Genomic DNA, 70,614 nt, shown 5'->3' on the forward strand with positions numbered 1-70,614 from the left:
ACTATAGACAATATAACATTGTCTTTCAAGACATACTTATATAAGAAAGTATAAGAGAAGAACGATAGTCCTGTAATATTATCAATGAATCTAGCAAATACTATGGAGTTTGATGAATATTCAAAACAAAGGACACGCATTTAGAAGAAATTTGAAAAGACATCCTCTCGACATATATGAAGACTATTGACTTTCGAAGAGCAAGATCATTTCCAAGCTTCCAGAACGTGATGAGCTGCGAAGTCTTGTCGGATCAATCTTCTAAGCCCCGTCGTCTTCGTCAACATGCGTTGGAGTTTCATTGGAGCTTCCTTTTTGCTTTTTCCAACAAAAACATTAGCACCCTTGTCCCTCTCGAGCAAATCTCATCGTGTGTGATAATTTAAGGGAGACCTATAGTTCTGTATTCTTAAATGACCTTAAGAGAATGCATAAGTGTGGTGATTCGAACCCAGGTCTTGAACGAGGATGGCAAACACCCTTATGATTTGAGCAACTTGGGGTTCAATTCTGAAGTTGACTTATAACCATCCCGAGTCTTGGTCAAAGTCTCCCAGTCAACCCGCTTCTTTGTTAGGGTAAGCAAGCCAGGAAAGTTCATGCTCATTTCTTCTGAGAAAAAGAAGCCAATTGGGTAGTTTTTCTTGATCACCGACTTTGAAATTGGACTAGTTCATCGTTATTGTTCTTGGTCAAATCAAAGAAACGAAAGACCTTAGCGGCAGCGACGTGACTGATATTAAATAAGTTTTTTTACCTCGCCCTCCAGAAGTTTGCTTATTATCTTACTCCTCTGGAGTTGAAAGCCGTTGGCGTCTCTGAACTTCTCTTACTGTACTTGCGTTCTTTCCAAATTAAAGATCAACATGATTATCGACGCACCAAGAAGAATTTCCTTCGCTTTCTGGATTTCATGCCTGATCCTCTTCATCCCAGGCACTCCTGTCAGTGCACAGACATATCTTCGAGAGCGGTGCGGTGATAGGGGCAACTACGCTGCTCATAGCAAGTTTCAGGACAACCTCAACCGCCTCCTCTCCAGGGGGGTTCGACATCAAAGGACCCATTTACGGTTCCTACAACACGACGGAAGGTGAAGATCCGGACAAAGTTTATGGTCTCTTCCTCTGCAGGTGGATCACATTCATAGATAGCAGAAATTTCAACTTTTGAGTAATACCTTTCAATTCAATCATTATAATCTTTGGAGTCGGCTCACTCGGCACTAGGATTTATAATGGACCTGATATATTGGTCTTAATTGAAATCCTCTACAAAGTACGGTGATCCAATGCCAACCCAAAAATTGCTATCTAGATTTAAGTGACTACTAATGCAACTTTACTATTCCTCTTTAGAGGGGATGTTGCCGCCAATCTCTGTCAGTCTTGCATCGATAAAGCTACCAGCCTCATCATAGAAAGATGTCCAGGACAGAAAGAGGCGACCATATGGTGCGATGAGTGTTTTGTGCGCTACGCTAACAGATCTTTCTTCTCTATCATGGAGACATTGCCGATTATTTTCCTTGTCAACTCTGCGGACACTATTGTTTCCTTCAACTGGAATGCAGTGGAAGTGACGAACTTGGCGAGGAAAGCAACGGACTTGGCAATCTCCTCAGAAAGCTTATACGCAACCATAAGCGTTAATGTCTCAAGTTAGTGACCATGTATCAGCTCGCACAGTGCACCCCCGACATCTCAAAGTCAGATTGTAAGAGTTGCTTGCTTTCTGCTATCAAAGAGTTTCCTACCGCTCTTAATTATGGAAGGGGAGGTGTGAGAATTCTTCAGGTTAGAAGATGGTCATTCCAATGGCAAGCAAGATGAATTCACTTTTACCTTTCTTCAATCTCCTTCTCCTTTTTAAAAAAATGCACGAACCCACGATACTTATTAGTAAACACGATCCAATTACTGAGCTAACAATTTGCAATCCATGGTGCTCGTTTGACCCCTGTCAAGACAGAGAAATTCCTTGCATCTACACATACCTCAAATCTACAGATTTTTTTTTCACCGAGTATAAATAGTACCAACAACTCGGTGAAAGCGAGAGAGTATGATCATAGTTTAGATCGTAAAAGCAAGTCAAGTGCATTACGATATACAAAACAGCTTATATTGAAAACAAGAAGTAATGGAATGATACCGTTACATGCTTACCATGACAAATTGAGTGCACATTTTGAGTATTATATAACTCATACCTTTACTGCCAGACTCGGTGCTACCTTACGAGAGTAAAATCTTGGATCTCAGAGAAGGAAAACAGCCACGAGGTTCAATTACTTCATCTGAGACAAGAGATTGGAGAAGAGTTTCCAATGGATAACCATCGAGGAGAAAAACCGGTGGATTCTCATGAGTTCTCTCTGATACGATTAGACGTCATATGCGCGGCCACTGCAGACTTCTCCGACGAATGTAAACTAGGGGAAGGCGGGCTTGGCCCTGTGTACAAGGTAAAGCAAATTTAGTGACTCAACACCTATTTTTGGGGAAATAAGGAAAATCTTCTAATGGTAGCAAACTAGCAATGTCATTAGCCGTAACATGAACTGAATCGAATGGGGTTATCATTAGTAATTCTCAAATAAGGATTTCACTACTGACTTGACCCTGTTTCAGGGCACATTGGCAAATGGAAAAGAAATTGCAGTTAAGAGGTTTTCAAGAACCTCAGGCCAAGGACTTATCAAGTTGAAGAACGAAGTCATCTTGATTGCCAGACTACAACACAGGAACCTCGTCCAATTATGGGATGCTGCTTGGAAGAACATGAAAAAATCTTGATATATGAATACATGCCCAACAAAAGCCTGGATGTCTTCCTTTTTGGTTTGAGCTTTATGTTGGCCGGCCCGTATGGCTCGGCCGAGCGCCCTAGGATCATTATGGCGAGATATTAACGGTACGGTAAAAGAATTGATAGAATTTGTGCACCTGATTTGGATTCTATCGTCTATGGATGCGGAAATAACGACGATCCGGTGCCGTAGGTCTTCTCCCCTGTCGCCCCCGAAGTCCCGGCGCTATGAGATCGCCTCAGAACGCCTCAGCCAACTCACGGAAGCCTTAGGTGAGTTTGAGAGCGTTTGAGAGAGATTTGAGAGAGTTAGGCGCAGATGAGGGACCTGCAGCTCTATTTATAGAGTTTCCAGCCAGGCCCTCTCATAACAGGCTGGGCCGAACTCGGCCCACACAAGCCGGGCCCATATCCGACTAATTAAGAAACCTTATATCCAAACTTATTAGACCAGACCCGTAAGCGGGTAATAACAATCTCAATTAATGTAACCCACATTAGGAAAACGTTACATTCTCCCACTTGGGCTATATTAATTGAAATCGTACCTTATGTGCACCTTTATTTGGTCTATGGATAATTCTTAATAGTCAATCCGATCCCATAAAGTTTCAAACACCGAATCATGGCGGTAACTGCATGTAATCACGCAGAGCCTTCCATGGTCACAAGTGTCTTAGACTTTACTGATATGGATTCGATATGGTTGTGTGGCAAACGGATGACATCTCATAAAGAGTGATACCTCATGTGTCATCCCCCTTTGTCAGTCCTCATTCTCTTTCCTTAAGTGTCACAAAAACCTGATGTGTCACTAGAGAATATCTTTATGGTTCCAATGAACCCACATATGTCTTATCCTTATTGTTAACATTACTTTATGTGTAATAAGACATATCCTTAAGGCCAATAATTGAATGCCCATAGCCTTTACTCAAGGTTTACACAGTACCTTAAGATTTTCACCTTATATGTGTATTTAACATAACACCAATGCATTCAGAAACACCTTATTGAATGCAAATGAGTTGATACACATCTAAAATGTTACAAAGAGTAACAGAACACAGATGTAAACTTTATTATAGCACAAATTAAAAAACAGCTCCCACTAAACAACAGTATCCCATGATACTCCTAAGCCCATGCTAACGACATGTCGTTCAAAAATACAAGGGCGAAGGCCTTTAGTTAGTGGATCTGCTACTATATCATCTGTGGAAATGTGCTCTACTGTAATGTCACCATCCCTGACTTTTTCCTTTATGGTCAAGTACTTGACCTCCATATGCTTAGACCCCTTGAGACCTCTGTTGTTGTTAACAAACAACACTACAGAGTTATTGTCACAATACAACTGTATGGGCCGATCCACAAAATCAAATACGGTCAACTCCCTAATGAGGTTCCGGAGCCAAATTGCCTGAGTAGCGGCCGAAAAGCATGCTACAAACTCCGCTTGCATGGTAGAGGATGTCATTGATTTCTGTTTCTCACTTTTCCATGATACTGCACCTCCTACTAACTTAAAGATATAACCCGTTGTCGACTTCCTTTCATCTTGACAGCCAGCAAAGTCTGAATCCGAATACCCTACCAGCTGTAGGTTTTGAACATGTCTGTAGATCAGCATATAGTCTTTTGTCCTCTTCAAGTACCTCATCACCTTCTTGCCAGCAACCCAGTGATCGTGTCCTGGATTTGACTGATATTTGCCTAGAAGTCCTGTTGCAAAAGCAATGTCTGGTCTAGTGCAAACTTGAGCATACATGATACTTCCAAGTGCACTAGCATAAGATACATCCTTCATTTGGGTTTTCTCAATATTTGTATGAGAACACTGTGACAGACTCAGTTTATCACCCTTTATGACAGGAGCAATTCTTGGCTTGCAGTCCTGCATACTGAATCTTTCCAGAATACGATTAACATATGTTCTCTGAGACAAACCCAATACTCGGCGAGAACGATCCCTATGGATCTCAATGCCTAGGACAAAAGACGCCTTATCAAGGTCCTTCATGTCAAAATCCTTCGACAACATTCGCTTTGTCTCATGTAATAATCGAATATCACTACTCGCAAGCAAGATGTCATCTACATAGAGTATGAGAAAAATAAATTTCCTCCCACTGACCTTGCTGTATATACACTGATCCAACTTGTTCTCAACAAAACCTAATGAAGTGATAACACTATGAAACTTCAAATACCATTGTCTAGAAGCTTGCTTAAGGCCATAAATAGATTTCTTCAATCTACATACAAGCTCACCTGAATCATCAGCTGCAAAACCTTCGGGTTGCACCATATAGACTTCCTCATCAAGGTCTCCATTTAGAAAGGCAGTCTTAACATCCATCTGGTGTAATTCCATATCAAAATTAGCTACCAATGCCATGATCATTCTAAAAGAATCCTTAGAAGATACTGGTGAAAAAATCGCCTCATAATCTACTCCTTCTCTTTGAGTTAAACCCTTGGCTACCAGTCTGGCTTTGAATTTCTCAATCTTTCCTTTGGAGTCCCTTTTAGTCTTGTATACCCATTTGCAACCAATGGGCTTGTAACCTTTAGGCAATTTAACAAGCTCCCAAACACCATTATATTTCATAGACTGAATCTCGTCTTTCATTGCATCCACCCACATATCTGATTGAGGACAAGAAATTACATCTGAATAAGTTACTGGATCAACCACGCAGCCTATATCGTAGTCATGCTCTCCCAGATAGACCATATAATCTGGTGGTATAGCCGATCGTCTCTGCCTGATAGATCTCCTGAGTGGAGCTACTACTTCCTCATCCTGCACCTGAGGGGTTTGAAGTACTTCATCAGGAGCTGTTTCAATAATAGGATCCTGGACCACAACAGGCTCAATCTGTGGTGTAGGGGTCTCCATTATCGTCTGTACAGGTAGAAAAATCGATACTGTAGTACCTACCATATTATTATCCTCAATAGTCTGAGAGCAACTACCTCCTTCGGCCACATCAAATTCTAGAAACTTCGCTGTCTGTGATTCGACAATTCTTGTGCCTCCATGGGGATTGTAAAACAGATATCCCTTCGAATGATCTGGGTATGATACAAAGTAACATCAAGTGTTTCTGGATTCCAACTTGTTCAATGTTGGATTGTATAACCTTACTTCTACAGGACACCCCCAAACTTTAAGATGATTTACGCTAGGTTTATGTCCAGTCCATAATTCAAAAGGAGTCTTTGGAACAGTCTTGATAGGAACACGATTTAGAATGTAGAGAGCTGTCCTCAAAGCTTCACCCCACAGAAAATCAGGTAAGTTTGTCCTGCTAATCATACTTCTCATCATGTCCATAAGGGTGCGATTCCGCCTTTCGGCCACACCGTTTTGTTCAGGACTCCTGGGCATAGTAAATTGAGCCACTATTCCAGAATCTTCCAAGTATTTGGCAAATGGCTCTTTCAGCTGTCCAGCATCGCCATGCCTGCCATAATACTCATCGCCTCGGTCAGACCTGACAACCTTTATGACTTTTCCCAACTGTTTCTCGACTTCAGTTCGAAAAATCTTGAACTTGTCAAGAAACTCAGACTTCTCCTTAATCAAGAATAGATAACCATATCGGGAATAGTCGTCTGTAAATGTGATGAAATAGAAATTTCTACACAATGTTGCCGTATAGGGTCCACTGATGTCAGTGTGAATGACCTCTAACAGGTCAGAACTACGGACTGCGGTTTTCTTCTTTATCTTGGTCATCTTACCCCTACAACAGTCTACGCAAGTATCTAGGTCACTTTCAAGAGTAGGCAGGATGTTTGTCTTTATCAGCCTTTCCACTCTTTCCTTAGAAATGTGACCAAGTCGTTTATGCCACAATGCATAAGACTGTTCCTTAGGTAGAGGTCTTTTGGAAACAACCCTTTCAGCTATATAAACGACGTATATATCATTGGGAGATAAACACAATCTGTACAATCCATTCGATATGTTGCAGCACCCAACCTTATTTGAATCAAAGAACATTGAAACCATACTGTTCTTTATTTCAAAAGAGTAGCCACGGACATCCAAACTTGATACGGAAACTAAGTTCCGTCTAAAGGAAGGCACATAAAAAGTGTTTCTTAACATCATATTAAAACCAGAATCCGAAATTAATATGACATCTCCCACGAACTCAACGTCGACTCTCTTGTTGTTTCCTACGGTAAGCTTTGATTCATCCTGATTTGGCTTCCTTCTGTTTGTGAATCCCTGTATGGTATAAGCAACATGATTAGTTGCACCGCTATCTAGCCACCAAGAACTGGATGGAGCTTCTGATAGGTTGGATTCACAAATAAGTGCCAAAGAATCAATACCTGACTGCTGACGCTTGGACAACCAAGTTTTATATCTATTGCAGTCTTTCTTCATATGACCCTTCCTCCTACAAAAGTAACAGTGAACACCATTCTTCTTCAAGGGTGTTTTCTCAAGACCCAGATGGTCCACATGACCAGTGGTTTCAGGAGTTCCTTTCTGAGTACGATTCTTGAACTTACTACTCTTCCTACTACTGGAACTAGATGTATAGAAAACAAGATTCCCTTTATCTTTCTTCAGTTTCTCTTCCTCTGCCACTACCCTAACTATCAGGTCATTGACCGACCACTTTTCATCTTGGAAATTATAGTTGGTCTTTATAATTCCAAACTCAGCAGGAAGGGTGTTCAGGGCTTGATGCACAATGTAAGCATCAGAAAGGATAATCTCATGAACCTTTAGTTTCGTCTGGAGGTCTACCATCCTAAGGACGTAATCCCTAACCCCACTTGAACCATCATACCTCATATTATTGAGTAACTGCATGTATGTCTCAGCCTCGGCATTAGACGAGTCACGGTTCCTTGCTTGCAAGGTTTCCATCATTTCTTTAGCAGTGCAGTCAACTGGCAAACTACTCTTTAAGTGGTCCTTAATGGATCGCTTCATCAGTAACAAGCAAATCCTATTGCTCTTTGCCCAGGCAGCACTCAGTGCCTTTTCTATGTCCGTACTTTCAGCAGTGACATCTGCTGGCTTATCCTCAGTAAGAGCAATATGAATATCTGCCAGCTTCATACCAAACAGAAAATCCTCTTTCCATTTCTTAAAGTTTGAACTAGTAAGAACCTCAATACTTATGGAGTTGCCGTTCAGGGAGAAGGTGACTGATAAAAACAAGCAATATCTATAATCAGCATCATGTGAGTACTTTCCTGAGAGTTACACACATCATCATATAATCACCTTTGGGCAGAATACATGATATGTAATTGTATACCCTCTACATTACAACGGCCATTAGAATATATTCCAATCTTTTATGAATTTACCACCTTTGGGTGTATGAACCACTAGGATCAGTCATTCCTCACGCATGCTGTATATGCATCTCTGCATGAACCAATACATAATCACCTCCTTTGGGAGTATAATAACACATTAGAACAGGAGACATCATAACAATACGAGACTGATATTTCTCAAACTCAATCAAGTGTGCCACTTTGGAGGTCACTACCAAATTGAATCTTTGAAACTCTCTCATACTAAGGATATAAACTTTATGTCTCATATATACTATATAGATGTAATTCTAGATTGGAAGACATGAGCAATATCTCTAAAATTACATACCATGCTAATTACATTGCTCTACACATTGATATATGTCGAACCTTATACATACTATCAATGAAACATGATCTACACGTCCTTATGGCATCATAGACATGTAAGATTTAATCTGTATCTCTTAAACCATAGAGAAATACAGGAAAATACGAAAATATACTCTAAAAATACGCATATATAGGGTTCCGTATGTATTTTCACATCCTTAATAGTATCAAACATGTAAAATAAATATACCACAGTGTAGAGAATCTTCATACGAGCACGCCGGTACCTTGCATGCTCCAATCGGAGATCGGACGCGCCCTCACGCGCCACCTGAAGGTGCGGAGCGTGGTCTTCACGCGCCAACGCCTAAGCCAGCCAAAAAGGCCGGTCCGATCGGTCTGACCATCGACCGGTCTAACCGCTTGCTGGTCCAACCGGTTGACCGATTCGGTCAACGGGTCGGATCAACGGGTCGGATCCTGGGTCGAGTTCGGAGACGGGTCGGACCCTGGGTCGGGTCCACGGGTCGGATCCGGAGTCGGGTCGGGTTAGTCGGATCGACCCGGCTCGCGGAAACCCTAGCGTGTGCCTTGCACGCGCCTGGGAACACCCGTGCGTGACCGCACGTGTGCCGCTGGGGCTCTCCATCGCCCCGGCGCGTGGCGGCACGTGAGGCCATTTCCGGTGGCCCCCGGTGGCCGGCGACCACTCTTTTTTCTCGTCTCGCGACGATCTATCCATCTATGTGATTTATTCTAACTTTAAATGGATGAAAAAAACAAAATCACATACGAATAGTACCGGCCCGTTTCTCGACTATGGCGACTCTGATACCACATGTTGGCCGGCCCGTATGGCTCGGCCGAGCGCCCTAGGATCACCATAGCGAGATATTAACGATACGGTGAAAGAATGGATAGAATTTGTGCACCTGATTTGGATTCCATTGTCTCTGGATGCGGAAATAACGATGATCCGGTACCGTAGGTCTTCTCCCCTGTCGCCCCTGAAGTCCCAGCGCTATGAGACCGTCTCAGAACGCCTCAGCCAACTCACAGAAGCCTTAGGTGAGTTTGAGAGCGTTTGAGAGAGATTTGAGAGAGTTAGGCGCAGAGGAGGGACCTGCAGCTCTATTTATAGAGTTTCTAGCCATGCCCTCTCATAACGAGCCGGGCCGAACTCGGCCCACACGAGCCGGGCCCATATCCGACTAATTAAGAAACTTTATATCCAAATTTATTAGACCAAACCCGTAAGCGGGTAATAACAATCTCAATTAATGTAACCCACATTAGGAAAACGTTACACTTTAGCCGTTGCAATGAATTTTTTAGCTAGTTAATTTTAGTTTTAAAAACTTGAGTTTCATCTAAGTCTCTCATCGACAGATTCAAATACGAGGCAAATCTCTAGATTGGAAGATGCTCATGAACATCACCTGTGGGATAGCTCGGGGACTTCTATATCTACATGAGGATTCTCGCTTGAGAATTATCCACGGGGATCTAAAAGCCAGCAATATTTTGCTGGATGGTGAGATGAATCCAAAGATATCCGATTTCGGAATGGCGAGGATCTTTGATGTAAATCAAGACGAAGCCAACACAAACAGGGTTGTTGGAACCTAGTAAGTGCTTTAATATCTTTCTATGTCTGTTACATGTTTGAATGATTCACTAGGCCAACAAAGAACTCTGATGATCAGCTCAACAACACCAAAATGAGCACATTCATATTTCAGAAGTTTCCTACAGAATATCACTTTTCTTTGTTTCTTACTTCCATGTAATTGCTCTTCATCACATAATTCTGATCAGTGGATATATGGCACCGGAGTATGCGATGGAAGGACTCTTTTCTGTTAAATCAGACGTCTTCAGTTTTGGAGTTCTCATGCTAGAGATGATAAGCGGGCGAAAGAATAGCGGTTTTCATCTCCAAGAGCATGGTGAAAGCCTTCTCACCTTGTAAGTTCCTAGTCACCAATATGAAGTCCAAGAATTTCGTGCAGTTGTCCTTGCTTATTTCCCTTGCAAAATGACAGGCTTGGAAGTTGTGGTCCGAAGGTGGAGGGTTGGAACTTACCGATCCGTCAATCAAAGAGTCATGTGATGTAGTTCAAGCACTAAAATGCATACACATCGGGCTATTGTACGTTCAAGAAGACCCGGCAGATCGACCGACCATGTCGCTCGTGGTTCATATGCTAGGAGGTAATACTATCCCACTTACCCAACCATCGCAGCTTGCATTCTCAGTGGGAAGATATGTGAAAACACTCGATCCTATCGATCTGGTTCACAAAGCTTCTACCGTTAATGAAGTAACCCTTTCGGATGTTTCGCCTGGGTGACCAAGAATCATCACTTTCTTCAGTTGATTGCCCTTTCGTACAATGTCTACTTCGCGATTTGATACAATATAATTAATTACGGTGTGTGATCTCTTTCGTACAATGCCTTTTCTTAATCCTTGATTTCTACAATCATCAATTAATAATTGTAAGGGTGAAAAGCCTGTTTATTAGTCGTCCTTTATATTCTAGTTCACCACTTATGTTCTATCAAAATGATACATATACTTACTTCAATAATGTATCAAAATTCAATTCTATAAGCACCCCATTGATATATAAAAAAATATACATGCACAAATTCTATAATCTACCTCGACTATATTTGCCGAAATCTAATGCTTGAAGAGTGATAGAGTATTTAGATATTACACAACGCCTGAGCCAGAGTTCTTGCATTCAAGTTTTTCCAAGTTCATATTTACCTCTCTAATTAGATATTTCTACACCTTAGTCTTAAACCAAAATTCAGTTTATGCGTGGGGATAGTGTTAGAGTATTTAAATATTACACCACACATTTATTGAATAGTTTAAGTTTTTAGAAAAGTTGGCGGTGATCACACAAAATTTGACAAAGAGAGCTACCAAGTTAGGACAGACTTACTAGAAACCTATTTGATGTATAAGTTTATAATGTTTCGATTCAATCTTCTCTTGTCATTCTCTCTTGAGTTCATGTCACTCATAATTATCTTGGGATGCATGAACGATTTCTCTGTAATCGAACTGGAGAATTAAACAATATTTGATCTTCTGAAGTTGAACACTATATGATAATCGAGAAACAATTGAAGTAACTTGAATGTAACGATCACAATGTTTTTCCCTCCATCCTGCTTCCTACTCCTTGGGATGGGTTAGCTTGTCCTGATAGGATGTAATTTGGGAAATTACTAAATCAATCTTCAACTTATTGTACGGATATCAGTTCAATTCTAAACTTTTCAATTTTACCAGTTTAGTTCTAAATTTTTTTTATGATTTTCAAGTATAATCCATTCGACTAATTTCACTGGAAATTACTAACATGGCAATCCAATCATTGCATACCGTCCTACATGACACGGCCAACAATTTGAGGTGGACAAACACGGCATTATGTTTATTATGATTTTTTAATTTTTTTTCCTTTTTTTTCTTTCCTTCTATTAAACACATAGACTGCCACGTCATTATAAGTGGGCTATGAATATCCATGATATGGAATTTTTTTTTGGTGGTCAGTAGGATGACATGGACTAAAACATAGGACAATAAATATTAAAAAAATGAAAAACAAGAACAAACACAAACACACACACACACACAGAGAACATGCGGATGGGGAAGATTGCGGTGGTGACGGCGGTAGCGCTCAGCCACCGGTGTGGGTCCGTCATCTTTGATCCTAGGTGAAGACAACTATACAAACGGGAATGCGCAGATCTTGCGCAACTCAAAGAGTTTAGCGAAAGAACACCTTGATCTTGTTCGACATCATGATCTTTCATGCCCTCAAAAGGCCATCTCTCATCGCCCGCCTGGCCTAGCTCGTTCGCCGGCCCTTCGCCGACAATCTGTCCTCGCCCTCCACAGGCGCATTCTCGGACCCCATACCTCTGACGGCATCTCCAGCTTTCTCACGCTTGCCGATGCCCTACTCCCATCCCAATAGATAGATCCAATCAGAAACTGCACTTCTTCATGTCTGTCTTTTGAGAAAGTGAATTTTTTGTGCTTTTTGCTCAATATTTTCGTGGGTGTTGCTCGTTGAATCATATAATAGAGAGAAGAGTTGATTTTGTGTGTGTTTTTTAATTCAAGTTAGTTGATGCATTCTACTTTTTGATAGAATATCCAGGAGACAAAATTACATGTTTCGGGCAAAGTTATAACATCCATATATTCAACATCACCGCAATATTCATTAGACAATGCGATCTTTTCCCAGATTTGTTGCAAATCTACAACGAGGCAGCATTCGGCCCTGAGTGTCGATGTCTCCGTGACGAATGTTCATGCCTCGAAGCTCGGTTGTGAATTGTAACAACCCAATCAGATAAGGACGGGAGTGTTCACCTAAATCAAAGGGCCAGAAAAAAAGCAGATCCTAGCAGGCTTTTAAGATAGTGAAGGGGGTAGAAATGAACTAAACTGCACACCAAATAGTTGGAAAACATTTATAGGATATATATGTGAAATTAGAATTAACTCACAAAAAGCATTTTTTGACACAATGGCAACTCTTTTAGCATTGGGACTTCAATGTTAAACATGATGAGGTCAGAGCCTTACTACGATGGGTGACATCCTGAGAAAGTGCCCATATATACGCCAAAGAACAAAACCGCGAAACTTGATATGGGATAGATCAAAACAGATAATATCTCGAGTGAGTTAATATAAAGGTCTCATAATATGGTATCATAGTCGAATAGTAGGTGTGTGGTTCGGGGACGAACCATGCGAAAGCTGGTGGACCGTAACGACTTGGTCCGACGAGGGCGAGAAGTGCTCATTTGGGCCAGAGGGACCAAATAAGGAGTGGCTTTTGGCAGGCTTCTAGGATAACGGAAGGAGAAGGAATGAACAAATAATGTGAAATTGGAATTAACTCGCAATAGGCACCCTTTGACAAGTCCGATGTTAAGGGTGCTCGAGTAAGAACAATACCAACATAGTTGACCTTTTGAGAAAGTGCTAACCTATACGTCAAAAGATAAAACCGTGAAACTCGGTATGGGATGAGAATGGGCCAAAACGAATAATATCTCAAGTGAGTTACTCCGGGAATGTCATAAAATCTCAGTGTGTAGCCGTAGACATCGATGTGGCAACGGCTCTCTACTTTCCTATCAATAATGATGGAGGTGGCAGCAGCCAACGAAAAGACTCCCTGCTTTCCTAGAACCATCGTCGCTCATTCGTGCTTTGGCAAAGTAAGTCCTAAATTTTTCACGAAGCTAGCTAAGTAAATCCATTCAGTGCTCTGGCAATAGTGGGCTTCAACGGACGAGCAATGGAAGAGCTTTGGCCAAGCAACCGAGAGGTTGAAGATGATAGTAAAAGGAGATCTTAGCGTTGAAAAGAAGGAAAGAAAAGACAGAAAAGGGAAGAATAAGAAAAAAATTAGAAAAATAAGAAAAAACAAAAACAATGTTGTTTTGTCCACCTTATATCACCAACCGTGTCACGTAAGACAGCCGGCAATGATTAGATCGCCATATTAATAATTTCCTGTGAAAATCAATATGAAAGACTACATTGGAAATCCATCAAAAAGGTTTATGATTAAATTGAGAAAATTGTAAGGTTTAGAACTAAATTGATTATTTTCCATTATAATTTAGTAGCTTTATATGGGACAAATTAGAAGAATGCTTCTAGCAAGTATCAATCATGCAGATAATCTACGAAGGTCAAGTAATCCTCAACATTTTCCAACAAGTTAAGCTCATAATTCCTAAACTAGAGGTTTTTGGGTGGGTGATATTTAATACTTTCTCTTGACTAAATGAAGAGAGCCAAAAAGAAATCTTAAAATAGGAATGTATACATCTCACCAGCTAAATCATATTCGAATGAGCAAATTGTACTATACATCTCGTGTGACTAATACAATTAAGCCCAACAAAAAGTAACTTTTAAAATATATACGTACAAATATCTCAAAACTACTACAAAAGAGTCAAAGCTCCCAAGAAGTCCCCATTGATGACAACTCTCGTCCTATTATAAAAACATTGTAGTTTAGTTTTTTGTTCTAATTCTTTCAGTTTAATATTAAAAACTCTACTTTTAAAAAATTTATAAATGTTCTAGTAATTAAAAATAATTTGAAACGCTTTTACATACTTACTTTGTTATAGATATTCCTATAAAATAAACACCAAATGAAGGAACTACATAACCAAATCTATAATAAAATATATCATGTGATCGATCTGAATCATAATAAGCAAAATTGCCTTATTACGAGATATTTGAATGCTTAAATCATAGAAAGAAATAGTTGGTAAAATACACACCGCGACTTACGTGATTGAGGACATTTCAAAAAGAAAAAAAATGATTAAGATCTATTAAAAGTGGAGGGTCCTCTTTACTTTATATCACCTATAGATGACTTTATTCAACAATTAACACCATCAAATTCAAACATAAAAAATTTGTGTAAATGCGTGTTCAGGATATATCTTAATATTTTTGCGCTTCTAATTGACAATGTCAAAGATTAGAAAGTTCATATTCTAACTTTACTTATCTATCTACATAGTTGTCTGTAATAATTAGAATTCAACATTTCTTATGGTACAAAATTTTCTTTTTTTATCAATTATATTATAAGTTATTTATATTTTATTTGTTGATATATGCCACATTTATGGTATTAGATGACAAAACTCAAATGAAATAAATATTTAATTACTGTTGCAACCAATGCTGGTATTGTCATGTTTCTCAATAATTGATGACAAACAAGATTAATCTACTTAAAATTAGGGGTGTGCAAATCAGACCGCCCAAATCGGGAACCGCCCGGACCGGATCAAACCAGCCGGTTTAGTCCGGTTCCTGAGAGTGTCGGTCCGGTTCCCGATTCCTAAAAGTGGAACCAGTGTTCGGGTGGTCCGTTTCCCGGTTCCAAGGAGGAACTAGACCGGACCGACTACAAATACTTTTTTTATTTTTTTTTATTTCTTAAAAAGTTAGTAAAATGTGAAATAAACCCTAAGTTTACTTCATTGACAAAAATTAATAAAATGTGAACTAAACCTTAAGTGAACTTCATTGATATAAATTAATTGACAAAAATTAGTTAAATATAAACTAAACCCTAAGTGACCGGTTCCATTAGACCGAACCGGAACTGCCTGTCCGGTCTGGTCCCCGGTTTCTAATTTTGATAACCAGGAACCGATCCACCCTCCTTAAAATAGCAAAGTCATTTAATTTATCGGAATTACAGATATAAGAAAGAAAATAGAAACGCAATAGCTACCCTAGGTAGTGTAAACAAATGTTCGAACCTCATAATCGATTTACAAGTCTAGTGCTGAAAACTTTTTAAAATCAATAGATAAGAAGTTATGCAATTGATTGCATTGATTTTTTTTCTGAATAACTTTAAAGCTAGCTTGACTGACTTCTCGGGGTTAGAAATTTGCTAGTTTTTCCTATTATACAAATTAACAATTATTCCAGCTTTACTTACATATCTATATAAGTCATTAACCATGTGTATTAATGACACATGTAATATACCTAATCATGCTACATGATTATAACATTTCACTAGTGATACCACTTGTTTCCAGTTGACAAAGTAGAAATATATATATTTAATTTCCGTTTGCAGCCAATGTGTTAGCATCAAGTATATGTCTGTGATGACTAACACAATTCATTACTACTTATATCATCTTCATGTTACAAATTTGGTACTAACTTCTATCCTGTTCAAAAAAAATTCCATTGCCAAGACAAAATAAGTCGAGAAAAATTCAATTTCGTCGCCTGACAGTAGACATGGCCATGGTTCAGGAACCGGCGGTTCCGGTTCGTGGCCATGTATGAACCGGCGGTTCCAGGCCGGTTCCGGTTCAAGGGGGGAGGAGGAGAAAAGGGGAGGAGGCGCAGGGTAGCGAGGGGGGAGGAGGAGGGGGTGTCGGCGTCGGCGTCGGCGGCTGCGGCCATGGGCAGGGGCGACGGCAGCGACGGCGGCGGGGGTCAGATTTGGGAAGATAGGGGGCAGGCGGAGGAGAAAAGGGGAGGACCGTAGGAGGCGCAGGGGAGAGGGGGGAAGGAGGGACCAACCATGACGAGGACCTTGTTGTCGGTCCACGAGAGGAGCTCGGAGGCGAGGCCCGAGACGCAGGCGGTGCGGTACAGGGTCAACACGGTGGCGTCCGCAGTGGCGAGGGGCTGGCCGGTGAGGGAGCTAAAGAGGACGAAGACGGCGTGGACCCCTGGCAAGTTTAGCGTGGAGGAGTTGCCGGGAGGTGGGTCACGAGCTTGATGCCGATGCAAGGGAAGGAAGGGTGGGAGGACCAGGAGGGCATGAGGAGGAGGGAGGCAGAGGGGGCGGCGGCGGCGGAGAGGGGGTGGGAGTGGCGGAGAGGGGTGTGGACGGAGGAGGAGAGGGTGGAGCGGAAGACTGGTGGGAGAGGAGGGCGTGGAGGACTAGAGGAGGTGGGCGTGGGTGGGGGTGGGGCCCTGCAGACGTGCAGGCCCTGTTGCACTGTAGGGTTTTTTTTTTTAATTTTTTTTTTGGAACCGGGCCCGTAGGCCACGGGCCGGTTCCGGTTCTGAACAGCAGGCCCGGTCAACGGGCCGGGCTCGGGTTTGACCGGGCTGGTTCCGGGCCGAAACCGGCCCATGGCCATGACTACCTAACAGTGTACCAACAGTGAAAAAAATATTTTTACCGCCTTAATGTACACCCTAAGGCAACAAATTAGATAGTTGGTCGCCTTAATTGTTGTCAATGGCAACATAACTTTTTTTTTGTTACCTTAAGGCATACCCAAGGTGTTGGGAACACTTATTATGTATTTTGATATTTTGAAGATGACAAAACATTCTTTATCAACTTCTATGTGAAGATGAGTGTGCGGACAAAGGGTAGTAATTAAATGAAAACAATGTATTCAAAATGGAAACATCCTCTTATTGAGTTTGGTTAGGGCACTCGTCAATAAAAGGAAAAGATTAAATTTACCAATATTTTATGAGGGGAGTGTGACGATTGAAACTTCAGAGTACACACGCGTGCTATCTTCAAAATCAAGCGGCTTATGTGATTTTCGATTTTGAAAAGTAAAGTGCATCGCACATAAGAGAATTGGTGCCAAACGTAAATTGCAAATGCTCATAGTGATTTTTAGGCAATTTTCTTTAAAACAAAAAGAGCGAAAATCACAAAAACCCAAAAATATGTTTATGATGACACATTTACCGTAAACGTTTTTTTTTGGTGACATCAAAATGTTCAAATTATGCCTACCGTGATATATTTATCTTAAACTTTTTCGTGTGACATAAAAAACTCCAAACTTGTACTTGTGAGACACATTTACGAGTTAATTCCAAAAAAAAGCACAAACTTTAGGTCGATGGACAATTCTGGCCCGAACTTTTTTTTGTTCCATAAAAAAGCACCAACTTTAGGTCGATGGACAATTCTAGCCCGAACTTTTTTTTATCCCATAAAAAAGCACCAACTTTAGGTCGAGGGATAATTCTGGCCCGAACTTTTTTTTGTCTCGTAAAAAAGCACCAACTTTCATTTAAATCTCAAATTTGGCCTCCCATTGACTTTCTGTCTGAAGTTACCTTGTTTGAGAAAAAAAAGTTATGGTGATGAGCCTGGCGAATCTCTTCCATGGCGTCTGTCGATGGGCAGTGGTCTACAGTTTCAAATTACGACAAAACGACGAAGTTTGGCCAGAAAGATTCAATCTGGAGATATTTTTGACTTGTCAGTGAAGTAAAGGAGACAAACAGTTTCATCGTTATTCTTCAAGCCGTGGTTCAAAGAATAAGACAATGAATAATGCTTTAAATCCAATCAACAAGTCACGTAGATTTATTGCTAAGGTGAAATAGTCAAGTTGGAAAATCATTGGTTTTAAGTCAATAAGGGCCAGATTTGGGATTTAAGTGAAAGTTTGTGCTTTTTTACGAGACAAAAAAAAGTTCGGGCCGGAATTGACCCTCGACCTACAATTGGTGCTTTTTTACGGGACAAAAAAAAGTTCGGGCCATAATTGTCCTTCGACCTAAAGTTGATGCTTTTTTATGGAACAAAAAAAAGTTTGGGCCAAAATTGTCCCTCGACCTAAAGTTGGTGGTTTTTTTTGGAATTAACCCCACATTTACCCTATGTCAATGTTTCGTTAGATGATTTTTCAGCCAAAATGATATCGTTTTTAATTCACGCGGGTATCCTGTCAACACTGTTTGCTTTCTGATGATTATGCATGCAGATTTTTAGCATTATTCATTGACGGAACCTTGATCGAGGGTAAATATGTCACACATATATAAATTTGAGATTTTTTGTATCACTGAAAAAAAGTTTATGGCAAATGCATCACAGCGGGCATGGTTTATGAAATTTGGTGGCCTTTGAAAAAAAAAATCACCAATATTTGCTCCCTCCGACAGGTCAACATTGAGAGTCGACAGCAAATCCCTTTCATTTTCGCTTTTTTTATCTCTCCCAAGAATTTTTGGAATTTCGTTCCATTCTTCCCTTTGGTAGTAATAATGCGATCCACCTCCTCCATCACGGGGCTTTGCAACGTTAATATATAAGCTTTAAAAACTAAAAAATCCAATTTTTTATAATTCCTCCTTATTATGATGATGGATGGTTGTGCTTCGGCCGTCGTATCGTCGTCACCGCTGCGAACGAGAACGAAGTAGCCGGTTAAGCCGCTTTGACCCTCCTCCTGTCTCTCCGTCTCTCTCTCTCTCTGCTGTTCTTCCTCTACTCTTCTTGTAATACTTGGGCCCATAAAAACCCAGCCATGTCTCTTAAAAGCCCAAGCCCAGCCAATTTATTTCTGCTTCAACAAATGAAACGCAGAAGCCGGCAGAGTAAACGAAGAGAGCAGGAGAAGACGCACGACCGTGAAGAAGGAAAGAGGGAAAGAAGAGAGGAGAGCGAAATTGACACGCATAGCCGACCCGGACACTCCAACTAGCCGAATCAACTATGAATCGCAACGCCTGGTAAGTATTCGAGCCAATTGTTCGTCTAATCGAATTGATTTCGGAAATTAGGGCACAAATTTAAAGGAATATCGATTTTGAATTGCGAGGCTCGATCGAGGAGTTATTAAGCTGCGATTTTGTGTGGAATGATGGTTTATGGTGTTGTAGAGTGGTGGGGTTTGTCGAGTAGCTATTTTGTAGTATGGTTCGTCCGGGACGAATTTCGGAGTTGTGTTATTCGAGCGACGAAATCCGATTTTTGAGTCGTTGAGCTGTGAATATATATAGAATTAGTAGTTTAGGGTGCTGTGAGGCCATGAGATTTTACGGAACTCGATTTAGACTTTTGGTTTGCCGGATATGAATTTTCGAAGTCGGCCGCACAAGGTGAACAGTGCGCGAACAACGGCTTTTAGGCCGATTTTCGTCGGTTTTAGGCTCGATTTTGGGACGGCAAAGTTGGGGTTCTTGTAGTGCTCTAAATGAGCTTTCGTTTGACTATAAGCTTGCTTGGAACGGAATTTAGTGGAGAAAGTTATGGCGCAACCAAGTTTCGCGCTCAAGCTCCGCATTGCGGACGGTTTGGATAATCGCTTTGGATGAGCAATTTGTGGGCGCCTTTGAGTTGTCCTATTAACGTTTAAGCGTCGTTTAGCCGTTTCGTAGTTATCGTAGCATTTTAGCTGGTTTTAACATCGATTCTTGTTTAATTATTAGGATTACGAGATCGTCGATTCGAATGAGCGTCATTGCTTGATTTTTGGAGATTCCAGGTGAGTGGTGCTATCTCTTCTATGAATTTATAAACTTATGTCTTGGAAGTGATAAAGATTTGAGTATTGTATGAGTTAATAAGCATGTTTTGTGCATAAAAATCAAGATCGAGCAATTACTACCATTTTGCATTTGAGAATGATTTGAGAAACGAATTATGAAAGGTATTGAGAAAGTTATATATATGAACTGTTTTACGAACTGGTTTATGAAGGGTCTGACAGAGCTTGAGAAATGCCATGTGAAATGTATTGTGAAGATTAAATGCTGCGGTTTGTAAAACAAAAATGTGATATTTATTCTGGATTGGCTTTGTGAATTGTGAAGAGTATTGTTGTGAGTTTGTGTTGGTGCTCAATATCACTGTGAGCCCAATGTGGGGCTTGTGGGTATGCGCATACTAGTCTAGGATATCTTTGTGGGCCGAGCCACCGGCTTATAGTAGGTGGAGACCTTGCCAGGGGGGGAATCTTGGTCGCCTTATCACGGGGCGAGATGCGTGATCATGGTTTGATATTGAGCAATAGATTGATCGATGGATAGACCATCGATGTGTTTTCTGCTATGCCAGGGCAAATCCTTTGAGAGCGATGGCAGTGCGGCTGCGGCTCAAAAAGGATAATATCGGGTCGGGTTGAGGGATGGCAGTGCGGCTGCGCCTCTACCCCGAACGAGGCCTTTTATAATGAGATTAGTCAATGGAATAGACCATTGACGTGTGATTTGACGAAATTAATCAATGGACTTGACCATTGATGATTGAATTGTGATGGTGTATCAAATGAGTATTTTTTTTGGTTTGTATCAAGTTTTGTGAAAGGAAAATAACTCATATTTGATATGATATGTATATGATATTGTGGATTTTAAATTATGAGTTTTTGGTATTGCTTTATGTATGCATAGTGGTTGCTCGATCTGCTTAGAAGAGATACGCACTACTTACTGAGCTGTAGTTGCTCACCCCTCTCTTTTCCTAATCTTTCAGGTTCCTTGGTTAGTAGCCAATAGAGCGAGAGCGATGTCGTTGGGACTATTTTTGGGAGTTCGATTCCTTGTGGTTTGAGGCTGCGTCCTTCGGGTGGAAGGACGGCCGTGTCACCCCTCATTATGATAGGTTTTGGGGTGTGACATTTATTGGTATCAGAGCTTAGGTTATGAAATTTGGGTGTAGATTTTATGGGACGCTGCGAGGTTGTGTGTTAGTTTATAGCGTGCATTAGTCTTTTGTTACTAGGACATATGTTTCTTTTTAGGTCCAATTGATCATCAATCCGACTCAAAGAATGAGAGAGCCAAAGTGGTTAAGAAGATTTCAAGTTTGGTGGCGTCGCTACCAAATTCGAGGAGGAAACTCTGGATTCTTCAGTCCTTCAAAGTTTGTGTCGGTTCATATGCGCTTGGACTTTTAGGCTTTTGAGGATCTAGTTTTAAGGAGCTTTTCATTTTCTAAGATATGTGCTATTGAATGGAGAAAGGTCGAAGAATCTAGGCTTCAATTGCAGAACTTGAGAAAAGAAATTGATGAAGCAAAACCAAGATGAGTCTCTGAGACTTTAAGGTGTGAAGAGACAAAGAAAGAACTTGAATTAGAGAAGCAAAGAACAATGAAGGAGAGACGCATTTCTCCGTTCGATTCAAGTTCTGATATCGAGCTCCTCTGTTGCAGTCGGCTGTTGTTTTTCTTGCTCAACTCCGATAGAATTCTTGTAATATTACGGAGTGTTCCTTGATGAGAGAAATTGTCTTGTTTGTCTAAAGACATTGATTTGGCATTCCAAGGTGCAGAAACGAAGGGTGGTTTAGAGATCTAGTGCATCGAGAATCTTCAATTAGTTCGCATTCCAAGGGCTTCACATGGTAAATTCTATTTTGGGAGGAAGTTCAAGGCCGAGAAACAGAGAAGTTCTTGTCCTTCTTCAATCCATGCTTTATACCCATCGAAGGAGTGTGCAAGTCAGAAACAGGAATTTCGAATGGGTAAAAATACTGCATCAACTTGTTTGCATGCAAGGGGGAGCGTGTTGTTCATGTTAAAGAGGTCGCATTTGGTCAGTCATCCTTGAATCACTAAGATGTGTTCATATTGGACACTGCTTCAAAAATATTTCTTTTCGGTGGGTGCAACTCTAGCATACAAGAGGTAGAGCTCTGGAAGTATTACATTAAGGAAAATAAGCATCATGGAAACTGTGAGGTGGCAACAATAGAGAATGGGAAGTTTGTTGGTGATGCTAATGTCGGTGAGTTCTGGAGTTTATTTGGTGGCTATGCTCCTATTCCTCGAGATTCACCATCTGCATTCCAAAAAGAGGAAATTATTCAATCTGTAAAATTTTTCAGTGCAAGATAATTACTCGGGGGAAACTATTTGAAGTGGCAAAGGAGCTATTGAACCTATAATTGCTCGACACAGATAAGTGCTATTTGTTGGACTGTCATACCGAGATTTTTGTATGGATGGGCATGTGCACCTCAATGATGGAACGGAAGTCATCGATTTCAGCTTCCGAAGTTTTTTTTTCTCCAAAATGAGGGCAAATCAACAAGGACTCATGTGACCTTATTAACTGGAGGATTAAAAACTCCCAGTTTTTGGCCAAGTTACAAGTCCTAAGATCTGAACCTTCCAACAAAAATAGTAAAGTGTGTTAAAGTTCTCAAGAAATTCTACTAGGCCAAAAACAAAGGATTGAGATCATCTCATGGAAGCAAATGCAAGAATGGTGGCCGGATCTTATAAGAGGAACAGGTTGGTTTGGATACACCATGACTCTGACCGCGCGCCCTAGCCCCTGAAGCACTTGAATGCCCTGATATGTCAGATTTGTGGTGATGCTGTTTGACTCAGCCAATGATGATGTCTTTGTTGCTTGTAATGAGTGTGCATTCCCATTGTGTTGTCCCTGTAATGAGTACGAGAGGAAATATGGTAATCAATGTTCGCCTCAGTGTATGACTCGCTACAAAAGGCACAAAGGGAGGCCTCAAGTGGAAGAAGATGGTGTTGATGATTTGGAGAACACGTCTAACTACACCCAAGGAAATGTCACGAGGCACCAATGGCAAGGAGAAGATCTTGATCTCTCGTCTTCTTCTGGACATGTATCTCAACATCCAATCCCCCTTCTCACTAATGGGCTGCTAGTATACGGTGAAATCCCTTGTGCTATACCTGACAATCAATCTGTTTGGACAACATCTGGAACTTTGGTCCGTTCTGATGATAGGCATTCAGTTCGTTCTATTGATCCTAGACAGTTAGTTCCTATGTGAATTGTGGACCCCTCAAGTGATTTGAAACTCTTATGGTCATGGAAATGTTGATCGGAAAGAAAAAGTTAAAAGCTGGAAACTCAAGCAGAAAAATAACATTCCCCACATGACTAGTACATGCCCAAAAGGAAAAGGAGACATAGAAGGAACTGGTTCTAATGGAGAAGAGCTTCAGACGACCGACGATGCTTGTCTACCTTTGAGCCGCATGGTGCCTATACCATCATCACAAAAAAAAAGGGGGGGGGGGGGGCGCGCTCAGGCAATGAATGCCTAGGTTCGTGTTTCAGCTGTCCTTACCGATGGAGCATTGGACAGAATAGGGTAATTAAAGAAGTCACTGACAAGGAGCAGGGATGAAGAGCAAAAAGTTGCTAGTTGAGAACATTGGCTGATTGCGTTTCTCGGAGGACTTGGATTGGAGTGTAGCAAGCTCAGGTCAAGTAAAGGCTTCCTTGACAGGAGTTCAGAATTACGATCGAGCAATTTATGATGCAAAAAAAAAAAAAAAATCGGATATAGGCAAGGCAGAGCAACAGCAAGAGGCACTAGAGATTGATACGAAAGTGATGCACGAGCTATTGGTTGATGTGCAGATGGTTTACTAGCTTTTGTAGAAAGATAATTCCAACGGGCTTGTCGAAAACCAAGCTTTGATGGAAAATATTACAGATTCGGAAGAATAGAAGCGATCCCTTGAAGAGGAAAAACTCTGCGACAATTCAAGAACTGAATTCTCTTGGTAATTTCTCTCCAGTTTTATAGAGCTTTGGAAGAAGAAAGCCTGAAGAACTAAAAGCTCTTACTGCTAAGCTTTGTGGCCTCCAAGTGATTAACAACGATCTAAGGGAGGAGATTGATATGCTGAGGAAGAGACTAGAGACAGAATGGGCAGAAAAGTCTCTCCTGGTTGACTCAATTGAGAAGTTGGACAGAGAGTTCAATGAGGGAGAGACATCAACGATAAACTAAACCACCAAATTTTGATTGGCAACGATTTTTGAGAGAGGAGGCGAAAGGACTTTTGAAAGGAGACCAAAAAGTTGAGCTTTCATGGTTCTCGGCCATTGAACTGTGAAGAGTCAAGATTGGGTAGGGAAAATGTAAAAGAAGAAGAAGAAGAAGAAGAAGAAGAAGTGAGTTATCTAAATTAAGGAAATAAAACAGAATATGGAGCTCAAAGCGAACACATTGCATAATGAAATTGAGAAATGCAGGATTCAAGAAGAGGATTTGAATTGCTGCAAGAGAGGAGCAATGAGTTTGAATTTTAGGAAAGGGGGAATGAGGCTGTAACTTTTATTTATTTATTTGATCTCCAAATTTCTTCCGTTCGAGAAGTTATACTTGAAAATAAGGTGAGGAGCTGAGTGAAGTCTGTCAAAGCTTGAGGGATGAAAGTTCCATTAAGAATGGGGATATTGAACAGATGAAAGAAAAACTTGGGTTTGTGGAGAGAGTGAAATTGGTGAACTAAAGAGTGGGCTATCTGCACATGTTTCCATCCTATTGTCTCTTGGAGGTGGGATGACATCTCTCAAGCCATAATCCGATTACTGGAAGCACAAGAATACGAAAAAGGCATATCAATTACATGAAAATGGGCATGTCAAGTTCCTAGATGAACAAAGCTTTACAGTACCAGAAATCTCAGATTTGTAGAAGATGCAAGATAGGATTTAAACTCTTGAAGAAGGCTGTCACGGAAGAAATGAAAAGGATCAGGATAGAGAAAAGTGAAGATGCGCTTATGAATCTTGAAAGTGACTCACTAGAGAGAAAGGATTTCCACGAAGAGGAAATAGTATTTGGAAATAATCTCAACAATGACCAGGAGCCAATCAAGTCCAAATACGAAACTCCTTCGCAAACAGGGCAATTGATGAAAGGTATTTCACTTTCAAGCTTTAGATTTTTTTTGTTTAATAAAATAAGCTGTAGAGAGGAAGAGGACCAAGAGGTCACTCAAAGTCAAGTACGAGACAGTGAAGAGGCAGCTAGAAGAAGCGAAGGAGGCAGTCATGCGTCTGATGGTCATGAACAATCATCTGGTGAAAGATATTGATGTGAACTTATCCTCTTTTGATAGAAGGTTTAGGTAAATTCAAATTTCGGGGACGAAATTTCCCGTAGGAGGGTAGATTGTAATACTTGGGCCCATAAAAACCCAGCCATGTCTCTTAAAAGCCCAAGCCCAGCCAATTTATTTCTGCTTCAACAAATGAAGCGCAGAAGCCAGCAGAGTAAACGAAGAGAGCAGGAGAAGACGCACGACCGTGAAGAAGGAAAGAGGGAAAGAAGAGAGGAGAGCGAAATTGACACGCATAGCCGACCCGGACACTCCAACTAGCCGAATCAATTATGAATCGCAACGCCTGGTAAGTATTCGAGCCAATTGTTCGTCTAATCGAATTGATTTCGGAAATTAGGGCACAAATTTAAAGGAATATCGATTTTGAATTGCGAGGCTCGATCGAGGAGTTATTAAGCTGCGATTTTGTGTGGAATGATGGTTTATGGTGTTGTAGAGTGGTGGGGTTTGTCGAGTAGCTATTTTGTAGTATGGTTCGTCCGGGACGAATTTCGGAATTGTGTTATTCGAGCGGCGAAATCCGATTTTTGAGTCGTTGAGCTGTGAATATATATAGAATTGGTAGTTTAGGGTGCTGTGAGGCCATGAGATTTTACGGAACTCGATTTAGACTTTTGGTTTGCCGGATATGAATTTTCGAAGTCGGCCGCACAAGGTGAACAGTGCGCGAACAGCGGCTTTTAGGCCGATTTTCGTCGGTTTTAGGCTCGATTTTGGGACGGCAAAGTTGGGGTTCTTGTAGTGCTCTAAATGAGCTTTCGTTTGACTATAAGCTCGCTTGGAACGGAATTTAGTAGAGAAAGTTATGGCGCAACCAAGTTTCGTGCTCAAGCTCCGCATTGCGGACGGTTTGGATAATCGCTTTGGATGAGCAATTTGTGGGCGCCTTTGAGTTGTCCTATTAACGTTTAAGCGTCGTTTAGCCGTTTCGTAGTTATCGTAGCATTTTAGCTGGTTTTAACATCGATTCTTGTTTAATTATTAGGATTACGAGATCGTCGATTCGAATGAGCGTCATTGCTTGATTTTTGGAGATTCCAGGTGAGTGGTGCTATCTCTTCTATGAATTTATAAACTCATGTCTTGGAAGTGATAAAGATTTGAGTATTGTATGAGTTAATAAGCATGTTTTGTGCATAAAAATCAAGATCGAGCAATTACTACCATTTTGCATTTGAGAATGATTTGAGAAACGAATTATGAAAGGTATTGAGAAAGTTATATATATGAACTGTTTTACGAACTGGTTTATGAAGGGTCTGACAGAGCTTGAGAAATGCCATGTGAAATGTATTGTGAAGATTAAATGCTGTGGTTTGTAAAACCAAAATGTGATATTTATTCTGGATTGGCTTTGTGAATTGTGAAGAGTATTGTTGTGAGTTTGTGTTGGTGCTCAATATCACTGTGAGCCCAATGTGGGGCTTGTGGGTATGCGCATACTAGTCTAGGATATCTTTGTGGGCCGAGCCACCGGCTTATAGTAGGTGGAGACCTTGCCAAGGGGGGAATCTTGGTCGCCTTATCACGGGGCGAGATGCGTGATCATGGTTTGATATTGAGCAATAGATTGGTCGATGGATAGACCATCGATGTGTTTTCTGCTATGCCAGGGCAAATCCTTGAGAGCGATGGCAGTGCGGCTGCGACTCAAAAAGGATAATATCGGGTCGGGTTGAGGGATGGCAGTGCGGCTGCGCCTCTATCCCGAACGATGCCTTTTATAATGAGATTTGTCAATGGAATAGACCATTGACGTGTGATTTGACGAAATTAATCAATGGACTTGACCATTGATGATTGAATTGTGATGGTGTATCAAATGAGTATTTTTTTTGGTTTGTATCAAGTTTTGTGAAAGGAAAATAACTCATATTTGATATGATATGTATATGATATTGTGGATTTTAAATTATGCGTTTTTGGTATTGCTTTATGTATGCATAGTGATTGCTCGATCTGCTTAGAAGAGATACGCACTACTTACTGAGCTGTAGTTGCTCACCCCTCTCTTTTCCTAATCTTTCAGGTTCCTTGGTTAGTAGCCAATAGAGCGAGAGCGATGTCGTTGGGACTATTTTTGAGAGTTGGATTCCTTGTGGTTTGAGGCTGCATCCTTCGGGTGGAAGGACGGCCGTGTCACCCCTCATCATGACAGGTTTTGGGGTGTGACACTTCTCGCGGAAGCCTCAGCGTTGGAGGCTGATGTCGTTCCCTCGGGGGCTGTGCGCGGTTTCGAGGTCCGCGAGGCGAGGCTTCCATGGGTGCCGTCGCCTTCTCGCTTCGGATCACCTGTCCCCTGCCCTGATGCAGACCCGCTTCGCCGGCGCTCCTAGGACCATGGTGCGTTCTCGCTCGTGGGTCGTTTCTTTTTTCTCTTTCCGATTGGTCGTGTCCGTGCGAGCATTTGGGGGTCGAAGTGCTGAGCTTACTGATTCTTTTTGGGCGATTGGGGAGCTGGGATGAAAACCGTGATTTGGGTATGCGCGCTTTCTGATCGACGTATTGTCTGAGAGGTTGCGCGTTGGTGCTCGATCTCGGGGGAGGTCGGTGCGGCAATGACTTGTTGGGTTGAGCTTTTTCTCTGAGATTTTTGCAGCTGATTTTTGGAGGGTAAGGCAGTTGCTGCTGTTTCGTGACTCGACGGTCTTGTTTCGTTTGTCGTGAGGCAAAGTAGCGTCGCCAACATAACCTCAGTTAGTGTTTGCTGAGATTGCTCAATACTTGGTTTTGCGTTCTGGATCGTCATTAGCTTGTGGGAGGTCTTGGGTGAATCAGGAACGATTGCGTGGGGGCGGGGGTTGGGTTGTTGCAGAGCAGCGCAGGAAGGGAAGGGTCTCTCCAGAACGAGTGTTTTAGGCGGCGCCGGTGATTTAGGAGGGGTAATTTGGTCTTTTCAATGTGAAGATTTGCTTAGGGGTACATAAGAGGTATTTAAAAAAATAGACGAAAAGACCACCAAAAATCCCAAACTTTACCGCACGTGACACATTTATCCCGAACTTTTTTTTGTGACACCAAAAACCCCAAACTATCATATTTGTGACACATTTACCCCATTGTACTTTAGTCCATGGGCATTTTCGTCTTTTTTGCTTTTTCTTTTTTTTTCCTTTCCGGCGAGGGCCGCCCTCGCCGGCGCCGGGCGAGGGCCGCCCTCGCCGGCGTCGGGCGAGGGCCGCCCTCGCCGGCGGCCGGGCGAGGGCCGCCTCGCCGGCGGCCGGGCGAGGGCCGCCCTCGCCGGCGTCGGGCGAGGGCCGCCCTCGCCGGAGTCGGGTGAGGGTCGCCTGTGCGAGGGTGACCCTCGCCGGCGCCGGCGAGGGTCGCCTCGCGGAGTCGGGCGAGGGCCGCCTCGCTCGCCCAACTCGAGCGAGGCGACCTCGCCCAACTCAGCGAGGCGGCCTCGCCGGACTGGCGAGGGCGACCCTCGCCGGCGTCGGGCGAGGGCCGCCTCGACCGGAGTCGGGCGAGGGCCGCCCTCGTCGGCGTCGAGTGAGGGTGGCCCTCGCCAGATCCGGCGAGGGCGGCCTCGCCGGCAGCACGGGCGAGGGTCGCCTCGCCTGGGCAAAATCGGGCGAGGGTCGCCTCGCCCGGGCGAACGAGGGCGCCCTCGCCGGCGAGCGAGGGCAGCCCTCGCCCGGGCGAGCGAGGGCAGCCCTCGCCCGACTCAGGCGAGGGCGATCCTCGCCAGACTTAGGCGAGGGCGATCCTCGCCCGACGCCGGCGAGGGTGACCCTCGCCGGAAAGGAAAAAAAAGAAAAAAAAAAAGAAAAAGCAAAAAAAACGAAAATGCCCATGGTCTAAAATACAATGGGGTAAATGTGTCACAAATAGGATAGTTTGGGGTTTTTGGTGTCACAAAAAAAAAATTCGAGTTAAATGTGTCATAAGTGGTAAAGTTTGGGATTTTTTGTGATTTTTTCCCAAAAAATAGAGGTGTGTTAGTAGTTGTTGGGTTAAAAGTCAGTATCCTACCTGTACATTCTCTTTCAAATATCCATCAAATGGAGGCCAAATTTCCTAAATAACTCTCAATTTTAGATTCAATCCTAATTTTGTCATAAACATTTCATTTTGTTTAAAAAAAATGCTAAAAACTTTCGCTTTAATCCCAGAAGTGTCCCTTTAACTCTCGACACGTGTATGTCTCTCTCTCTCACTTCTCTTGTCATTCCACGCAATCTTTTCTTCTTTTTTTACTGTTTTTTTCTTCTTCCCCTTTCTATGACGAAGTGTAGGGTTTAGCTTCATTCACAGGACTTGAGGATGACCACCAACAAGTTGGAACAATCCGCCACTTGAAAGCTCCATTACCAACTTCTAGTGAAAGTAAAGAGAAGGAAAAGAAGAACAGTTAAAAAGAGGAAAGTGGAAACTCCATACTTAAAAGTCATGCAGCACCGACACGCGGCACGATATGACACGACACAACATGCGACACGTCATTTTTCAAAAAGTAAAAAATTCCGACACGTTGAGATACGATGTATATTAAATATATATTTTTATATGTACATAGTAAATTATCATTTTTTTGATTATTCTAATCAAATTAATTTGATAAAAATTCGCAAATAAATAATAAAAAATCAAATTAATATGATAAATTATATATGACATTTTATTATGCCACGTGATATAGTAAAAGTTCCTTTATTTTGGCTATATATATTTTTCTCTTGGAGTACCCATTTTCGTTTGCTTCCTCCAAGTCGTGTAAGGGCTCCCGTCTGCCCACGTGCCACAAAAGGGTAACCTTTCCTTTCCCCGCTCTCTCCCTCTCGCAATCAGACGAAAATCGCAAATTTCCTCCTCAATCCCAAACCCTAGATTTCTAGATCCTCCCTCCCCCGATCCCGATTGATTCCCAGATTCCCCCACCTCTCCATTTCCCATTTCTCCGAGAGGATTCGTCGCGGGGTTCGCAGCATCCGAGCCTCGATTTGTGGAAATTCCTTGCATGGGAAAGGTCCTGGACGAAACCACGAAGGCTTCTTCCTCTTCTCCCTCCTCTTCGTTGACGTCGATCACCGACACCATCAATGGCTCCCACCACGCCCATATCAACGGGTACTTGCTGTAGAAAGGAGTCGGGATTATGCGGTATGTGTCCTTGTCCATTGCTCTGGCGAGCGAGAGATCTGACGTGAGGGCGCTTTTCTTTCTTCTTTCTCCCTTTTGTTCCGGACTCGCGTGTCGCCAGCGTGTCCGGTGCGTTGACCGCGTGTCGGATGTCCGACACCTGTTGACCGCGTGTCCGAGTGTGTCCGGGCGTGTCAGTGTCGGACACCCACACGACAGCCTCCGGAACGTGTCGGTGCTACCTAGCTTGAAAGTTATCATCAACAATTCAGTCTTTAGGCGATCCCAAAATCAACATCTAGCAGGCAAAATGAAAATCGAATGCTGGAATTCTCTTCACTTCACTCTCTAGACAACAAATCCAAACGGAAGCAAAGGGCGATATGTTGAAAAGCAAACTGTGAAGGCAGAATTCCGCCAAGAAGACGAGGAGCTACTACTCTTCTTTCCCCGTTAACTATCGGTGAGATCAGTTGCGAGCTAGACAGCCATGGAGGAGCTCTCCGCAAAGCCGGCGGAACAGCCGCTGCGCAAGACCTAGTCGATGCGCAGAGAGCCGAGGAGAAGACTGAGTAACAAGTCACAGCCGAGTCAAGAACGACTGAGTCGAGGGTGTGTTAGAAATTAAACCAAAGTACTTGTTTCCTTTTTGAGTCTGTTCGTATTTCCATATTTTGATAGATATTGTGAGATATTGTTTCTAGTTATATTTTAGGAAAGTTTCCTAAGTCAATTAGATTTCCTAATTAGAATAGGTTTCCTAGAAAGAGGTTTCCTATTTCGAATCAAACTATGATCTATATATAGTCTATTTCTCTTGTAATTGAGACGTGCAATAGAAAGACGCGAATTGCGATTGTTTCATCTTCAAAAATTCCTTTCATCAAATCAATATTGTTGCCGCGCCTCTGACGCTCAACAAATTGGTATCAGAGCTTACGGTTCGTGATCATGGCCTCAACGAACAATCAGCTTCCTCTTCAATACCCTCGTCTTACCAAAGAAAATTATGGTAACTGGGCTGTTAGAATGAAAGCTCTACTCGGCGCCTACGGTGTTTTGGAATTTGTTAACACTGGCTATGATGAGCCAGAGGATGAAGCCACGTTGAACCAGAATCAGAGGAATGCCTTGGAGAAGGCTCGAACGAAAGATCAATATGCCCTGTTGATCATCTATCAAGCGTTAGATGATTCCATGTTCGAAAAAGTTTCGAATGCCACTACCGCTAAAGAGGCATGGGAGATTCTTCAAAACACACATCAAGGAGTTCAGAAAGTTCAGAAGATTCGCCTTCAAACTTTGAGAGGCGAATTCGAGGTAATTCGTATGAAAGAATCTGAATCGATTGCTGATTATTTCATGAGAATTTTGGCAATTGTTAATCAGATGAAAAGAAACGGAGAAGAAGTTTCCGATGTTCGTGTTGTTGAGAAAATACTTCGGTCCTTAGACAAGAAGTATGATTATATTGCGGTTGCAATCGAAGAATCCAAAGACTTGGATGCCATGACGGTCGATGAACTTATGGGTTCATTACAAGCCCATGAAGAAAGGTTTAGAAAGAAAAAGATTGAACCGGTGGAGGAAGTTCTCCAAACGCAGTTGACCATACGAGATGAAAAGGAGCAAAGAAGAGATCCCGTACAAAATCGCGGGACAAATCAAGATCGTGATCGAGGTCGTGGCCGAGGTCACTTTCGAGGAAGAGGTCGCGAACGAAGCAGAGGAGATCCTGCTCGAAGTGATGGAGGATACCAGTACCAAAGAGGTGTTCGTGGAAGAGGAAAGAACTCGACAAGCCAATGGTATGATAAATCTAAAATCTGATGTTATCATTGCAATAAACTTGGTCATTATGCTTCTAACTGCTGGAATAAAGAAAGTAGCAGACCAGACGAAAAGGCGAACTTGGTAAATAATGATGATCAAGTTCTCTTATTGGCATTCAAAGAAGATGAAGAAGGTCAAAGCGATACGTGGTATTTGGATACCGGCGCAAGTAATCACATGTGTGGGAGAAAGGAGATGTTTGCCGAGTTAGATGAGACAATTAAAGGGAATGTCTTATTCGGTGATAACTCTAAAATTCTTGTTGAAGGGAAAGGTACAATTTTGATTCGCTTAAAGAATGGTGCACGTCAGTTTATTACTAATGCTTATTATGTTCCAAAAATGTCAAGCAATATCTTGAGTTTGGGACAACTTCTGGAGAAAGGTTATACTGTTCATATGAGAGATCTTAATCTTATGTTGAGAGATCGGAATAATAAATTGATTGCAAAGGTGAAGATGTCGAAGAACAGGATGTTTATTCTTAATATAAAGAGTGAGATGTCTCGATGTCTAAAGACGTGCGTAGATGATCCTTCATGGTTGTGGCATTTGAGGTTTGGCCATCTCAATTTTGGCGGACTCAATTTGCTTTCTCGCAAGAAGATGGTTTATGGCTTACCACATATTGATCATCCCGATCAATTATGTGAAGGGTGTGTTATCGGCAAGCATTCCAGAACTAGCTTTCCGAAGGAGGCGACTTATCGAGCGAAGAAGCCGCTTGAGTTGATTCATTCTGATTTGTGTGGCCCAATCAATCCTCACTCATATGGTAATCATCGATATTTTGTTACTTTTATTGATGATTTTACTCGGAAAACTTGGGTGTATTTTTTGAAAGAAAAGACAGAAGTGTTTGATATTTTCAAACAATTCAATAACCTGGCTGAAAAGGAAAGCGGCTATTTTATCAAGGCTTTAAGGACTGATCGTGATGGAGAATTCACCTCAGCCATATTCAACAAATTCTGTGAAAATCATGGTATTCGGCGTTTCTTGACGGCCCCGTATTCTCCTCAACAAAACGGTGTGGCTGAACGGAAAAATAGAACCATTCTTGATATGGTTCGAAGCATGTTGAAGAGCAAAAATTTGTCCAAGAAACTTTGGGCAGAAGCTGTTTCGTGTGCCGTCTATCTTCAAAATAGATGTCCAACATATGGACTTGAAGGCGTAACTCCACAAGAGGCATGGACCGGGAGAACACCAAGTGTTTCGCACTTGAGAATTTTTTGGAGCATTGCATATGCTCATGTCCCGGATCAAAAAAGATCGAAACTTGAAGACAAGAGCAAAAAGCTCATCTTTATCGGGTATGACTCATCATCCAAAGCCTATCGATTATTTGACCCTAACACTTTGAAAGTGTATGTAAGTAGAGATGTCAAGTTTGATGAAGATGGAATGTGGTAAGAAAATCTAAAAGAAGAAGCGAATGTTCGTGATGATTCCGATCAAACGGAGTTGAAAGATCAACCTTCACCTTCTTCTCCAACATCTTATTCAAGTTCATCAACACCATCCTCTTCAAATAGTGTCGATGAACCGCTAGTGCCAAGATCAAGAAGATTGTCTGAAATTTACGAAGCTACCAAAGAGCTTCATCTTATATGTCTTCTTGTAGATTATGAACCACTTGCTTATGATGATGCGGCCAAAGAAGAAAAGTGGAGGAAAGCCATGAACGAAGAAATTGAAGCCATCGAGAAAAATCAAACATGGGAGCTTGCTAATCTTCCGAAGGACAAGAAATCAATTGGTGTTAAATGGGTGTACAAGGCCAAGAAGAATGAGAAAGGTGAAGTAACAAGGTACAAAGCTAGATTAGTAGCGAAGGGGTACAAGCAAAAAGCCGGAATCGACTATGATGAAGTTTTTGCCCCTGTCATCCGCATGGAAACGATTAGATTGATTATTTCCATTGCTGCTCAAAATAATTGGCGGATTTATCAAATGGATGTCAAATCAGCATTCTTGAATGGCATCCTTGAAGAAGAAATTTATGTCGAACAACCCGAGGGGTTTGTTGTGAAAGGTTATGAAGGCAAAGTGCTAAGGTTGAAGAAAGCTCTATATGGGCTTAAACAAGCACCGAGAGCATGGAATTCTAGAATTGATGCATATTTCAAGGCGAATGAATTTTCTCAATGTCCATACGAGCATGCACTCTATTTGAAGCAAGAAAAAGGTGATATTCTACTCGCCTGTTTATATGTTGATGATCTTGTTTTTACAGGAAATAATTCGGCGATGATTGATGCTTTTAAGGCATCGATGGTAAAAGAATTTGAGATGACCGATAATGGTCTCATGAATTATTTCCTTGGTATCGAAGTGAAGCAAAGTGCCGATGGGATTTTTATTTCCCAAAAAGGATATGCAGAAAATATCCTTGAAAAATTCAACATGAAGAACTGTATGCCGGTCAATACACCAATGGAGTGTGGAACCAAGCTTTCGAAGTTTGATGATGGTGCCGATGTTGATTCGACATATTATAGAAGCTTGATTGGAAGTTTGAGATACTTGACATGCACGAGACCGGATATTATGTATAGTGTTGGAATTGTTAGTCGATACATGGAGAAGCCGAAATCATCTCATCTTAAAGCTGCAAAGAGAATACTTCGGTACATCAAAGGTACTATTTCTCATGATTTACACTATTATTGTTCTGAATCTTTCAAACTTAGAGCTTATTCGGATAGTGATTATGGTGGAGATATCGACGATCGAAAAAGCACCACGGGATTTGTATTTTTCTTGTGCGACACTGCTTTCACGTGGTCATCAAAGAAGCAATCAAGTGTTACTCTGTCGACATGTGAAGCTGAATATGTAGCTGCATCTTCATGCGTTTGTCATGCAATATGGTTGAGAAGACTACTCAAAGATATTCTTATGGAGCAGAAGAAAGCAATGGAGATTTTTGTTGATAATGTTTCTGCTATTGCTTTGACGAAAAATCCAGTTTTTCATGAACGAAGTAAACATATCGATGTTCGATATCACTTCATCCGAGAACAGGTTAAAGAGAATGAAGTTGAAGTATTGCATGTGAAGACCGGAGATCAAGTAGCAGATATTTTTACTAAACCTCTCAAGATCGATGCTTTTCGAAAGTTCAAGAGCCTGCTTGGAATGATCGATGGAAGAGAATTTGGTTTAGGGGGGAGTGTTAGAAATTAAACCAAAAAGTACTTGTTTCCTTTTTGAGTCTGTTCGTATTTCCATATTTTGATAGATATTGTGAGATATTGTTTCTAGTTATATTTTAGGAAAGTTTCCTAAGTCAATTAGATTTCCTAATTAGAATAGGTTTCCTAGAAAGAGGTTTCCTATTTCGAATCAAACTATGGTCTATATATAGTCTATTTCTCTTGTAATTGAGACATGCAATAGAAAGACGCGAATTGCAATTGTTTCACCTTCAAAAATTCCTTTCATCAAATCAATATTGTTGCCGCGCCTCTGACGCTCAACAGGGTGCCCATGATAGATTCAACGCCGTTGAGCTCGGATATCTAATCTCATCGGCTTTTGGGCGACCCCAGATCTAGGTCGCCAGATCTAGGGTTGGTCGAGCCCCGCGACACCGTCACGGTGACAAGGAATTGAGTTCGCAAAAGGGTTGTGGGAGGTTGTGGTGCAGGCTTCGGAGATCTGGGTGGTGATGGGTGAGCACCGGTACACCTGTGGCAGGGCGAGACTGTGCCAAGAGGACGATGAACACTGAGAGGAGCAGCTCACTCAAAAGGGTAAAAAGGGTAGGACATAATAGAGAAAAAAGAAAAATTGACATGGAGGGAGAGAGAGAAATGTGCACATGGAAATGCCATGTTGGATAATTAACATAAATTTTTGAACAGAGAACTAACGGGACAGATTTTGGACTAGAACAAAAATTGAATATACATATAATTAGAACTATACATATAATTTTCTACTAAACATATAAATTTTTAGATAGTAAGACAGTTCGCAACAGAATTAGAACTAAATGTATAATTTTGAGTTCTTTTAGAGAATTAGGCCATCTGAAGAATTATTTTCTACTATCATTTACCAACATATACTATAGACAATATAACATTATCTTTCAACACGTACTTATATAAGGAAGTACAAGGGATGAACGATAGCTCTGTAATATTCTCTATGAATCTATGCAAATACAGTGGAGCTTGATGAATATATAAAACAAAGGACAAACATTTAGAAGAAATTCGAAAAGACATCAAGAGCTCTCGACATACATGAAGACTGTTGACTTTTGAAGAGCAAGAACATCTCCGAGCTTCCAAAACGTGATGAGCTGAGAAGTCTTATCGGATCAATCTTCTAAGCCCCGTCGTCTTCGTCAACATGCATTGGAGTTTCATTGGAGCTTCCTTTTTGCTTTTCTAACAAAAACATTAGCATCCTTATACCTCTGGAGCAAATCTCATCAGGTGACCGAATTACTTACAAGAGACTTATGTAGCTCTATGTTCTTAAATGACTTCAAGAGAATGCGTAAGCGTGACGATTCGAATCCAAGTCTTGAATGAGAAGGTCGGACACGCTTATGAATTGAGCAACTCTTCGGATTCAATTATTAGGTTGCCTTATAACCATCGCCGAATCTTGGTCAAGTTTCCCAGTCAACCCGCTTATTGGTTAGGCTAAGCAAGCCAGGAAAGTTCGTCCTCATTTCTTCTGAGAAAAAGAAGCCTGTTGGGTAGTTTTTCTTCATCACGGAATTTGAAAATTGGACCATTTCACCATTGCGTCAGAGAAAGCTGCTGCAAACGCGTTCTTGATCAAATCAAAGAAACGCAAGACCTTAGCGATAGCGACGTGACTGATATTAAATAAGTTTGTTTACCTCGCCCTCCAGAAGTTTGCTTATTATCTTACTCCTCTGGAGTTGAAAGCCGTGGCCGTCTTTGAATTACTCTTATTGTCCTTGCGTTCTTTCCAAATTAAAAGGTCGAGATGATTATCGACGCACCAAGAAGAATTTCCTTAGCTTTCGGGATTTCATGCCTGATCCTCTTCATCCCAGGCACTCCTGCCAGTGCCCAGTCATATATATACGCGTCGTGCTCAGGTACGGGCAACTACTCTGCTTATAGCAAGTTCCAGGACAACCTCAACATCCTCCTCTACAGGCGGCTTTACAATGAAGGACCCATTTACGGTTTCTTCAAAACGACGGAAGGGGAAGATCCGGACAAAGTTTATGGTCTCTTCCTCTGCAGGTAAATCACATGCAAATGATCACCATAGTTTCAACTTTTGAGTAATACCTTTCAATTCAATCAGCATAATCTTTGGAATCAGCTCGGCACTAGGATTTATAATGGACCTGATATATTGGTCTTAATTGAAATCCTCCAAAAAGTGCGGTGATCCAATGCCAACCAAAGGATTACCACACAGTTTTAAGTGACTACTAATGCAACTTCCCTATCCCTCTTTAGAGGCGATGTTGCCGCCAATCTCTGCCAATCTTGCATCGATTCAGCTACCAGCAAAATCTTAGAAAAATGTCCAGGAGCGAAAGAGGCGATCATATGGTACGATGAGTGTCTTGTGCGCTACTCCAACAGATCGTTCTTCTCTTTCATGGAGTCAATGCCAGGTGTATACATGTGGAACACTGCGAACGTAACAGATCCCAACCAGTTCCTCAAGAAAGTGGCGGAGACTTTCAGCAATGTGACGCACTCAGCGATCTCCTCAAAAAGCTTATATGCAACCATCAACGTTATTGTCTCAAGTTCAGTGACCCTGTATGAGCTTGCGCAGTGCACCCTTGACTTATCAAAGTCAGATTGCAAGAGTTGCTTGGATTCTGCGATCGGTCAACTTCCTACCTTTATCAGCGATGGAAAGCAAGGTGGAAGAGTTCTTCTGCCGAGTTGTAATGTGCGGTACGAACTGTATCCTTTTTATGGGGAACCTAGAGGACAAGCACCAGCACCAGCACCTTCTCCAACTAACAAAACGAGCACTGAGCCCGGCATTAAAGGTATAAGTTATATAAGACACGACATGTGCACTCATTTTGTCATGGTACTATTTGGTACTATTTGTGTATCATAATGCACTTGACTTGCATTAATGATCTAAACTATGATCATTCTCTATTACTGAGTTCTGGTACTATTTGGTACTATTTGCACTCGGTGAAAAAAAAATCAGCAGATTTATGGTATGATTAGATGCAAGGAATTACTTTGCCTTGACAGGTGTCAAACGAAGAAAAGCTCCATGGATTGCAATAATTAGCTCAGTAATTGGATCGTGTTTATTAATATTCATCGTTGGCTCGTGCATTCTTTTAAAGAGGACAAAGGAGTTTAAGAAAGGTATAAATGAATTCATCTTGCTTGCCATTGGAATTCATCTTCTAACTTTGCCTTATGAGGATACGCTCTTGGACTCTCAGAGAAGGAAAACAGCCAAGAGGTTCAGTTACTTCATATGAGACAAGAAATTAAAGAAGAGTTTTCAACTGATAACTATCGAGGAGAAAAGCCGGTAGATTCTCAGGAATTCTCTCTGATATGATTAGATGTTATACGTGCGGCCACTGCGAACTTCTCCAATGAATGTAAACTTGGGGAAGGCGGCTTTGGCCCTGTGTACAAGGTAAGCAAATTTAGTGACTCAACACCTATTTATGGGGAAATTAGGAAAATCTTCTGATGGTGGCAAACTGGCAGTGTCATTATTCCGTAACATGAACTGAATCGAATGGGGTTATCATTAGTAATTCTCAAATGAGGATTTCACTACTTACTTTACCCTGTTTCAGGGCACATTGGCAGATGGAAAAGAAATTGCAGTTAAGAGGCTTTCAAGAACCTCAGGCCAAGGACTTATCGAGTTGAAGAATGAAGTTATCTTGATTGCTAGACTACAACACAGGAACCTCGTCCGATTATGGGGATGCTGCTTGGAAGAACATGAAAAACTCTTGATATATGAATACATGCCCAACAAAAGCCTGGATGTCTTCCTTTTTGGTTTGAGCTTTAGCTGATGCAATGAATTTTTTAGCTAGTTAATCTTAGTTTTAAAAAGTTGAGTTTCAACTGAGTCTCTCGTTGTCGACAGATTCAAATACAAGGCAATCTCTAGATTGGAAGATGCGCATGAACATCACCTATGGAATAGCTCGGGGACTTCTATATCTGCATGAGGATTCTCGCTTGAGAATTATCCACAGGGATCTTAAAGCGAGCAATATTTTGCTGGACGGCGAAATGAATCCAAAGATATCTGATTTCGGAATGGCAAGGATCTTCAGTGTAAATCAAGACGAGGCCAATACAAACAGGGTTGTTGGAACCTAGTAAGGGCTTTAACATCATTCTACGTCCGTTACATGTTCGAATGATTCACTAGACCAACAAAGAACTCTGATGATAAGCACAACTTTACCAAAATGAGCACATTCGTTTTTTTCTCTGTTCTTACTTCCAACTAATTGCTCTTCATTACATAAATCTGCTTAGTGGATACATGGCACCGGAGTATGCAATGGAAGGACTCTTTTCGGTAAAATCAGACGTCTTCAGTTTTGGAGTTCTCGTGCTAGAGATAATAAGCGGGCGAAAGAATAACGGTTTTCATCTCCAACAGCACGGTGAAAGCCTTCTCACCTTTGTATGTTCCTAGTCACATCCCATTTTAATATGAAATCCAAGAATTCCATGCAGCAGCTTCCTTATGTTCCTTGTTAAATAACAGGCATGGAAGTTGTGGACCGAAGGTCAAGGGTTGGAACTTATCGATCCGTTAATCAAAGAGTCATGTGATGGAGTTCAAGCACTAAAATGCATACACATCGGTCTATTGTGCGTTCAAGAAGACCCGGCAGATCGACCGACCATGTCGCTCGTGATTCATATGCTAGGAGGCAATACTATCCCACTTACCCAACCATCGCAGCCTGCATTCTCAGTTGGGAGATATGTGAAAACACTCGATCCTATCGAGTCAATTCACAAAGCTTCCACTGTTAATGAAGTAACAGTTACAGATGTTTCGCCAAGATGACTGAGTTTCATCACTCCTCCTTCAGTTGATTTCTCTTTTATACAACCGAAGGTATAATGATAATTACAGTGTGTGATCTCATTAACATTGTGACTGCCATTTCTAAATCCTTGATTTTCTGCAATCATCAATTAGTAAGTGCAACGTTAAAAGCCTGTTTATTAGTCGCCATTTCTATCCAATTCGCGACTTATGTTCTATCAGAATGATACATATAATTGCTTGAGTAATATATCAATTCTACGAGTACCCCATTGATATATTAAAAATTAAGCATATACAAATTCTATATTCTAGCTTGAGTATATACACTGAAATCTAATGCGTGAACAATACTGGGGTATTTAAATACTAAATTATGGTTGAGCATAAGGTCCTGAATTCAAATCTTTTAAGACTCATATATTTTTTTTGGTCAGAATTTTAAGACCCCTATTTGCCTCTTTTATTATTATGTCTACACTTTAATTTTAGGCCAAAGTTCAGCCTACACGGATGGGGGAATGTTAGAGTATTCATGCATTAAACAACATCTTCATCAAATAACTTAAATTTTTAGAATAATTGGATGTGATCTTAGAAAATTTTACAAAAAAATGCTACCAAGTCGAGCAAACTTACTAAGAACCCTATTTGATGTATAAGTCCATAATGTTTTGGTCCAATCTCGTGTTGTCATCCTCTCTAGAGTTCATGTCACTTGACGTTATCTTTGCGATGCATGAACAGTTCCTCTTTCATCGAACTGCAGAACCGAACAATTTTTTTATCAACCGGAGTTGAACCCTCAATTATAAAGGAGAAATAATTGAAGGAATGTGAAGAATAACGATCACACGTTATTATCGTACTTCCTACTCCTTGGGATGTGTTAGTTTGTCCCGTTTGGATGTAATATAGTAGCTTTGTCTGGGACAAATTAGAGGAATGTTTCTAGCAAGTAACAATCGTCTAGCTAATCTAAGACGGTCAAGTAGTTACTTACCTCTTCATCATAAAAGAAAGAAAAACATCAGCATTTTCCCTTTCGCTCGAAAAGAGAGCATTTTATACTAAATTTCTCTCCTATATAAGAATTGTGGGCTTATCATATTCGTGTTCATTAATTCTAATATTGAGATAAAATTATCAACAAAAAAGAAAAAATACCAAAAACATACCTCAGCTTTCATCCAACAACCACTTAAGTATCTCTACTTTTGCAAATATCAAAAACGTACTTGAGTTTTACTTTTGCAAATATAAAAAAACATACATAAATTATCTTGTGTTCCTATTACCGAAAACACTATTTTCTTTACAAAATGCCCATCCCCAAATACTAATTTCTCACACTTGCCAAAATCACTCAAAACTAACTAAAAACTGAACACCCAAACCCTAAGCAAGATGCTGAAAAGGGTTTGCAAGGAGGGGCAATTTGATCTTTTCAATGTAAAGCTTTGGTTATATGTATGTGAACGGCATTTAAAAAAAAACAAAGGTACGTAAGTGGTCATTGGGTCAACGGTGCAGTATGTATTTTATTGTTTCCCTCGATGAATCGCATTTTGTTATCTCTTAATAAATATAAAGGCGGAATGGGCCGGGCCTAAATGCCCTTGTGCAGCCTAGGCCCGCCTGCTGACCAGACCTGTCCAAGCCTGCCCAACAGGCTTACCAAATTCAGCTTGATCAGGTCCATTGCTCAGTTGCGCCATACAAAGGAAGTTACTACTTCTGACCAACCATATCAAGGTCAAGATAGTTAGCATCCTACTCTATATATTCTCTTTCAGTATCCATCAATATGGAAGAGAATCGTTTTCTACTATCATTTTACCCACATATAATCCAGAGGATATAACATCGTCTTTCAGGACGTGCTTATATAGGGAAGTACAAAAGTAGAATGACAAACCTGTAATATTCTCAATGAGTCTAAGCAAAAGTTACGAAGCTTGATGAATATTCAAAGAAGAGGACACATTTGGAAGAAAATCGAAAAGACATTGAGTGCTCTCGACTGTTGACTTTCGAGAGCAAGAATGAATACCTCCGAGCTTCAAGAACGAAATAAGCAGCAAAGTCTTAGCAGATCAGTCTTCTTAGTCCGTCATCTTCATCAACATGTATTGGAGTTTCCTTTTTTTTTTTTTTTTTTTAACAAAGACATCTGCACCCTTGTTACTTTGAAGTGAATCACATTGAGTGTGGTAGTTATCTGTACCACACAGCAAAGTACACATTTGGAAGAAAATCGAAAAGAAAGCGAGTGCTCTCAACTGTTGACTTTCGAAGAACAAGAATCAATATCTCCGAGCTTCAAGAACATAATAAGCAGCGAAGTCTTAGCGGATCAATCTTCTTAGTCCCGTCATCTTCATCAACATGTATTGGAGTTTCTTTTCTTTTCTTTTCTTTTCTTTTTTTTGTTTTTTAACAAAGACATCCGCACCATTGTTACTCTAAAGTGAATCACATTAAGTGTGGTAGTTATCTGTCCCACACATACTGGACAATTTATTGGAGATGTGCATTTCTATGCTCTTGAATGACCCCAAGAAGATACGCAAGTGTGGTGACTCAAAATAATGATCTTAAACGAGATTGGCGGACACACAACTTATGACTTTAGCCACCCTAAGTGACTTACAACCACCGCCAAGTCTTTGTCAGCCTTCCGGTCAACCCGCTTTTTTGTGTGAGGTAGCGCAAGCCAGGAAGGTTCATCCTCATTTCTTCTGGGAAAAAACAAGCCACTTGGTTAGTCTCTCGTGATTACAGCATTGGAAAATTTGACTAATCCGTCATTGCTGACCCCGGCAACAGGGGGGAGCAGCTGCAAAACTTGTTCTTGGTCAAATCGGACAAAAGCAAGTTCTGAGCGATAACGACGTAACTACATAAGTTTGTGTACCTCGCCCTCCGGAAGTTGCTTATCATCTTACTGCTATTGGGTTGAAAGTCCAAGGCCGTCTCTGAACTTCTCTTATTGTACCTTCGTTCTTTCCAAATTAAAAGATCAAAATGATTATCGATGCGCCAAGAATTATTTCCTTCGCTTTCTGGATTTCATGCCTGATCCTCTTCATCCCGGGCACTCCTGTCAGTGCAGAGTATCTTTACCAGTGGTGCTCAGGTAGGGGCAACTACACTGCCTATAGCAAGTTCCAGGACAACCTTAACCGCCTCCTCTACAGGCGGCTTTACAATGAAGTGTTAGACAATTCTAAAGGGACTGAAGACCCGATTTTGCATGGACGAACAAAATTCATGCATAATCAAGACCTAATACAGAAACATGAATAAGTCTCTACTAACCTCTAGCCATTGATGAAGTTCAATTAAAAACCTGAATTGTCGAGTGTCGTGATGTCGGATGTATTTGTTCAAGAGACAGAATTCTGGCATATGCTTTTTTGGCACATTGGTGAGAGAAGCTTGAAGGTTTTGAGTGAAAGGAATTTGTTATCTAGAGTATTTGCCAACATATACTCTAGACAATATAACATTGTCTTTCAAGACATACTTATATAAGGAAGTACAAGAGAAGAACGATAGTCCCGTAATATTCTCAATGAATCTACCAAATACTATGGAGCTTGATGAATATTCAAAACAAAGGACACGCATTTAGAAGAAATTTGAAAAGACATCCTCTCGACATATATGAAGACTATGGACTTTCGAAGAGCAAGATCATTTCCTAGCTTCCAGAACGTGATGAGCTGCAAAGTCTTATCGCATCAATCTTCTAAGCCCTGTCTGTCATCTTCGTCAACATGCATTCGAGTTTCATTGGAGCTTCCTTTTTGCTTTTTCCAACAAAAATTTTAGCGCCCTTATACCTCTCGAGCAAATCTCATCATATGTGATAATTTAAGGGAGACCTATAGTTCTGTATTCTTAAATGACCTTAAAAGAATGCGTAAGTGTGGTGATTCGAATTCAGATCTCACAGCCTGTAATTTAAGGGGACGAACACACATATGATTTGTGCAACTTGGGGTTCAATTCTTAGGTTGACTTATATAACTATCGCATAGTCTTGGTCAAGACTCCCAGCCAACCCGCTTTTTTGTTAGGTTAAGCAAGCCAGGAAAGTTCATCCTCATTTCTTCTGAGAAAAAGAAGCCTGTTGGGTAGTTTTTCTTGATCACGGAACTTGAAAATTGGACAAGTTCATCATTGCTCACCCCCGGCATCAGAAAAAGCTGCTGCAAACGCGTTCTTGATCAAATAAAAGAAACGCAAGACCTTAGCGACAGCGACGTGACTGATATTATATAAGTTTTTTTACCTCGCCCTCCAGAAGTTTGCTTATTATTTTACTCCTCTGGAGTTGAAAGCCGTGGCCGTCTCTTAACTTCTCTTATTGTACTTGCGTTCTTTCCAAATTAAAAGATCAAGATGATTATCGACGCACCAAGAAGAATTTCCTTGCTTTCTGGATTTCGTGCCTGATCCTCTTCATCCCAGGCACTCTTGTCAGTGCACAGACATATGTTCATGAGCGGTGCGCAGATAGGGGCAACTGCAATGCTTATAGCAAGTTTGAGGACAACCTCCACCGCCTCCTCTCCGGGCGGGCTTTCCAACAACGGACCCATGTCCGGTTTCTACAACACGACGGAAGGTGAAGATCCGGTCAAAGTTTATGGTCTCTTCCTCTGCAGGTAAATCACACGCAAAAGATACCTTTCAATTCAATCATTATAATCTTTGGAATCGTCTCACTCGGTACTAGGATTTATAATGGACCTGATATATCTGGTCTTAATTGAAATCCTCTACAAAGTACGGTGATCCAATGCCAACTGAAAAATTTCTATCCAGATTTAAGTGACTACTAATGCAATTTTACTATTCCTCTTTAGAGGGGATGTTGCCGCCAATCTCTGTCAGTCTTGCGTCAATTCAGCTACCAGCACCATCATAGAAAGATGTCCAGGACAGAAAGAGGCGATCATACGGTCAGATGAGTGTTTTGTGCGCTACTCTAACAGATCTTTCTTCTCTATCATGGAATCATTGCCGATTGTTTTCATTGTCAACCCTGCGGACACTATTGTTACCATCAACTGGACTGCAGTGGAAGTGGCGGACTTGGTGAGGAAAGCAACGGACTTGGCAATCTCCTCAGAAAGCTTATATGCGACCATAAACGCTAATGTCTCACGTTTAGTGACCCTGTATCAGCTTGCACGGTGCACCCCCGACATATCGAAGTTAAATTGTAAGAGTTGCTTGCTTTATGCTATCAAACAGTTTCCTACCGTTCTTAATTTTAAAGGGGGAGGTTGGAGAATTCTTCTGCCAAGTTGTGATGTACAAACCGAACTGTATTGTTTTTATGGGGAACCTGGAGGACAAACACCAGCACCTTCTACAACTAACAAAACCAGCACTGAGTCCGGCAGTAAAGGTATGAGTTATATAATACTCAAAATGTGCACTCAATTTGTCATGGTAAGCGTGTAACGGTATCATTCCATTGCTTCTCTTTTTTTTTTTTTTCTAAAATCATTCCATTGCTTCTCATTCTCAATATAAGCTGTTTCGTGTATCATAATGCACTTGACTTGCTTTTATGATCTAAACTATGATCATACTCTCTCGCTTTCACCAAGTTCTTGGTACTATTTACACTCGGTGAAAAAAAAAATCTGCAGATTTGTGGTATGTTTAGATGCAAGGAATTTCTCTGTCTTGACAGGGGTCAAACGAGATCCATGGATTGCAATTGTTAGCTCAGTAATTGGATCGTGTTTACTAATAAGTATCGTGGGTTCGTGCATTTTTTTAAAGAGGAGAAAGAGATTGAAGAAAGTTATAAGTGAATTCATCTTGCTTGCCATTGGAATGACTATCTTCTAACCTTTACCGTACGAGAGTAAGCTCTTGGATCTCAGAGATGGAAAACAGTCAAGAGTTTCAGTTACTTCATCTGAGACAAGAGATTGGGGAAGAGTTTTCAAAGGAAAACTCTCGAGGAGAAAAGCCGGTGGCTTCTCAAGAATTATCTCTGATACGATTAGACATTATACGCGGCCACAGGAAACTTCTCCCATGAATGTAAACTTGGGGAAGGCGGGTTTGGCCCAGTGTACAAGGTAAGCATTCTAGTGACTCAACACCAATTTATGGGTAAATTGAGAAAATCTTCTAATGGTAGCAAACTGGCAGAATCGTTATCCATAACATGAATTGAATCGAATTTGGTTATCATTAGTAATTCTCACAAAGGGATTTGACAACTGACTTTAAGCTATTTTAGGGCACATTGGCAGATGAAAAAGAAATTGCAGTTAAGAGGCTTTCAAGAACCTCAGGCCAAGGATTTATCGAGTTGAAGAATGAAGTCATCTTGATTGCTAGACTACAACACAGGAACCTCGTCCGATTATTGGGATGCTGCTTGGAAGAACATGAGAAACCCTTGATATATGAATACATGCCCAACAAAAGCCTAGATGTCTTCCTTTTTGGTTTGAGCTTTAGCATATGCAATGAATTTTCAATTTTATAAAGTTGAGTTTCATCTAAGTCTCTCATCATCGACAGATTCAAATATGGGGCAATCTCTAGATTGGAAGATGCGCATGAACATCACCTGTGGAATAGCTCGGGGACTTGTATATCTGCATGAGGATTCTCGCTTGAGAATTATCCACAGGGATCTGAAAGCTAGCAATATTTTGCGAGACGGCGAAATGATTCCAAAGATATCCAATTTTGGAATGGCAAGAATCTTCGGTGTAAATCAAGATGAGGCCAACACAAATGGGGTTGTTGGAACCTAGTAAGTGCTTTAATATCTTTCTACGTACGTTACATGTTTGAATGATTCACTAGGCCAACAAAGAACTTTGATGATCAGTTCAACATTACTGTTGGAAGCGTATGTCGGGAGAATCGACTAACCTGTTCGATGCACTCCAAAACAAAATTTCCAGGATCGTACGTTAAATCACCAGCAAATGATGAACGAATCTACTACATTGGTCTGAATACAATCACAAGGAAAGTATTCTTGTTCCACAGCGTTAATGCCGATTGTCTTCTCAAAGTAGATACGGAATCCTAATGTGTCGAGATAGAGAGTTCTGAATTTCTCTTATATGTTGTTCTTCTCCCGAAGAAGTTATCTTAACTTCCATTAAGAAACTCTCCTCGCACCTCTTCAAAAGGTGTCTCTCAGACACACCTCTTATTAGAGCAAATGGTGTCCTTGGACACACATATCATGGGCGGACCGACGAAATGTAACATCTCTCACTCGCACATGATGGGCTTGATGATGCTCTATCAAGAACATAAGACATTCAACATTCATCTACTTTAGAAACAATTCATACTGGCAAGAAAGCCGTGCGACCAGTGAGTACACCTACACTTGGGAGCTCTAATTATGCACCTGTTAGGGACAACATAATGGCTACAACCCCAAAATAAATAAACAATTGATGTCGCACAGTGCCCCAGACATATTTTGTTACATCAGTCCAAGTATACATATCCCTTAAAGGCTATACTTGACTATTCTCAAGAACAGCATGTATTTACAATTATTTCCGAAGCCATCAAAGGCAAAATAATTGGTCGACCGGTAAACACATGTGATAGATGTAAAACAACAATAGTCTTCCTTCGCACTCATGTCCCTCTCCATTTCAAAACAACTATTTTCCTAGACACGTCCCATAAAGTCATATCTATTCATGACCGTCGGTAACATGCTAAAGTAGCAACATTGATCTTCTACTTCGAGAACACAGTCAGAAGTAACATAGGGCACGAAGTGAGGTAAATTATAAATTACCTCAAGGACTCACACGATGAGTAAATAAGGATAATTGTACTCATCTCCCTTATTGGTCGAATAAAGCACATGTAGTATGAATTACATGCTATAGTGGATTTCTCTGTCTATAAGAGCGTATGTCATTTATTAATCATATCCACTATACGGATCTTAGCCTAAACATGGTCACGTGCTTCTCACATACTCATGTTTAGCCCGAGTGCTATATCAGCTCGCTTTCCACAGCGCCCAATTTAGTACTCGCATCCGGCTACCTTCAAGCATACATGATTGTGGGACTATCATGTTCGGTCTTATCATATACGAATAACATACCTCATCTTGATTCCAATCAAGGCGACATTAAATCGTTTTATGTACTAAACTGCTCTTCCAGCATTTATAGTACATATCATCTCATCTCAACCCGCTTACTATAGCGTTTGAGGTGATTGCTCGTGTGAGTGAACCAATCATTGCCTGGTGACATACCTTTCAACAATATATGTGTATTTGTGCTAGTCTCGTAACATTGTACTAATTGATAAAACATCAATTCATTAACAAACAAGTACAATACATATACACACATAATCCAGTGATCCTCAACAATATTACATATCATAATCACATTCTACGTAATCCTATAGACATCCTGTGGGTCAAGAACACGTATCTTGGAACAACCTTCGTAAATGGATCAGCAACCATCCTGTTGGTTGAAATATATTGCAGGACTACTTCCTTCTGCGCTATTATACCTCTGATGAAGTTATTCTTTATGTCAATGTGCTTCGTCCTACCATGGTACTTGGGATCTTTCACATAGGCAATGGCTGCTTGACTATCGCAATATATTGTCACTGTTCTTGGGACATCAATGACAATGGCTAAATTTTCCAAGAAACGTTTTAGCCATACTGCTTCTTGCACTGCAGCAGAACATGCAATAAATTCTGCCTCCATCGTAGATAAAGCTATGTATGTCTGTTTCTTGCTATTCCAAGAAATTGCCCCGTCATTAAGCAAGAATGCATATCCAGACGTCGATTTACGGTCATCTAGATCTCCTCCCCAATCAGCATCAGAGTATCCTAATAAGCGTAGATCACTCCCTTGATAGCAAAGTCGATAGTCCATAGTGCCTTTCAAGTATCTCAGGATCCTCTTAATTGCTTTCCAGTGTGCTTGACCAGGATTTGATTGATATCGGCTCACTAACCCCACAGCATGACATATGTCGGGTCGAGTACACATCATAGCATACATCAAACTTCCGACAGCACTAGCGTAAGGAACAGTTACCATTTCTTTCTTTTCTTCTGGAGTCTTAGGACACATTTTAGTACTCAGGCCTTCGCCTTGCATGACAGGGGTATCAATGGGATTACAGTGCTGCATATTGAAGCATTCAAGAATCTTCATTGCATAAGACTCTTGAGACATAGCAAGGAGTTTCTTTGATCGATCTCTTTCAATCTTAACTCCCAATATATATGCAGCTTCTCCCATGTCCTTCATTTCAAAATTAGAAGACAACCATTCTTTTATGGTTATAACCAAACCCTTGTCATTCCCAGCCAACAGAATATCGTCCACATAAAGAGATAAAATCATAAATTTATCCTCAGACCGTTTGATATACACACAGTGATCCTCTTCGATCATCGTGAACCCAAAAGAAGTTATGGCTCGATGAAAACGAAAATACCACTGTCTAGACGATTGCTTAAGGCCATAAATTGAGCGATGAAGTTTGCAAACTTTACACTCTTGACCTTCAGCAATGAAACCTATCGGTTGTTTCATATAGATTTCTTCATCTAGTTCTCCATTGAGAAATGCTGTCTTTACATCCATTTGATGTAATTCTAGGTCCAAATGTGCAACAATGGCTAGGATAAGGCATATGGAGGCAAACCTTACAACTGGTGAAAAAGTTTCCTCATAGTCTACACCCTCTTGTTGAGTATAGCCTTTTGCCACAAGGCGAGCCTTATACTTTTCAATGGATCCATCCGCCCTTCGCTTAATCTTGAAAATCCATTTGTTCCCAATAGCCTTGCGATCGGGTGGCAGATCAACCAAGTCCCAGACGTGGTTTGTCCTCATAGACTCCATTTCGTCTTCCAAAGCTTTTTTCCATTATTCCTTGTCAGGGGATGAGAGAGCCTCTTGAACTGTCTTAGGCTCCGCATCGTCTTGTGGAGCAATCATAAAAGCTTCCCCTTCAATCTCAAAACGACGACGGGGAATACTTTTACGACTACTTTTACACAACTGAACTTCTTGTGAATTCAGTTAGTCAGGCGATGCAACACTCCCACTAGGTCTTGTATGTTGAGGTAAATATGTATTTCTCTCAATAACATTAGTGGGTGTGTTATCGGGATCTTCCATCTCATGTAATTGGAAGTCCTTATCGATCTCACCTCTACTAGGAAAATCGTTCTCCAAGAACGTGACATCTCGTGACTCCATTTCAGTCACACTTCCATCAGCTTGTTCACCTATGAACACGTATCCTTTGGAGTGTTCAGAGTATCTAATAAAGATACACTTCTTCCTTCTAGGGCCTAATTTGCCATATTTATGAGAAGAATCGTGAACATATGCTGCACACCCCCAAGGTCGTAGATAACTTAAGTCTGGTTTCCTACCGGTCCACAATTCATAGGGGGTGGAAGTGGCCCGACTTAGAGGACACAGGTTAAGTATATAAGCGAGGAGTCAATAACGCATCTCCCCAATATGAGACAGGTAGATTTGCCTGCGCCATCATAGACCTAACCATTTCCAATAGGGTTCTATTCCTTCTCTCTGCAACCTCATTTTGTTGCGGAGTACCAGGAATAGTCAATTGTCTTACAATTCCCTTTTCATCACAAAGACCCTTGAATTGCTCAGATAGATACTCACGTTCGCGATCGGTTCTCAATGCCTTTATTGTGTTGTTCAACTGATTCTCTACCAAAGCTATAAACCGCCTAAAGCAATCCAATGCTTCGGACTTATGAGAGATCATAAAAACATAACCGAAACGCGTGAAGTCATCTATAAAAATGATGAAATATGAGGCTCCATGCCTCGCCCTCACATTTAAAGTACCACAAATGTCAGAATGTATAAGTTGCAATGGAAGTTCAGCTCTGGTTCCTTTTCCAAATGGTTTTCTAGTTATTTTTCCCGCTAGACAATGTTCACATACGGGTAGTTCAACATTAGCGAGTGACCCCAAAAGACCTTCTCTAGCTAATCGTTTCATTCTATGTAACCCAATGTGACCCAGTCTAGCATGCCAAGTACTTGCATCAATCTCCACATTACTAGAAGATGCAATTAAAGAAAAACAACCATCAACGTTAACTTTGTACACATCATAGTCAATGTCTAACACCATAAAACCATTCAATACATAACCAGAACCGTAATAAACTGTTCCAAACAAAATGTCAACACAATCACCATGAAAATTAAATACATAACCTAAGCTAAGAAGAACAACTACAGAGACCAAGTTTCGCCGAATATCTGGAGCATAGAGGACATCATGTAGGAATAGGTTTCGACCACCACGAAATGTTAATTTACATGTGCCGATACCCTTCACTTCAACTCTTGAGTTATTTCCAACATATATCCATTTTCTTCCGGGATGTATCCGACGATACTCCATAAATGCTCCTCGGTCTCTAGCTACGTGGTCTATTGCTCCTGAGTCTACAGTCCACATTGGATGAGATTCAGCAAGCATTACAGTGCTAGAAACAAAAACATTACTCAAAGTGATGGAATAATGTGGTACCTTTTTCGGCTCAGTGCATTCACGAGTGAAGTGGCCTAGTTTGCCACAATTGTAGCACATCATCTTGGCCTTGTCCTTCTTCCCGCCGCACTTCTTGCGTCGGAAGGTCTTGGCTCTCTTGGGTGCTGGATCAGTCTCTTTCCCTTTGTTGTTGAATTTATGGTTCCTCTTGCGCTTAAAGCCTGAAGCTTTCTGCGAACCTGATTCAACAACATAAGCATGGGTAGAGGATTTTGCAACCTCTAGGCGCTCATCTTCTAATCCCAAATGACGCGCAATATCACCAAAAGTGACGATATTTTCATTGTGCGTCATATTAATTTTCATGTGTTCCTAGCTGTCAGGAAGAGATCTTATAACAGCCTGAACTTGCTGTTCATCAGTTAGGGAATGACCTGCTGACTTCAACTCACGTACCATGTTTGACATCTCCCGAAGATGCTGCCTCATTGTTAAATTTGGGCGCTTCCGGTACGTGTCAAACTTGATGGTGAGCCTCCTCAACTTAGTGGCAGATGTACCCCCAAACTTATCTTTCAATGCAACCCACATTGCTTGAGCTTTGTCATAACTTTCAAACTCACACATGAGATCATCTTGCATACAGCTCAGCAACGTGATGCGAGCAATGCTATTTTTCTTTTTCCAAGCTTGAAAAGCTTCTTGATCTCTTTTGTGTTGAGCAGAAGTTCCATGCTCAGGTTCATCCATGGTGTGGTTGAGGGTTTCCAAAACCTCTTGTTCCTCAAGGATATATTGAACTTTTCGGTGCCAAATATCATAATTGTCACCATTCAGCTTCTCACCCTTATTGAGGTCAGCCACAATGGTCTTGGATGCCGAAGCCATAATCACTGTCTACTACACATGGACATAATAAACGCAGAATCAATACTAGCACATTTTCTACATAAACACACATATTTTAATTTGCAGCAAAGACAAACTAAATTAATGATAATTCAACAAAAGACACCAAAACGAAAGTTCACAATGTTCCCAATCAGCTTCAGCGTACGATTGTTCTACTATCATTAACTTGTTTAATTTTGTGCAAATTTTAAGTTCTAGGTGAGAATTTCTTCTAATTCTACCAACTTACGAACTCTTACTAGACTAGATAATTCACAAAAAATATCTAAACCAATGATCACATCCTTTCTAGCAATCATATAGCATGGTATGATGTAAATCAACAAATAGAACATTCATGCAACAAATATAATCAACAGCGGAATTCATGACGTAAGAATCTCCAGCCATTGTTTTAATATGCTCAAAAATTAGGAAATTGCAAGCACGTCAAACCATATAAACATGCCATCAATGAATCATGCTCTACATAATATTTATGTGGTCATTTACATGTAAGCCAGCTTCTGTATTTTCAAAACCATAGGGAAATACAAGTAAAATGCAATAATACCCCAAAAATACAAGTATTTAGGGTTCCGTATGCATTTTCATACATTTAAAAGCTTCAAACATATAAAATAACAACACCACAATGTAGAGAATTTCAATACGAACACAACGGTACCAACCACAGCCCGATCGGAGCTTCCACGCGCCCACACGCGCCGCCTAAGTGCGCGGCGCGTGTGGCTCATGCGCATGCCCAATTCGGGCTTCTGAAGCAGGTCCGACCGGTCCAATCGGTTTGACCGTTGACCGGTTCGACCGGTCCAACCGGCTCGACCGTTGACCGGTCCGACCGGTCCAACCGGCTCGACCGTTGACCGGTCACGGGTCGGGTCGTCGGGTCGGGCCTCCGGTCGGGTCGGATCCACAGGTCGGGTCACCGATTGGGTCGGTCGCCCGTTGTCGGAGGTCGGTCGCCGTCCGGCGAGATGACGTCAACGTATCGTTACCGACAGTTTTGCTGACGTCATCGATGATGTCAGCACGCGCCGTTTGGCCGACGCACGCGTGCCATCCACGCGCTGGTAGTGCCAGCGCCTTGGGCGCGTGGTGGCACGTCCGGTGGTTTCCGGCGGCGTTCGACCCACTGTTCTGCTCGTCTCGATGATTGCTTCAATTTTATATAATATAAAATTATTTTCTCCATAAAAAGGTTTCCGAAAATCATCCGAACAGAACGGTCACCCGTAACGTTCAAACCCGTTCTTCGTTTCAATTCATGTTTGTCGATTCATTTTGCAATTCCCGAGCAATCAACATGCAAACAGTATGAAGTTCATCATCATGATCTCCATATCAAACAGCAAGCGGAAAAAATCAACGGGAAAACAAGGCAGAGATCATAGCCGAGGCTTTGATACCAATGTTGGAAGCGTATGTCGGGAGAATCGACTAACCTGTTCGATGCACTCCAAAACAAAATTTCTAGGATTGTACGTTAAATCACCAGCAAATGATGAACGAATCTACTACACGTTGGTCCGAATACAATCACAAGGAAAGTATTCTTATTCCACAGCGTTAATGCCGATTGCCTTCTCAAAGTAGATACGGAATCCTAATGTGTCGAGATAGAGAGTTCTGAATTTCTCTTGTATGTTGTTCTTCTCTCGAAGAAGTTATCTTAACTTCCATTAAGAAACTCTCCTCGCACCTCTTCAAAAGGTGTCTCTCAGACACACCTCTTATTAGAGCAAATGGTGTCCCTTGGACACACACATCATGGGCGGACCGACGAAATGTAACAATTACCAAAATGAGCACATTCATATTTCAAAAGTTTCATATAGAAAATTACTTTTCTTAGTTTCTTACTTCCAAATAATTGCTTTTCGTCACATTATTCTGGTTAGTGGATACATGGCACTTGAGTATGCGATGGAAGGAGTCTTTTCCGTAAAATTAGACATCTTCAGTTTTGGAGTTCTCTTGCTAGAGATAATAAGCGGGCGAAAGAATAACGGTTTTCATCTCCGAGAGCACGGTGAAAGCCTTCTCACCTTTGTATGTTCCTAGTCAACACTCCTTTTTAATTTGAAATCCAAGAATTTCGTGCAGCTGTCCTTGCTTATTTCCCTTGTGTAATGACAGGCATGGAAGTTGTGGTCCGAAGGTCAAGGGTTGGAACTTACCGATCCATCAATCAAAGAGTCATCTGATGGAGTTCAAGCGCTAAAATGCATACACATCGGTCTATTGTGCGTTCAAGAAGACCTAGCGGATCGACCGACCATGTCGCTTGTGGTTCATAAGTTGGGAGGTGGATACTATCCCACTTGCCCAACCATCGCAGCTTGCATTCTCAGTTGGGAGATATGTGAATACACTCGATGCTATCGGGCCGATTCACAAATCTTCCACTATTAATGAAGTGACCCTTTCAGAAGTTTTGCCCAGGTGACCAAGAATCATCCGTCACCTTTCTCTTTTGTACAATGGAAGTGCTTCGGGATTTGATAAAAATTACAGTGCATGATCTCTTCAACATTTTGAGTGCCATTTCTTGATCCTTGATTTCCGCAATCATCAATTAATATTTGTAAGGGTAAAAAGCCTGTTTATCAGTCATCATTTATGTTCTCTCATAATGATACATATACTTACTTGAGTAATGTATCGATATTCAATTCTATAAGCACCCCATTGATATATAAAAAAATATGCATATACTGTCACACCCCGAACACAATCAAAACGGGATCATAACACGGCCGTCCTTTCACCCAAAGGACGCAGCCTCAACTTAAACAAAACCCGAATAACATCATAGCTTTCTAAAACCATCAAAAGGATATATACAAATCCAACAAAAAGCTATTCGAATAGCTCAACGTCACTATGTACAACGTACCCAAAATCCCACAATAAAAAAGAAATCCTCCGACTAACGCCCGCTCACGCCCTACTTGCGGCCAGCAAAAGAACCTGAAAGGTATGTAAGATAAGGGGTGAGCTACCACGGCTCAGTGAGTAACATATTTCTTCTAAGCGGACCGAACAATCACTATGCAATAGTATAAAAAATATCACAGCCCATAACTCAAACTCAATGTACATTATAACCAAAAATATCTCAAAGGTATAATAACTTTTCAATAAAAGTCATCCGTATCAGATTACTCAATAAAAACTCACTTAACAACAATAGTCAATCATCAATGGTCTATCCATTGACTAATCTCATCACATAACACGTTGATGGTTCATCCATCAACCAATCTCATGCTCGTCATCAAACTATGGTCAAGTTTAACGCTGTGACAAAGGCGACCAAGTTTACCCCTCTTGGCAAGGTCTACCACCTATTATAAGCCGGCGGTTCGGTCCAGAAGGATATTCTGACAGTATGCATACTCCCCCCTCAACGGGTTCTCAACATAGGAAATACGAGTAGCAGCAACTTATAACTCAATACAGAAATCCATAATCAACACTAATAAATCCATTTCACAAAACATTTCGCAACAAGAATAGCCCTCGGCTATTCCTCTTCACAAAACCTTTAATATAAGCATTCACAAAAGCTTCATTTCAATAACGTCATAAGACTTTTCAACTCATTTCACAATTGACAAAAGGTAGTAAATGATCGATCCAATTTATGCAGAAAACATGCTCCACTGTATTAAAAATTATATCTCATTATCAAAATATGAATTTGTAAATTCATAGAAGATATAATGTCCCTCACCTGGTAATCCAAAAACTAACCCATATGTGTTACTCGAGCCGACGGTTCCAAAATCCTATCAAACATACGGAAAACAAATCAAAACTGAGTAATACTTCCCCCTAACGCGCGATTCGAATAAGCTAAGGCTAACTAGACAAAAATCCGACACCCACGTGCCCACGACGGCTTGCTCAAAGGAAAAAAAATCTAATGCCAACCACAACGAACAACTCGCGCGCCAAATTTCCACGCACCATAACTTCCTCCACCGGACTCCGTTTTGCACGCTCTTATAGTCAAAACGAAACTCATCTAGCATACTATGGATGTCCCAACACAGCCAACCCAAACAACAGCCCAAAAATGACAATAAAAGCCCTGGAAGTACTGTTCACGAAATTCCATATTATGCTCTCAACTTGAAAATTTGATTCCGGACAAACCGTAACTCCAAATCGATATCCATCAAAATGCACAGCCCCACAACACCATAATCTTTCATTTTCATGGATATTTAAGACTTGACAACCCAAAAACTTGGACTACGCAGCTCAAATCCACATAACTCTTATTTCCGAGCTCTAATCGAAAAATTACTCCGATAGGACTAACGAGGGTTGCGAGTACTTACTAGTCGTTGCGTTACGTAGTCGGAATGGCTCGGCGAGGACCCACGCGCACAAACCCTCCCTTTCACTTCTCCCCTTTCTCCTCTCCTTTTTCCTTTTCTTTTCCTATGTTTTTCTTCTGTTCTCCCGCGACCAGCCGCTGCTTTCTTCCTTTTATCTTCACTTTTTGACTTTTTTTTTTATCCTCCTTCAGCCTAAGTCTTCTGACCTGGTCAAAAGAAGAGGCAAATGTTACATTCTACCCTCCTTAAAAAATTTCGTCCTCGAAATTTAGCCGTACCTTAACTTTCAAACAAATGAGGGTATTTGTTTCTTGCTTCCTCCTCAAGCTCCCATGTGGCCTCTCTCTCAGTATGATTTTGCCATTGAATTTTCACATAAGGGATTGTGCGTCGCCGCAGCATTTGCTCCTTCTTATCCACAATGCGAATAGGCTGTTCTTCATATGTCAGGTTTTCTCTTAACCTCAAAGGAGGGAAATCCAATACGTGTTCAGGATTTGGCACATATTTTCGCAATAAAGATACATGGAACACATTATGAACTCTGATAACGCTGGTGACAAAGCCAGTTTAAAAGCAACTTCACCAATCTTCTCCAATATCAAGAATGATCCCACATATCTTAGACTTAGTTTCCCGCGAGTGCCAAATCTCATAACACCCTTCACAGGTGAAACCTTTAGGAACACGTGATCTCCTACATCAAATTCTATCTTGTGCCTTTTAAGGTCTGCATAGCTTTTCTGACGGCTTTGAGCTGTTTTCAGTCGCTCTCGAATGAACCTGACTTTTTCTTCTGATTGTTGTATAAACTCAGGGCCAGTCAACCTCTTCTCACCAACATCGTCCCAACAAACCGGACTTCTGCATTTTTTACCATACAGTGCTTCAAAAGGTGCCATCTTAATACTGGAATGGTAGCTGTTATTATAGGAGAATTCTGCCAAGTAAAGATGGTCATCCCATGAACCACCAAAGTTAATAACACAGGATCGTAGCATATCCTCTAACGTCTGAATCGTCCTCTCCGATTGCTCGTCTGTCTGTGGATGAAAAGCCGTACTGAAGTTGAGTTTAGTATCCGACGCCCCTTGTAAGCTCTTCCAGAAGTTGGATACAAACCTAGGATCTCGATCAGAAACTATGCGCACTGGAACCCCATGAAGTCTCACTATCTCATTGACGTACCGCTTAGCCATGTCTTCAAGTGAAAGGCTAAATCGATACGACAAAAAGTGTGCCGATTTAGTCAACCGGTCGACAATCACCCATATAGCATTCTTACAGCTTGGCGTTCTCGGTAAACCGACGATGAAGTCCATGGTGATATGCTCCCATTTCCACTTAGGTATCTCAAGTGGATGTAGTTGTCCACCTGGTTTCTAATGTTCAATCTTTACTTGCTGACAAACCAGGCATTGATCGACAAACTTTACAATGTCTTTCTTCATGTTGACCCACCAGAAATGTCCTCTCAAATCTCTATACATCTTAGTACTTCCTGGATGAATCGAGTATTTAGTGTTGTGAGCTTCCTGCAATATTTCCTTTTTCAACTCAGGATCATCAAGAACACATAGCCGACCACGAAACCTCAATGACCCATCTACATGAATACTAAAATCCAACTGTCTCCTAGCTTCTACGCCTTGTCTAATCTTTCCCAACTGAGAATCATCATTCTGTTTAGCCTTAATTTTGTCAATCAATGTCGATTGTACTCGAAGATTAGCTATCTGAGCACCCAATTGATGCACCAACACCTCCAAATCTAGCTTTCTCATATCCTCAAGGATAGGCTGCTAAGAAGTGAGCAACATTGCCATGTTTCCAGAAAATTTACGACTTAAGGCATCCGCTACTACATTTGCCTTACCTGGGTGATAATTGATGGATAAGTCATAATCCTTCAAGAGTTCTAACCATCTCCTCTACCTCATGTTCAATTCTTTCTGAGTAAAGATGTACTTCAAACTCTTGTGATCAGTAAAGACCTCACATTTCTCACCATACAAGTAGTGTCGCCATATTTTCAAAGCAAATACAACTGCTGCCAATTCAAGATCATGAGTAGGGTAGTTCTTTTCATGTGTCTTCAACTGTGTAGAAGCATAGGCCACCACTTTATCGTCCTGCATAAGAACGCACCCTAAACCTTCTTTAGATGCGTCACAATAAATTGTGAAGCCACTGGTTCCTGAAGGTAAGGTTAATACGGGAGCCGTCACTAACCGCCTTTTTAATTCTTGAAAACTGCGCTCACACTGATCAGACCATACAAACTTAACTCCCTTTTGAGTTAGGCGAGTAAGTGGACCAGCTATTTTGGAGAATCCCTCCACATATCTCTAGTAATAGCCAGCTAGCCCAAGAAAACTTTTCACTTCTGTTACATTGGTAGGGCGATTCCACTGAACAACCGCTTCAACTTTCTTTGGGTCAACTGCGATGCCATTCTTCGAGATAACATGACCCAAGAGCTCAATATGATCAAGCCAGAAAGCACACTTACTGAATTTAGCAAACAATTTCTTCTCACGCAAGGTCTGCAAGACACGCTTCAAGTGTTGTTCGTGCTCCTCCAAACTCCTCGAGTAAACCGGGATATCATCAATGAACACCACAATGAATTGGTCGAGGTAATGTCTGAATACCATGTTCATCAAATCCATAAAAGCAGCAGGCGCATTTGTCAATCCAAAAGGCATGACAAGAAATTCGTAATGCCCATACCTCGTTCTGAAAGTAGTTTTAAATACATCATCTGCTTTAATCTTCAATTGATGATATCCAGAACGAAGGTCGATCTTAGAAAATACCCGAGCTCCCTGAAGTTGATCAAACAAATCATCAATCCGTGGTAAAGGATATTTATTCTTGATCGTTACCTTATTGAGTTCGTAGTAATCTATACAAAGCCGCATGCTACCATCCTTCTTTTTCACAAATAGGACTGGAGCTAACCAAGGCGAGGCACTGGGCCTAATAAAGCTCTTATCCAATAATTCCTGCAGCTGTGTTTTCAATTCTTTCAATTCAGATGGTGCCTTCGAGATAGGTCCTGTACCAGGCATCAGATCAATAGAGCACTCAATCTCTTTATCAGGTGGCAAGCCGGGCAAATCCTCAGGAAACACATCAGGAAATTCTCTAACAACTGGAACATTTTCCAGCTTCACAACTTCTTTACTGGTGTCTTTTACGCAAGCTAGATATCCATAACCACCTTTCCTTAGAAGCTTCCTCGCTTGCGCTGCCGATATTAATCTTGGAAAAGTACCCTTACAACTTCCCGAAAAAGAGAATTCGGGCTCATTTGGGAGTCGAAAGGTAACTTTCTTTGAATGACAATCAACAGTAGAATGATATGTTGATAGCCAATCCATCCATAAAATAACATCAAAATCTCAAATATTCAACAACATCAAATCTCCAGGCATTTGAACATTATCGACCAGAAGCATACATCTCTTAAATACACGATCCACAATAACGAAGTCACCCGTAGGGGTCTCAATACGCAATTCATATTCAAGAGGATCAGGTAGCATAACAAATTTCTTTGCGAATTCAGTAGAAATGAAAGAATGCGTAGCACCAGGGTCAAACAATGCAAAAGCATATTGCGAGGTAATTGAGATATTACTGGCAACTACTATGTTAGACGCTGCCACATCCTCTTCCGTCATCGCATAAACCTTCCCTATCGCCCTCTGTTTTGGCTGATTCTCCTAGGGCCTACCAATTGAGGAAACATCCTTCCTCATGGAACAAAAGCAAGCTATATGACTAGGCTGTCCACATACGAAGCATAATTTACTACCTGCTGGAGTATCTCTCTGCATTGGACAATTTTGCCGCATGTATCCCATCTTCCCACATAGAAAACAAGTTCCCCGCTTCCAATAGCATTGGCCACTATGATATTTCCCACAAGTAACGCAAGCACCCTGAACAGTTTGACTCTTCACCCTTTCAAACCTACTAGTGCTTCTTTGTTTGTTGCTGTCACGAATACGGATCTCTTGGAAATTAGTGAACTTCGGCCTCTTGGGCTGAGGAATACCCTGGGTGCCACTCTCCATGATCTCTTGTTCAATCTTAATTGCTTGCTCCAGGACATCCTCATAAGTGGTGAGTAAAAGAGATGCGAGTGTAAAACGAATCTCACGTTGAAGTCCTCTCAAAAAATGTTCAACTTTCTCCTTCTCATTTGCCATAAAATGCCCCGCAAACCTGCTCATCTGATTGAAGCGACCCGCATAGTCTAAAACAGAAGAATCACCTTGCGATATATGCAGAAAATCGCCCTTCATCCTTGCTTGGAAGGATTTTGGAAAGAACTAGGCGTTGAACGCTTCCTTGAAGTACTTCCAAGAAATAGTAGCATCTTCATCTCCAAGAGTGGACCTCTTTCCTTCCCACCAATACTCAGTTTCACCTTCCAAATACTGGGTGGCAAAGTCCACCTTCTTATCATTCGGAACTTCTTCAACTCTGAATATTCCCTCTATCTTCATAATCCATCGCTCAGCTGCAAGAGGATCAGTTTTCCCATCATAAGTGGGTGGCTTTGACTTTCTAAACTGGGCAAAGGTGTAGCCTCTGCCATTCCCAGGTTCACCAGCTTCAACTACAACGTCTTGGGCCCTTGGCTGTTGACTTTCCCCTTTTATTTCTTGCGAGTCTGCTCCTACGTCATCTCGCCTTCTTGTCGAAGACCTTACTCTCGGACCTCAAGGCACATCTCTCAAGTCGAAGGTAATGGCTCTCTTTCCCTTATTATTCTTATGAAAAGAGATGAGCGGCTCCGAGTCGGAACTCATAATTACCTAAATCCAGAATCAAGAATACACCTTAGTATCTAAAACTAACGCATTAAAGTCTATCACACAATCTCACAATGTCCCACCCAAAAATCATAACCTACGCTCTGATACCAACAAATGTCACACCCCGAACACAACCAAAACGGGATCATAACACAGCCATCCTTTCACTCAAAGGACGCAGCCTCAACTTAAACAAAACCCGAATAACATCATAGCTTTCTAAAACAATCAAAAGGATATATACAAATCCAACAAAAAGCTATTCCAATAGCTCAACGTCACTATGTACAACGTACCCAAAATCCCACAATAAAAAAGAAATCCTTCGACTAACGCCCGCTCACGCCCTACTTGCGGCAAGCAGAAGAACCTGAAAGGTATGTAAGATAAGGGGTGAGCTATCACGGCTCAGTGAGTAACATATTTCTTCTAAGCGGACCGAACAATCACTATGCAATAGTATAAAAAATATCACAGCCCATAACTCAAAACTCAATGTACAATATAGCCAAAAATATCTCAAAGGTATAATAACTTTTCAATAAAAGTCATCCGTATCAGATTACTCAATAAAAAATCACTTAACAACAATAGCCAATCATCAATGGTCTATCCATTGACTAATCTCATCACATAACACGTTGATGGTTCATCCATCAACCAATCTCATGCTCGTCATCAAACTATGGTCAAGTTTAACGCCGTGACAAAGGCGACCAAGTTTACCCCTCTTGGCAAGGTCTACCACCTATTATAAGCCGGCGGCTCAATCCAGAAGGATATCCTGACAATATGCATACTCCCCCCTCAACGGGTTCTCAACATAGGAAATACGAGCAGCAGCAACTTATAACTCAATCCAGAAATCCATAATCAACACCAATAAATCCATTTCGCAAAACATTTTGCAACAACAATAGCCCTCGGCTAATCCTCTTCACAAAACCTTTAATATAAGCATTCACAAAAGCTTCATTCCAATAACGTCATAAGACTTTTCAACTCATTTCACAATTGACAAAAGGTAGTAAATGATCGATCCAATTTATGCAGAAAACATGCTCCACTGTATTAAAAATTATATCTCATTATCAAAATATGAATTTGTAAATTCATAGAAGATATAATGTCCCTCACCTGGTAATCCAAAAACTAACCCATATGTGTTACTCGAGCCGACGGTTCCAAAATCCTATCAAACATATGGAAAACGAATCAAAACCGAGTAATACTTCCCCCTAACGCGCGATTCGAATAAGCTAAGGCTAACTAGACAAAAATCCGACACCCATGTGCCCACAACGGCTTGCTCAAAGGAAAAAAATCTAATGCCAACCACAACAAACAACTCGCGCGCCAAATTTCCACGCGCCATAACTTCCTCCACCGGACTCCGTTTTGCGCGTTCTTATGGTCAAAACGAAACTCATCTAGCATACTATGGATGTCCCAACACAGCCAACCCAAACAACAGCCCAAAAACGACAATAAAAGCCCTGGAAAGTACTGTTCACGAAATTCCAGATTATGCTCTCAACTTGAAAATTTGATTCCGGACAAACCGTAACTCCAAATCGATATCCCTCAAAACGCACTGCCCCACAACACCATAATCTTTCATTTTCATGGATATTTAAGACTTGACAACCCAAAAACTTGGACTACGTAGCTCAAATCCACATAACTCTTATTTCCGAGCCCTAATCGAAAAATTACTCTGATAGGACTAACGAGGGTTGCGAGTACTTACTAGTCGTTGTGTTACGTAGTCGGAACGGCTCGGCGAGGACCCACGCGCACAAACCCTCCCTTTCACTTCTTCCCTTTCTCCTCTTCTTTTTCCTTTTCTTTTCCTCTGTTTTTCTTCTGTTCTCCCGCGACCAGCCGCTGCTTTCTTCCTTTTATCATCACTTTTTGACTATTTTTTTTTAATCCTCCTTCAGCCTAAGTCTTTTGACCTGGTCAAAATAAGAGGCAAATGTTGCATATACAAATTCTATAATTTGCCGAAATCTAATGCGTGAAAAGTGTTAGAGTATTTAGACATTGAACAATGCCTGAGCTGGAGTTCCTCCATTCAAATCTTTCCAGATCCATATTTGCCTCTCTAATTAGATATTTCTACACTTCAATCTAAAACCAAAGTTCATCCTATGCATGAGGATGGTATTAGAGTATTTAAATATTAGACCACGCCTTCATCGAATAGCTTAAATTCTTAGAAAAGTTGGTCGTAATCACACAAAATTTTACAAAGGACAAAAACGTGAGGCTCGATATGAAATCAGCCAAAGCGGACAATACTTCAAGTGAGTTAATCTAAAGCTGTCACAATATAGTATCATAGCGGGACTGTAATTACTAGGGACAAACCATATGGAGTTGGTGGGCTTGTAACAACCCCATCCGACAAAGTAAGGGAGTTCTCGTCGGAGCCATACGGCCGAGACAAGAGGCAGCTCCTAGCGGGCTTCTAGGATGGCGAAAGGAGGAAGGAATGAATTGAATTGAATTGAATTGAATTATGCATCAAACAGAGGAAGAGCATTCTTGAGATATATATGTAAAACTAGAATTAACTCACAATAGGTGTCTTTTGACGTAACAACAACTCCAATGTTAAGTGTGCTTAGATGAGAGCAATAGCAAGATAGGTGACCTCTTGGAAAAATGCTCATATGTATGCCAAATGACAAAATTGTAAGGCTTGGTATGAGACGGGGTGACAAACCAAAGCAAACAATAGTGGGTTTCACAAAATCTCACTGCGCATACACAGCTGTCGATGTGGCAACGGCTCTCTACTTTTTTGTCAGCAGTGGAAAAGGCGGCAACAGCAGATGAAAAGAGCCCTTGCTTTGCCTAGAACCACCGTCACTTGTGCTTTGGCGAAGTAAGCCCTTAAACTTTTCCCATAGCTAAGTAAATCCATTCCGTGCTTTGGCAGAAGTGGCAAACAATATATGAGCACTAGAGGAGCTCTGGCCAAGCGATTGAGTGGTTCAAGATGATAAATAGTAAGAGGAGATCTCAATGCAAAAAAGAAGAAAAGAAGAGAAAAAAACTTTAAAAAATATGAAAAAACAAAAACATTGTTGTCTGTCCACCTCAGATCGCCAACCGTGTAGCATAGGGCAATCAGCAATGACTGGACCACCACATCAGCAATTTCCGATGAAAAACTATTGAAAAGACTATATTGGAAAATTATCAATATATTTAGGACTAAATTAAGAAAATTGTAAGGTTTAGAATTGAATTGACATAAGGATAATAAGCTTAGGATTGATTTGGTAATTTCTGTTGTAATTTAGGAGCTTTATATGGGACAAATTAGAAGATTGTTTCTAGCAAGTAACAATCATGTAGATAATCTACGAAGGTCAAGTAATCCTTAACATTTTCCAACAAGTTAAGCTCATAAGACCCAAACTTGAGGTTTTTGGGCGAGTGATATTTAATACTTTCTCTTGACTTAATGAATAGAGCCAAAAAGAAATCTTAGAAAAGGGATAAATACATCTCACCAGCTAAATCATATTCAAATGATCAAATTGTACTAGACATCCCATGTGACTAATACAATAAAGTCCAACAAAAAGTAACTTTTAAAATATGTATGTACAACTATCCCAAAGCTACTACGAAAAAGTCAAAGCTCCCAAGAAATCCCCCGTTGATGGGAAAAATTCCAAATAAGGGCATGAAGTGCCATCATTTTCTCAAATAAGAGTCTGAAGTGGGCATTGTCTCAAATAAGGGCCTGAAGTAGCCAAATCGTCTTAAATAAGGACCTAAAGTGGCCAAATCGTCTCAAATAAGGACCTTTGGCTGGCTGGTGACTATTCCGACGTCCGAGAAGGGGTATTTTAGTCAAAAAAATTCTTAGTATATATTTTTTTAGCAAAAGGACACTATAAGTACCATAACTTGTGTACGGAGATCACTTTGGTGCCATAACTTTTTTTCGGATCACTTTGGTGCCAAGTCGGAGGAAAAACGATCACTTAAGTGTCATAAGTTTTTTTTGGATCACTTCAGTGCTAAAATTTTTGAAAAACGATTACTTAAGTGCTAAAATTTTTGAAAAACGATCATTTAAGTGCTAAATTTTTTGAAAAACGATCACTTAAGTGCCAATCTCCGGCGAGCCACGTCAGCTTCAGAAATTAATAAAAAAAATGCCACGTCGGATTTCCGGCGAAAAATTGTGTATGGCACCGGAGTTGGCACTTAAGTGATCGTTTTTCAAAAATTTTAGCACTTAAGTGATCGTTTGTCAAAAATTTTAGCACTAAAGTGATCCAAAAAAAACTTATGGCACCAAAGTGAGTGCCGTACACAAGTTATGGCACTTGTAGTGTTCTTTTGCCATATTTTTTTTTTATTTTTTTACTTTCTTTTTCCTTTTATTTTCTTTTCTTTTTTTTCCTTTTTCTTCTTCCCACCGTGGCCATCACTGTGCGTAGCCGACGGAGGTCATCGGCCTCAGGCGAGGGCGGCCCTCACCTAGGTGGACGAGGGCGAGGGTTGCCTTTGCCTGGGTTGGGCAGGCAAGGGCGACCCTCGCCAGATCTAGTGAAGGCAACCCTCACCCTCGCCGGCCCAAGCAAGGGCACCCTTCGCCTGACGCCGGCGAGGGTTGCCCCCGCCAACCGAGGCAATGGCGATCCTCACCTGAGTCCGGCGGAGGGAAGAGGCAAAAAAAAAAAGGAAAAAAAAAAGGAAAAGAAAAACAGAAAAAAGAAAGAAAAAAAATGTAAATGACGAAAATGCCCTTCAGTCAAATAGGTCATGCCGTTATTTGATACTAATATAGCCATTTTAGACCCTTATTTGAGAAAACGAGGACACTGCAGGCCTTTATTTAAGATAAAGTCCACTTCATGCCCTTATTTGAGAAAACGATGGCACTTAAGGCCCTTATTTGAAATTTTCCCCCGTTAATGACAACTCTAGCCCTATTTTAAAAGGGCTGCGCTTTTTCCACTTCCACCATAGTTAAAACACTCCTTATTACAGTGTTTTGACAATATCAACCCTTGTGGGTCCCATCTTTTTTAAGGATCCTTTTTTATTTGGTTGTGGTGTCTCGTTTGTTTTCTTCTTTATTTTTTCTCATGAGTCCCATTTTCCTCTTTCGTTACTTCTCTCCATTTTTCCTCCTTCGTTACTTCTCTCCGTAAGTTCTTAAATTTGGTCATAGTTCAAGCATGGGTGGTATACATTAAAAAAAAAAACTCTCTTTTGTGGTCTATCTCTGTCGATTGTCGTCCAGACCACGTCGCAGTCATCGGTTTTTCGATCGTTAACCAGAGTTTGATACCTTGGCTCCTGCATTGAACTTTACGCCTATGAGAACACGGGGATTCGAAAAATTGACGGGCGATAGGGCCATCTCATTGCATTAGGGCTCAGACTTAAGAGTTGAGTTCACAATCACCTCTTTAGTCCTCTCAATCACCAGCGGCAGCAGCTTGGTAATTAAGATCAGTGTGGAAGTAGGAGAGACCGCAAGGGCGAGGAGGGGCAAATCCTCGTTGATTGCATTTTTGGTGTCACGCCCTACACCTTACGAGCTCGCAATATCCCGCTCGGTCGTTAAGTATGCGACTTCCCAGGACTCGTCGTCGACCCAATACAAACGAGCTAAAAAGTAATACACGCGGAAGCAAACTCAAACTCTCCATTCAACATTCAAATAAACAGGATAATAGAGAGACAATTGAAATATAACAACAAACCACTATATAAACATAACGTTACTTACAACGGCACAAAATACAAGCCTTACTAGAGGCCTCTACATCGAACTACACACACTAAAAAAGGATCGGATGGTCGATTTACTTAACTTCTCTACTCCAAATAGGGCATCCAAAAGACATTATCACTAAACCCATCAATCATCCCCATGGTATCCCGGCGTCCCCGGATCAAACATGTCACTATCTGGCTCAAGATCCGACTCCAAAGGCTCCGGTTTAGGGTCAGACTCTATGGGCTCCGACTCGGGGTCTGAGTCTTCCGGGCTGGTAATACCTCTGTCAGGGGGAACGATATCCATAAAGTTCCACTCTCCTATTCCATCATCAGAGGGAACATCCGAAAGGACTGATCCCCGTCTCTAAAGAACCACGCCAAAAAGGTATGAGGCTTCCAATACGCCTCGCCCTCATCCACCCAAACCGTACTAGCATGCCTAATATACACCCTATTTTCACCTATCGGATACTCCATCAACATATGCTCCATATCCATAGGTACCCAAAAATGTTGCGGAGAGCCATTCATGTTCATGGTCGGGGGTCTGAAAGGTTTAAATTACAATAATGAGAATAAATCTCAATAAGTAAACTCCCTAAGCCTCGCTTAGGATAACACGTACATCCAGATCACCCTAATCATGCAATCCTAACTATCATGGTAACTCAATAGCAATAACATTTCCTTGGCACAACCAACTCGCAATTCATAATAAATGTTCTAAAGAACACCCAACGGTATCACCATACCACACATGCTCACCAAACATAAACAAATTATGGCATTGCATAAACATGCATATCGACAGTTAATAATCCATACATGCTCAAATATCACCCTTAAACACAAAGCATTCCCCAATGCAAATAACACTCGTAGTTGTCCATATTATTAATGATCCATCGGGCCACACCGAACCCCCACCGGTCTTCCGTTATAACCGGGCATCGTCTCGCTATGTCGGGCATGGCAACGTTTGAGATCGAACACCCCCCGGCAAGCCGGGTACCAAACGGCATTCCAATAAGGAGCATCGATTCGGCCTCTACCGCGATCGGCAACGTCTAGAACCCCCGCCTAAACGACATCCGAACTCCCGCCGGACATCGTCCAGAACTCTCGCCTAGACGGAACTTGTCATGGCCATGCACGCAAACAATCACTTATTGCCAATTTTCATCTTTCTTAATTAACCAATATAGAGTGTTTATGACGTGCATTTCTCTACGAACAAATATGTCATGAAATGCATTCATTTTTTTGATCAAACACTAATAACTAACCACTCGATCAACCTTTACCACACGATCAGCCATTCCATGCCACATGATTACCATTAAACCAATCAAGATTAATCACTACCACATGATCAATCAATCAAGCCATACGATTAATCACGAACCATATGATCTATCATCAAGCCACATAATCAGCCATGATTAATCAACTTTATCCACATAATTAACATTTGAATCACATGATCAAATCTTTAGAACATGATCAGCCATGATCAATCTATTCTAACCACATAATCAATAATCACACCACATGATTAACATTAAACACTCATTCAGCCATATGATTAACTTTAAACACTCGATCAACCATTCTAAGCCACATGATCTACTATCAAACAATCAAGATTAAACACAACCACATGATCAACTCTCTATGCCTCACGATCAGCCCTCTAAGCCACATGATCAAAATGTTCAACCACTAAGCTAATCTGATCATCCCATAATTCAACTTGATCAGCCACTAATTTAGCTTGTTCAACCACTAATCAACCCCTAAACTAATCCATTAGTCACCTATCAAGCTAATCAAGGTTTAGGAAGTTACTTACCACTAATCCTATGCCAAAGACCCAACTAAACCAGCAGCAACAGCCGGCGGTTGGTGCAGCAACTTCGGCGAACTGTGAGCGGCAAAATGGCAAAACGGCGAACGGTGGTTGACACGGCGTGAACGGCGGCTAGGGGTGGTGGTTCACGGTGAGATGATGGCTAGATGGTGGCGTGATGGTGGCTGAGATGGTGGCTGGTCGGTGTAGTGGGAGCGTGAGTGAGAGTGAGAGTGAAAGTGAGCTGAACACAAAATGGAGAGAGAGAGAGAGAGAGAAGAGAGAGAGAATGGGCTGAAGTATCTCATCAAAATGAAGGGTTGAAATCCCTCCTTGGTCCCCAAGTCAAGACCTAGGTGCTGCATGAAAACCATTCTGGTTCTGTCCAGAACTGGTTTTTTGTTCCCAGAATCAGTTTTGGACCAGAAACCCATTTGGTAACGCAATTTCATTTTTCTATTTCCGGGACAAGTTTGCTTCCAAAACTGATTCTGAAACCAGAAATGAGAACCAAAAAACAGTTGGTTTTTCATTTCTGGAACAAAAGTGAGAACCATTTATGAGGAATTCATTTTTCTTCAACACACATATTCATATGGAAGTCACGATCTTTGAGGTGAGAAAAAAAAACAAAAAATCAAAAATTTCAAAACTTAACATAATGGTTTAGAATCTGTGGCTACCCACTTTCAGTGAAATTTAAATTTTTTTAGGTACCGAAAAAAATAAATAAAAATA

At 41.1% G+C, this 70,614-nt stretch overlaps 1 protein-coding gene, 1 long non-coding RNA gene and 3 pseudogenes across 2 annotated transcripts; 4 read left to right on the plus strand and 1 right to left on the minus strand.

Moving 5' to 3' along the window:
• Positions 1-784: 784 nt before the first annotated feature.
• LOC115662554 (cysteine-rich receptor-like protein kinase 10) lies at positions 785-2,439 on the plus strand (annotated as a pseudogene).
• Positions 2,440-9,419: 6,980 nt separating this feature from the next.
• LOC115662555 (G-type lectin S-receptor-like serine/threonine-protein kinase At4g03230) lies at positions 9,420-10,566 on the plus strand. Its single transcript, XM_056305877.1, has 4 exons — positions 9,420-9,530; positions 9,838-10,076; positions 10,267-10,416; positions 10,494-10,566. The coding sequence occupies exons 1-4, from the start codon at positions 9,420-9,422 to the stop codon at positions 10,564-10,566; spliced, it is 573 nt and encodes a 190-aa protein (XP_056161852.1).
• Positions 10,567-37,448: 26,882 nt separating this feature from the next.
• On the plus strand, positions 37,449-40,787 carry LOC115684158 (cysteine-rich receptor-like protein kinase 44; annotated as a pseudogene).
• A 1,218-nt stretch (positions 40,788-42,005) lies between these two features.
• On the plus strand, positions 42,006-55,529 carry LOC115684180 (cysteine-rich receptor-like protein kinase 10; annotated as a pseudogene).
• A 448-nt stretch (positions 55,530-55,977) lies between these two features.
• On the minus strand, positions 55,978-57,528 carry LOC130135950 (uncharacterized). The gene is made up of 3 exons (XR_008815085.1): positions 57,433-57,528; positions 56,820-56,874; positions 55,978-56,053 (listed from the first exon to the last, which is right to left on the minus strand). It is a non-coding gene; the product is annotated as an uncharacterized LOC130135950 (long non-coding RNA).
• Between the last annotated feature and the right edge of the window lie 13,086 nt (positions 57,529-70,614).

Source organism: Syzygium oleosum, unplaced genomic scaffold (assembly GCF_021117445.2).
Source record: "Syzygium oleosum isolate NSW1041296 unplaced genomic scaffold, Sole_v2.1 Sole_v2.40, whole genome shotgun sequence".
NCBI classification, from domain to species: Eukaryota; Viridiplantae; Streptophyta; class Magnoliopsida; order Myrtales; family Myrtaceae; genus Syzygium; species Syzygium oleosum.

Bases quoted from the DNA above. Each gene is read 5' to 3' on its own strand.
- LOC115662555 (XM_056305877.1), top strand. From the start codon at position 9,420: ATGATCCGGTACCGTAGGTCTTCTCCCCTGTCGCCCCTGAAGTCCCAG. The intron at 9,531-9,837 runs GTTTGAGAGAGA...TCTCATCGACAG, and splicing joins CCTTAGGTGAGTTTGAGAGC to ATTCAAATACGAGGCAAATC. The intron at 10,077-10,266 runs GTAAGTGCTTTA...AATTCTGATCAG, and splicing joins AACAGGGTTGTTGGAACCTA to TGGATATATGGCACCGGAGT.